Here is a 72,089-nt window from a genome sequence, read left to right as displayed (position 1 = left end):
CTCCGGACTGAGGGGCGGCTCCGGACTGAGGGGCGGCTCCGGACTGAGGGGCGGCTCCTGACTGAGGGGCGGCTCCTGACTGAGGGGCGGCTCCTGACTGGCGGGCGGCTCATGACTGGCGGGCGGCTCATGACTGGTGGGCGGCTCTGGCTCCTCCTGACTGGCGGGCGGCTCTGGCTGCTCCTGGCTGACTGACGGCTCTGGCTGCTCCTGGCTGACTGACGGCTCTGGCAGATCCCGGCTGACTGACGGCTCACGCTGCTCCCGACTGACGGATGGCTCTAGCGGCTCCCGACTGACGGACGGCTCTAGCGGCTCCTGACTGACGGACGGCTCTGAAGGCTCAGGACAGACGGGCGGCTTTGAAGGCTCAGGACAGACGGGCGGCTTTGAAGGCTCAGGACAGACAGGCAGCTCAGACGGTGCTGGGCAGACGGGCAGCGCAGGCGGCACTGGGCAGACGGACAGCTCAGACGGCGTTGGGCAGACGGGCAGTGCAGGCGACGCTGGGCAGACGGACAGCGCAGACGGCGCTGGGCAGACGGCAGACTCTGGCCGGCTGAGGCGCACAGTAGGCCTGGTGCGTGGTGCCGGAACTGATGGTACCGGGCTAAGGACACGCACCTCAAGGCTAGTGCGGGGAGCAGCAACAGGACGTACAGGGCTCTGGAGACGCACAGGAGGCTTGGTGCGTGGTGCCGGAACTGGTGGTACCGGGCTGGAGACACGCACCATAGGGCGAGTGCGTGGAGGAGGAACAGGGCTCTGGTGACGCACTGGAAGCCTGGTGCGTGGTGTTGGCACTGGTGGTACTGGGCTGGGGCGGGGAGGTGGCGCCGGATGCCGGATATGTCGGACCGTGCAGGCGTACTGGCTCCCTTGAGCACCGAGCCTGCCCAACCTTACCTGGTTGAATGCTCCCCGTAGCCCGACCAGTGCGGGGAGGTGGAATAACCCGCACTGGGCTGTGTTGGCGAACCGGGGACACCATGCGTAAGGCTGGTGCCATGTATGCCGGCCCGAGGAGATGCACTGGAGACCAAACACGTTGAGCCGGCTTCATGGCACCTGGCTCAATGTTCAATCTAGCCCGGCCGATACGTGGGGCTGGAATGTACCACACCGGGCTAAGCACACGTACAGGAGACACCGTGCGCTTTACCGCATAACACGGTGTCTGCCCGTACTCTCGCTCCTACCTGACTTCGCCACACTCCCTTGTAGCCACCCCCCAAGAAAGTTTTGGGGCTGACTCTCAGGCTTCCAGCCTCGCTTCCGTGCTGCCTCCAGCTCTTCACGAGGGCGGCGATATTCTCCCGGTTGTGCCCAGGGTCCTCCGCTGTCCAGAATTTCCTCCCAATTCCTATAGTCCTGCGTTCGCTGCTGCTGCCTTGTATCACTCTGCTTGGTCCTGGTATGGTGGGTAATTCTGTCACGATCGTCGTTAGGTGAAAGAGAGGATCAAGGCGCAGCGTGATATAAATACATCTTCTTTTTAATAGAAGAAGAAACGAACACGAACACTAATTCAAACTAGACAAAACAACAAACGACCGTGAAGCTATCAAACGAAAGTGCATACACAAGCAACTAACGTCAAGACATAGACAATTACCCACAACCTACCTAATGCCTATGGCTGCCTAAATATGGCTCTCAATCAGAGACAACGATAGACAGCTGTCTCTAATTGAGAACCAATCCAGGCAACCATAGACTTACATAAACACCTACACTGAACACAACCCCGTGAACTCTACAAAACCCCCTAGACAATACACACACCCTAGACTAGACAAAAAACACACAAACATCCCCCATGTCACACCCTGACCTAACTAAAATAATAAAGAAAACAAAGATAACTAAGGCCAGGGCGTGACAACTACTTGAGTAAAACTCAAAAGGTATTTGGTTTTAAATATGCATAAGTATCAAAAGTAAAAGTATAAATAATTTCAAATTCCTTATATTAAGCAAAGCAGACAGCACCATTTTTATTTTTTTAATTATTTTTTACAGATAGCCATGGGCACAATCCAACAAGTAAAAGTTGTCAAAAATATAAATAGCAAAGTAAAGTAGCGATACCCCAAAAAACAGCTTAAGTAGTACTTTAAAGTATGTTGACTTAAGTGCTTTACACTTCTGCTGCCATCAATCACACTGTGTGGACTTTCTTGGCTCTCAGACAGTGGAAGACACATACGAACACACACATAAACACACATATCTCAGGGAATAAATCATGAAGCTGGTCAAGAGAAAGCCAAGAGTGTGCAAAGCTGTCATCAAGGCAGAGGGTGGCTACTTTGAAGAATTTCAAATGTAAACTATATTTTGATTTGTTTAAAACTTTTTTGGTTACTACATGTTTCTATATGTGTTATTTCATAGTTCTGATGTCTTCGCTATTATTCTACAATGTAGAAAATAGTAAAAAAAAAATAAAGAAAAACACTTGAATGAGTTGGTGTGTCCAAACGTTTGACTGGTAGTGTACAGTATATACTGTACATATATATTTGCTTGACATCATGGGAAAATCAAAATAAATCAGCCAAGACCTCAGAAAAGAAATTGTAGACCTCCACAAGTCTGGTTCATCCTTGGGAGCAATTTCCAAATACCTGAAGGTACCACGCTCATCTGTACAAACAATAGTACGCAAGTATAAACACCATCGGACCACGCAGCCGTCATACCGCTCAGGAAGGAGACGCGTTCTGTCTCCTAGAGATGAATGTACTTTGGTGCGAAAAGTGCAAATCAATCCCAGAACAACAGCAAAGGACCTTGTGAAGATGCTGGAGGAAACAGCTACAAAAGTATCTATATCCTGTAAAGGTTTTCTTCCTGGGGTGAAGGAGAGGACCAAAATGCAGCGTAGCCAGTGCTCAACATGTTTAATTATAAGAACAAGTGAACACTACAAACAACTTACAAAATAACAAACGTGCAAAACCGATACAGACCTATCTGGTGCAGAACACAAACACAGAGACAGGTAACAACCACCCACAACGAACACAGTGAAACAACCTACCTAAATATGACTCCTAATTAGAGGAACGCAAAACACCTGCCTCTAATTAAGAGCCATACCAGGCAACCCTAAACCAACATAGAAACACACAACATAGAATGCCCACCCAAAACTCACGCCCTGACCATCACACACATACAAAACAACAGAAAACAGGTCAGGAACGTGACAGAACCCCCCCCTCAAGGTGCGAACGCCGGGCGCACCAGCACAAAGTCCAGGGGAGGGTCTGGGTGGGCATCTGACCACGGTGGTGGCTCAGGCTCCGGACGCTGTCCCCACACCACCATAGTCACTCCCCGCTTCTGTATCCCCCTCCCAATGACCACCCTCCAACTAAAACCACCTAACTGAAGGGGCAGCATCGGGATAAGGGGCAGCACCGGGATAAGGGGCAACACCGGGATGAGGGACGGCAGCTCCGGGCTGAGGGACGGCAGCTCCGGGCTGAGGGACGGCAGCTCCGGGCTGGCTGGCGGATCCTGGCTGCCTGACGGCTCTGGCTGGTCATGGCTGGCTGACGGCTCTGGCTGGTCATGGCTGGCTGACGGCTCTGGCTGGTCATGGCTGGCTGACGGCTCTGGCTGGTCATGGCTGGCTGACGGCTCTGGCTGGTCATGGCTCGCTGACGGCTCTGGCTGGTCATGGCTCGCTGACGGCTCTGGCTGGTCATGGCTCGCTGACGGCTCTGGCTGATCCGGTCTGGCGGAAGGCTCTGGCTGATCCGGTCTGGTGGAAGGCTCTGGCTGATCCGGTCTGGCGGAAGGCTCTGGCTGATCCGGTCTGGCGGAAGGCTCTGGCTGATCCGGTCTGGCGGAAGGCTCTAGCGGCTCCTGTCTGGCGGACGGCTCTAGCGGCTCCTGTCTGGCGGACGGCTCTGTAGGCTCATGGCAGACGGGCGGCTTTGCAGGCTCATGGCAGACGGACAGTTCAGACGGCGTTGGGCAGACGGGCAGTTTAGGCGCCGCTGGGCAGACGGGCAGTTCAGGCGCCGCTGGGCAGACGGGCAGTTCAGGCGCCGCTGGGCAGACGGCAGACTCTGGCCGGCTGAGACGCACTGTAGGCCTGGTGCGTGGTACCGGAACTGGAGGTACCGGGCTAAGGACACGCACCTTCAGGCTAGTGCGGGGAACAACAACAGGGCACACTGGACTCTCGTGGCGCACTCTAGGCCTGGTGCGTGGTACCGGAACTGGAGGTACCGGGCTGAGGGCACGCACCTCAGGGCGAGTGCGGGGAGAAGGAACAGTGCGTACAGGGCTCTGGAGACGCACAGGAGGCTTGGTGCGTGGTGCCGGAACTGGAGGCACTGGGCTGGAGACACGCACCATAGGGAGAGTGCGTGGAGGAGGAACAGGGCTCTGGAGATGCACTGGAAGCCTGGTGCGTGGTGTAGGCACTGGTGGTACTGAGCTGGGGTGGGAAGGTGGCGCCGGATATACCGGACCGTGAAGGAGGACACGCGCTCTTGAGCACCGAGCCTCCCCAACCTTACCAGGTTGAATGGTCCCCGTAGCCCTGCCAGTGCGGCGAGGTGGAATAGCCCGCACTGGGCTATGCAGGCGAACCGGGGACACCACCTGTAAGGCTGGTGCCATGTACGCCGGCCCGAGGAGACGTACTGGAGACCAGATACGTTGGGCCGGCTTCATGGCACTCGGCTCGATGCCCAACCTAGCCCTCCCAGTGCGGCAAGGTGGAATAGCCCGCACTGGGCTAAGCACGCGTACTGGGGACACCGTGCGCTTTACCGCATAACACGGTGTCTGACCAGTACGACGCTCTCTCACTCCACGGCAAGCCCGGGGAGTTGGCTCAGGTATCCAACCCGGCTTCGCCACACTCCCCTTTAGCCCCCCCCCCCCCCAAGAAATTTTTGGGTGAGCCTCTCGGGCTTCCAGCCTCTCTTACGTGCTGCCTCCTCAATCCACCGCTCCTGGGCTGTGGCTGCCTCCTTCACCTCCCGAGAGCGGCGATTCTCTCCAACCCTTCCCCAGGGTCCTTTTCCGTCCATGATCTCCCAAGACCATTCCTCCTGTGTCCAGTAGTCCTGTGTACTGGGCCGCTGCTGCTCCCCGTTGCTACGCTGCTTGGTCCTGGTTTGGTGGGTGGTTCTGTAAAGGTTTTCTTCCTGGGGTGAAGGAGAGGACCAAAATGCAGCGTAGCCAGTGCTCAACATGTTTAATTATAAGAACAAGTGAACACTACAAACAACTTACAAAATAACAAACGTGCAAAACCGATACAGACCTATCTGGTGCAGAACACAAACACAGAGACAGGTAACAACCACCCACAACGAACACAGTGAAACAACCTACCTAAATATGACTCCTAATTAGAGGAACGCAAAACACCTGCCTCTAATTAAGAGCCATACCAGGCAACCCTAAACCAACATAGAAACACACAACATAGAATGCCCACCCAAAACTCACGCCCTGACCATCACACACATACAAAACAACAGAAAACAGGTCAGGAACGTGACATATCCACAGTTAAACGAGTCCTATTTCGACATAACCTGAAAGGCCACTCAGCAAGGAAGAAGCCACTGCTCCAAAACCATAATTAAAAAAGTCAGACTACGGTTTGCAACTGCACATGGGGACAAAGATCGTACTTTTTGGAGAAATGTCCTCTGGTCTGATGAAATAAAGATAGAACTGTTTGGCCATAATGACCACTGTTATGTTTGGAGGAAAAAGGGGGAGTTACGGGAGTGGCAGCATCATGTTGTGGGGGTGCTTTGCTGCAGGAGGGACTGGTGCACTTCACAAAATATATGGTATCATGAGGAGGAAAATGATGTGGATATATTGAAGCAACATCTCAAGACATCAGTCAGGAAGTTAAAGCTTTGTCGCAAATGGGTCTTCCAAATGGACAATGACCCCAAGCATACTTCCAAAGTTGTGGCAAAATGGCTTAAGGACAACAAAGTCAAGGTATTGGAGTGGCCATCACAAAGCCCTGACTTCAATCCCATAGAACATTTGTGGGCAGAGCTGAAAAAGCATGTGCGAGAAAGGAGGCCTACAAACCTGACTCAGTTACACCAGCTCTGTCAGGAGGAATGGGCTAAAATTCATCCAACTTATTGTGGGAAGGTTGTGGAAGGCTACCCAAAATGTTTGACCCAAGTTAAACAATTTAAAGGCAATGCTACCAAATACTAATTGAGTGTATGTAAACTTCTGACCCACTGGGAATGTGATGAAAGAAATAAAAGCTGAAATAAATCATTATTTCTACTATTCTTCTGACATTTCACATTCTTAAAATGAAGTGGTGATCCTAACTGACCTAAGACAGGGAATTATTACTCTGATTAAATATCAGGAATTGTGAAATACTGAGTTTAAATGTATTTGGCTAAGGTGTATGTAAACTTCTGACTTCTACTGTATGTACAGCAATCGTTGAATAGGATATACCTTGACTAGAATACAGTATATGAAGTGGGTAAAAGTATGCAAACATTATTGAAGTGACCAGTGTTCCATGACTATGTGCATGGTAGAGTAACCGGGTGCTACCAGGGTACTGGGTGGAGGCCGGCTAGTGGTGACTATTTAACAGTCTGATGGCCTTGAGATAGAAGCTGTTTTTCAGTCTCTCAGTCCTAGTTTTGATGCACCTGTACTGAACTCGCCTTCTGGATGGTAGCGGGTTGAACAGTCCGTGGCTCAGGTGGCTGAGGTCCTTGATGATCTGCTTTGCCTTTCAGTGACACCGTGTGCTGTAGATGTCCTGGAGGGCAGGCAGTGAGCCCCCGGTGATGCGTTGGGCAGACCGCACCACCCTCTGGAGAGCCCTGCGGTTGCGGACCAGGCGGTGAAAAGGCCCGACAGGATACCCTCAATTCTGCATCTGTAAGAAGTTTGTGAGGGTCTTAGGGGTCTCATGTCATGTTGATATGATTTTCAGTTGGTTGGTTTCACATTTGTCTCCAGGGATCATAAGGAAAAATCATCTTAAACAATCGCTATGAATATTTACAATCCCCTTCTCCAAACGTATTACTAATTTACCTCGCTCTAATCTATAGTTCTTATCAATTTATAAATTAGAGTGCTTGTAGAATATTGTTATTGTTATTTCTATCGAAAAAATGAAGTAAATGCTTTTTCCACTTGGAACTAGCAGGTTTGCGCAACCTTATTCACGGTTTCATGTAAAGGTGGTGGAATTATGAGGGAATCAAATCAAGGTCAGAATACTGCATACTGTATCTGTAGACACACCTCCGTCACACCTTCATTTATTCAAGCTCCACCTCAAACCAATACTAGGTTAATAGCATGCTATTCTCATGCTTAAGTTTAAGGTCAGAATACGCATAGACAAAAGCGCATAAAAAGAGAATTACGTCCCATTTATGCGTGCTTAACTTGGGGCGGAATCGGGGCCCAAGAGCAGAGCAGGCTGGGGCTCAGGGTTGGAATATCTATTGAGTGTGTAATGCGTGTGTAAATATTGACATTTAATCCATTACAAATTGCATGACCCTCCACTGGACTAGATTTAAAAAGCATGACCCTCCCCTAATTTCCTCCAGATACCCATTATGTACATTTTTGATCCATTCCTTAGTAGAAGGAATGAGACGCATGATTGGGACCTTACAAAATCACTGCATCTGTCAATCAAACTCTGTAGAACTTTATAGGCCCTCCCTGGGGCCTGACAGAGAGCGAGAACGCACGCACACAATGGACATGAATGAGACCAACTGCCTATAAAGGTCCTGGTAGACTATTCATTCTGCTCTCTGGTCTGTGTTTTTTTGTCCCAGTAATGACCCAGAGAGTGACTGACACAAGTCAGCGTGAGATCTGACTCAGGCAGAACAGTGGATGATAGACAGGTTAACTACACCTTGGCTGAACTAAAACTAGACCCCAGTGGCGTCTAAAGCCAGAGTATCTCAGAGTATCTCAGAGTATCTCAGAGTATCTTAGCGTATCTTAGCGTATCTTAGCGTATCTTAGCATATCTTAGAGTATCTAAAAGAGACACAAGCTGTTTTTAACACAGACTGTAAAAAATGTCAGATTATCAGTGACAGGCCAGTATGGGGATTGAGAAGAAACAGAACATTGGAAACAGAGTGGAGATAAGGGGCAACAGGGTCTAATCATACATTAAATCTCCCATGACTGATGCTAATGGCACCAAAGAGCTTATTCTCTATCCAACACAGAGTTATGCATTACGTACACCTTTACCTATGACCCACTAGAGTCAGGGTTAACTTTATAGTGTAGTCCAGGGAAGTCAGTCTTGAGCGAGAGGCCCAAAAGCACTCTGGGTCGTTTATTAAAATATGTCACAGCTTAGGGCCACCTGAGGCTTTTAGCAAATCAGCCTGTGTGGGAAAGTGTAAACAGTGCAGCCATATGTTCACACCCACTTTCACAACATACACACATAAGGTGCAACGCGCACATAACACACACACACACACACACACACACACACACACACACACACACACACACACACACACACACACACACACACACACACACACACACACACACACACACACACACACACACACACACACACACAAACACACACACTCCATTGATTTATGAGTATGGAATGTGAGAGGGAGAGGGAAGCCTTTGATATCCGTATATCAGTGTTTTCATTATGAGGCCACCTTCTCAGCACTATTTATACACCAGTCTGCAGACATAATCCACATAGCAGGGAGAGCAGGAGGATGTGAGGAGGGAATGAAATAGAGTGACATCTCTGTTTTGTCTGAGATGCAGATGTATTCAAGTTTGTGTATAAACTGTGTGTGTGTGTGTTTCTGTGTGTGTGTGTGTGTGTCTGTGTTTACAAAACCATAGGTCTGTGTTGGTCCAGTCCCTGGTCCTGTGTGTGGATCAGGTTCCTCTGCTGTGTCCCATCCTGCACGCCCAGACCTCTGACCAGTACCCCCAACCTGGACCCCCAACCAGGAACCCTGACCAAGACCCCCAACCAGGACCCCTGACCAGGACCCCTGACCAAGACCCCCAACCAGGACCCCCGACCAGGACGCCTGACCAAGACCCCCAACCAGGACCCCTGACCAGGACCCCTGACCAAGACCCCCAACCAGGACCCCCGACCAGGACCCATGACCAAGATCCCCAACCAGGACCCCTGACCAAGACCCCCGACCAGGACCCCTGGCCAGGAACCCAGACAGGACCCCCGACCAGGACCCCCGACCTGGACCCCCGGACCCCTGACGAGGACCCCCAGGCAGGTCCCCCAGACCAGGACCCCTGACCAGGACCCCCGACCAGGACCCCCGGCGGCTGGGAGAGATGATGGATGATGCCCTGGGGCTATGGAGCTGCTGTGTGTTTATAGGTGTGCTGTTAGCAGACAGTTATGAATGACTGTGTTCAGGAAACTGTTTTTGTTTTGTGTTTGCGTGGGTGCATGGGTGCACATGAGTGTCTAATGTCTGTAGTGGACTTTGTCGTTTATTAAAATGTGTCACACCTGAGGCTTTCAGCAAATCAGCCTGTGTGGGAAAGTGTAAACAGTGCAGCCATATGTTCACACCCACTTTCACAACATACACACGTAAGGTGCAATGCGCACATAACACACACACATGCACACTTACACACACACACACACACACGCACATACACACACATAAGACATATTCACTCCATTGATTTATGAGTTTAGAATGTGAGAGGGAAGCCTTAGATATCCGTATATCAGTGTTTCATTATGAGGCCACCTTCTCAGCACTATTTATACACCAGTCTGCAGACATAATCCACATAGCAGGGAGAGCAGGAGGATGTGAGGAGGGAATGAAATAGAGTGACATCTCTGTTTTGTCTGAGTTGCAGATGTATTCATGTTTGTGTATAAACTGTGTGTGCGTGTCTGTGTGTGTGTGTGTGTGTCTGTGTTTACAATACCATAGGTCTGTGTTGGTCCAGTCCCTGGTCCTGTGTGTGGATCAGGTTCCTCTGCTGTGTCCCATCCTGCACGCCCAGACCTCTGACCAGGACCCCGACCAGGACCCCTGACCCGGACCCCCGACCAGGACCTCCAGCCAGGACCCCCAGCCAGGACCCCTAGAACAGTACCCCCGACCAGGACCCCCGGCGGCTGGGAGAGATGATGGATGATGCCCTGGGGCTATGGAGCTGGTGTATGTTTATAGGTGTGCTGTTAGCAGACAATTATGAATGACTGCGTTCAGGAAACTGTTTTTGTTTTGTGTTTGTGTGGGTGCATGGGTGCACATGAGTGTCTTATGTCAGTAGTGGACTTTGTCATAGTTGGCAGATTCAGCAATCAGTCAGACCTATTGATGAAATGTATGGGGGTATGTGTGTGTATGTTGTTATATGTGTGTGTGACTGGTTATTGATGACTGGCGTACTGTGGATGCTGTTATTCCAGCTATATTGATTACAAGGTGACAGACACGTGAAGGAAGCCCATTAAACACTTTGATACATGGAACACCTACACTGGTGTTTGTTCCAATCATCCCTGCTCAGACAGGGTTACTGCAACACAGCCTTATCATGTACCAAGGGCATGGCCAGGAGGGAGAGACCAGGTAGTGTTTCACCCTCTGCTCGGCACATTCAGTCCCAATGAAAGTGTTCATTCATCAGGACTGAGACAGAGAGACAGAGGCAGCCAGGCATGAGTTTACAGCCAGGACAACAACAAGGGACTGTTTCTAGGTTTATCCATAGATGGGTCTTCCTGTTTGTCTCGTTAGGTGGCTTTGGGATGAGCCTGTTGCTATGTAAAATGACGAGGCCAGGAAACCATGGATTTCAAAGAATACCAGTGTCATTCTGAGTAATAATGTATTTCCTAAAGAATCTTCACAATAAGGAAGTGGTGAAGTTAATTATTCTCAGGTTCACCCTTGGATTGAAAGATTCCGGGTTCACACTGAGAGTTCAACCATGCATGTGTGACACCAAGCGAAGCCTCATAGAGAGTTCACAGAGGTACACGGTTAATAGGGTACTGAGGGTGTATAAAAATAACAGAATTGTGTTAGCTTACCAGTCCTGGCCAAAGCAAACATATGGTGAGTTCAGAATGGTTAATTATCTGATGATGTTTTATCAAAGGAACTTCTCAGTAGCAGACTCCCCTATAGACTCTGTATGGGAAGATAAGGACTTACTTTCCTTCTATCTCTCATTCCCTCCATATTTATTTTCCTGCGTCTCTGACACTTTCTGGGCTCTAGACACCGGAGGCCCTTTGATGTTCAGAGTAGGCCTGGTTACTGTCAGCAGGGCAATGTTTCGGGTTATCAAGATCACACATCTTTTACCAATGAGTCGGGAATACTGGGAATCAAGTGTCTGACGTGTGTGAAACACTCTGTGTCTGGAGAGAGGAGAGTTAATAAATAAGCTAGCATAGAGATATGGAACTGGGAATGGGAATTTATAGGGTTTAGATTACCATGGGCTTGATTAACAACCTGCTGTTATCTGAGCAGGTTGTTCTACTTTATCTGTAAACCATTATAGAGCTAGACCGTGGATCTCAACTACTGCTCAAAGTTATGGGTAGAGATCTGTTTTAATTCTATGATCAATAATACTATGACAAATAAACAAATAAGCTGTTATTAGCTGAGAAAGTTATCTTCGGTTTGCTATGACGACAGTGACAGTCAACGTGGATGGTTATTGATACATGGTGGATGTACAGTATAACCGGATCACTGCAGGCAGGGGACAAAGGACAAAGGACAGCAAGATTAATTGAATGGACTCAGGAAGACAATCAATCCCTGAGTCTTGCTTCTTCCCTGAGTAGAGCCGCCATTCTAAGATCTGGTCAATTGTACTAGACGGACGCTGAGATTCGGTGTCAGATGTGTTGGGCGTGCCATACCTCCTAAATCCACAGCTCCCCCACCCTAACCCCCCTGCCCCCGTCCCTCTTCCCCCTCCCAGGAAACTACAGCTTCCTCTCCATTCATCTCACTTTTATTTCTATGGAGCTTTTTGCAAACTAATTTGTCAAACTTTTATGTCCTCAGATATTAAGCCCAGAGCAACAGTGTCGAGGAAATAGTCCCTTTTATTATGAGCACAGGAGGAAACTGAGAGAAACCACACTCCAAGGGGGAGCCAGAAGGACTGAATGAAAAACAGGGTCAGTCAGTAAAGGGTAGTCATCCGATGCCTTTGAAAATGGACACTGACCACAGTGGGCATAACTTGAGTTTCACTTTCGGTATTCAGGTTTGGATCCTCCATTAAACCTGAAGAAAGTTCATCTGCAGTTCAGTTTATTCTCTGTGAGGGTGAGTGCATGAGAGTGTGTGTGTATATGTGTGTTCGCAATCATATCACAGTGGGGTGCACAGGATGTAACACAGAGCCGCCCTCAGCAAGTGTGGATCTTCAACAACAACATGAGCACAGAGGGACGCTCAGATGATAGTCAAAAGATCTGGAGGGGGGAATCTGAGGGAACTATCGGTAATGGGGAGGGGTACAGTGTGTCTCTATGGAGGCTGGAACAGGACCAGGGAACCAGGGATAATATTCCTAGTTTTTATGGCTATTCTCTATTCCATTGAATGTTGTATTCCATTCACTGAATGTTGTCCAGACCCCAGGGTGAGAAGTGTCTGTGTGGGGGTGTGTATGAGTGAGAGAGAGAGAGAGAGAGAAACTCCCTGTAAACTGATACTCACAGTGATGCCAGGCCCTGTCTCTGTCCTGCTGTCCAGAGAGACAGAGTGAGAGAGAGGACAGAGAGAGAACAGAGAGAGAACAGAAAAGGTGAGAGGGGGAGTAGGGAGGGGGTGACAGACAGATAGGGAGAGGATATGTGTGTGCGTGTGCATATGTGTGTGTTTCCACTGTCCTATAGTGTGTTATATGAGACAGCAGACCTTTGTCTGGCCTATTACATGAAGAGGACTAATCCACACCCTCCAGATAAACTGAGACATCCTCTCTCTTTCCAGGACAGAGGAACATAAATACTCTACACATGCTATCTGTGAGGAAGCTTGTTGAGAGTCTGTGTAACAGTCTGTGACAGTGTGTGTGGCAGTGTGTGTGACAGTGTGTGTAACAGTGTGTGTGACAGTCTGTGTGACAGTGTGTGTGACAGTGTGTGTGACAGTGTGTGTGGCAGTCTGTGTAACAGTGTGTGTGACAGTCTGTGTGACAGTGTGTGTGACAGTGTGTGTAACAGTCTGTGTGACAGTGTGTGTGACAGTGTGTGTGACAGTGTGTGTGACAGTGTGTGTGACAGTCTGTGTAACAGTGTGTGTGACTGTGTGTAACAGTCTGTGTGACAGTGTGTGTGACAGTGTGTGTGAGTCCCTGATGGGGAGAGAGAGTGGAATTTGTTGCAATCAGTAACTGAAGCTATATGACACATACAGTACAGTGCATTGGAGGCCTGCCCATCTCTCTTAGAGACGTCAGAACTTCCCTCTATAGTTTAGGCTGTAATTTTTGTTCTCATATTATAAGGTCAATAATATGATAGTTTTCCTGACCGTCTTGGGAGTGGACAGATTTGGCAAGCATTTTTTTTAACATTATGTTTCTACTGGTTTAATGATATGTAATAATTCCCAGGCAAAAAGCCAATAACATGAATTAGGTTTTTGGCATTGGCAGTGCATTCCTTTATTCCATAGTGTGTACTGGCATTTATATCTACGTATCTCAGCACTCTGAAACCCAGTATGCAAATTGTTGGCCTAAATGTGTAAATTGTGCAAATTCTCTGAATGTGTCTCAAAGCATCTACAGGGGAATATGCAATCACCAACAGTAATCAGATTATCTCTGCAAGAGTCAGTCTTAACTGTGCTGGTTTCATTGACCATGCTGGCAGTGTGAGTGTGCCTGTGGGTGTGAATAACTGTGTAACTGGACAGGCTGGTTTTCAGAGAAACCAAGTCGGTTTGTCTTCCTGTACACGGAAAGAAAGGCATGTGAGACAAAGAGTGTTTTATATAAAGCTGTTAAACCTTGTTAGGAAGAATTCTGGTCAAAGTAACAGAGTGCTAGTCTGTTAGTCTGCACACTGCATTGTTTGGCCTGTCTTTCTGTCTGTGTTTCAGTAAACAGATGTTTTTTTACTGGGAAAAACCAAACCCTGCCCCAGACAGGAACACAGCAACAGAGGAGGACATTTTTCTGCTTAAATATTGTCAGGGAAGTGACTGTACTGGAGATGTGTGAACGAAAGCCAAATGTCTCTTTGTGTTTCTTCCTAGACTCCAGAGGAGCCCATCAAATATGTTGTTTATCACCTCATATGTCACTCAAGAGTTATGAGTCTGAGGCTATAAACATCACTGTTATTTTCACACTGTTCTGTTCTATTTGTCCAACTAGGGTATCATTAACACACTAAGACTATCAGCACACCAGGTAGGTCATTAATTATACTGTACAAGCTACATTAAGGGGCAATCTTACTGTATGAAGTTGTTTGAATGTTTTCTCTCCAAAAAGTTGTAATAAAAAATCCCAAACTGTGCTCATATGGAATCCCATATAGGCCTACTATGGTGTGAGGGGACAAGTGTTATATGGACGACGAGTTTAGCTGGCTTCTCATTTATATGGTCTCCATTCCACCCCTACTGTCCCTTTACTGTGATGATAGAATTACTTTTCTCATTCTCTTTTTATCCTAAATAAAACATATAAAAGAAAGATAAGGATGAGTAAGTTAGATGAGTAAAAAAGCAATAGTCAAACCCAAGTAACTTGATAATGTGATAGTTGTCTTCTTTGGCCCATATGGAAAACAATACATGAATTTCATGTGAACACACGTGATCTAGTGTGATCTCATGTCATCACATGTGATTTAGTGTGACAACATGTGAAGCAAAATGTGATAACATAAAACTACACATGTGAGCACATGTGAGAACATGATCTCATGTCAAACTAATGTGAAATAAATGTGACAACATGTAAAATGTCAACATGTGTTATTGGAACACTTCACATGTTGTCACATATGTAGTTTAATGTGTGTACTCACTACTGTAAGTCGCTCTGGATAAGAGCATCTGTTAAATGACTTAAATGTTCAAATGTAAAATGTTTAATGTTGTCACATTGCTTTACATGTTGTCACGTTATCACATTAACTTCACATAATATCAAACCATCCCAAACCATTACAAGAAAAGTAATAAAATAGTATGGGTTTTTTAAAAGTAAGTTGTACGGTGTTCAGGTCAAATGTAACCCCATCTGGATTTGAGATATGCTGCTCTTTCTGCTGTGTCACAAAGTCTGCAGCCTTCCCCTACACATGCATTACTTATAATACATCTCTGCACTTAGCAAAGGAGTGCCAGCTTCACTGCTATTTTAGTTTTCAGTTATTCTGACTATTCTCAATTTCAAGGTTTTCTGTGTAGTTGTCTAATGTTGGTGGGTTTTATTTTGTTTGAATGTTACTCTTGAATCACTATGATAAGAGGGTCCTGGTGTATCGCTCAAAACCACTGCTCTGCTGAGGTGACACTACAGCCTCGGGTTTGATCCCAGGCTGTGTCATAACCAGCTGTGACCAAGAGCCCCATAGAATGCTGCACAATTGGCCGAAGAGAGGGTTAAGAGACAAGTAGGTGGCCAGGCGTGTCATGTTTTGGAGGAAACATGACTTGAGCTTCGCCTCTCCTGAGCCCATTGAGGAGTTGCAGAGAGGAGCCAAGGGACCTAATAAATAAAATACACTTGTGGCCATATATACCTTTTCACGGTCCGGCCTGGTTAGTACAGGGACAGGAGACCGCCTGGGGGGGATAAATGGTATCATTATGATAAATATGATTGTTTTTCTATAGTGTATTTCTAACAAAGCTGATATTTACTTTGATGTCCAAAATGTAGCAGTACAGGTAAAATCAGTTATTGACACAGACATGGTGGCATATCAGGAAGATTAGAACGCAGTGAACCAAGAGGTTGTGAGTTCAAATCCCAGGTAAGGACATGTTGAATATTAATTACTGTATTTATAAACATACATACACAATGTAGTCAAAGTCTATTTATTATGTAAGTTGAAAACACTGTATGCTAAACATGCTGTGTATCACAATGACTCATTTCAGTTTGCAGGGCATCACCTGTGAAATGTGATCATTTGAATCCACATGTGAAATATCATCACGTGATGTGTTCCAAAAACACATGATTTCACAAATGCAAAACGTGGAAATGTCACACATGTTTTTTCCATATAGAGTGTGGTTAATTTATCCCTTCGTCTTCTTACACTTCGAGAAACGCTTAATGAAGAAACACGTTGAGCTTAGGATAACACAGAGGAAATGGTTTTGCTCTTGTTCATGTCTTCTTAAAGGTTTAAACAGCTGCCGTCTCTTCGCATGCGCTTTTCTGAAGTTCTGTCGTTAAGGATGACAATAGCATGCTGCTCTGACAGTGTGCGGGCGGGTGGAGTGTGTGGAGCTTTTTAGTGGACAGGGTGTTGGGTGAATTAAGCGATGTCTAAATACCGGATCCATAGCCCCGGCACGTATGAGCAATATAAATCAACATTACAAGCCCCGGCTTTCAAGACCATGTGTCCTGTCCACACCATCGCCTTTGATCTGGTTAAGCTCGTTATTTACATAGACATGTGTCATGTGGCAATATCAATGAGAGGGCTAAGCACTGGGTAGGGCGCACAGGTGGTGGGTTACAGCGAAAGTGATGAAGAAGCATTGTTCAGTTAAAGGGCAATTACACCACTTTTAAACCTCATTTTCATTATCTCCAGCACAATACATGTCAACATACTGTATGTGAAAACAGCACATTTCAACGTTTTGTAGAAAAAAAAAATGAAAAAAAGTTCTACGCAATGACATCATCAAAAGATAAAACATTTTAAAACAGTGATTTTCAAAGACTATGAGATTGGTGGTGATGGGGGAGCAGGAACATACCCTCCTTTGGGCTAGAAACTCGCTGCAGGTTTTGAAAATCACCATTTTATACCTTTAACCCTACCCAGTGATGTCACAGAGAAACATTTTTTAGGACCTTTCTTCTTATCTTTTTAACCACAGACCATAAAAACTCGCTGTTTTCACATATGTAGACACTGGTTTCGTGCTGGAGATTATGAATATGAGGTTGAAAAGTGGCAGAATTACTCTTTAAGGTGGACTTCAGAGACTGTTCTGATCCCACCATTGTCACCAATATAGTGATTGAGGTGAAGCAGTCAGAGTGGGATTTGAACCAGCAACTGTGCAACCATGTTCTGCTTATGTTTCATACAAATAACCTAATATAACACTGAAGGGCAGTTGCTTCTTTGGATACAAAGTTATAAGAGAATCATGCTGACATACAAAGTCAGACTGTCACGGCCGTCAAAGGAAGTAGACCAAAGCGCAGCATGGTGAGCGTACATATTCCTTTTTATTTAGGATGACGCCGACAAAAACAATAAACAATACAAAAACAACCGTGAAGCTTAAGGCTATAATGCCAACAAACAAAGACAACTTCCCACACTGAAAGGAGGGAAAAGGGCTACGTAAGTATGGTTCCCAATCAGAGACAACGATAGACAGCTGTCCCTGATTGAGAACCATACCCCTCGTCGCCGACCCCGGACTGGGGACCCTCGCTGCGGGCCCCGGACTGGGCACCCTTGCTGCGGGCCCCGGACTGGGCACCCTCGCTGCGGGCCCCGGACTGGGCACTGTATTCGTGCCATGGATCATCACTGGAGGCTTCGTGCCATGTATCATCACTGGAGGCTTCTTGCCATGGATCATCACTGGCGGCTTCTTGCCATGGATCATCACTGGAGGCTTCGTGCCATGGATCATCACTGGAGGCTTCTTGCCATGGATCATCACTGGAGTGAGGAGACGTATGGGCAGTCTGGTACGTGGAGCTGCCACAGGGCTCACCAGGCTGGGGAGACACACAGGAGGCCTGGTTCTGGGCGCAGGCACAGGACTCACCAGGCTGGAGAGACATACAGGAGGCTTTGTCCTTGGCAGAGACACCGGATACACTGGGCCATGGATGCGCACTGGAGGTCTCGAGCTTAGAGCTGGCACAACCCGTTCTGGCTGGAAGCTCACCCTAGCCCGGCAGATGCGGGGAGCTGGGATGTAGCGCACCGGGCTGTGAACGCGCACTGGAGACACTGTGCGCTCCACCGCAAAACACGGTGCCTGACCAGTACGACGCTCGCCACGGTAAGCACGAGGATTTGGCTCAGGTCTCCAACCTGACTCAGCCAAATTCCTCGTGTGCCCCCCCCCCCCCCCCCCCCCAAAAAAAAATTGGGGGGCTGCCTCTCGGGCTTTCTTGCTAGCCGTGTTCCCTGGTAACGCTGGGCCCCTTTACTCGCTGCCTCCGCCTTCCTCAATGCTTCCACCTGCTCCCACGGCAGATGATCCCTTCCGGCCAGGATCTCCTCCCATGTCCAGGATCCTTTGCCGTCCAGGATGTCCTCCCATGTCCAGTCCTCCTGAAAACGCTGCTCCCCCTTACTACGCTGCTTGGTCCTTTGGTGTTGGGAAGTTCTGTCACGGCCGTCAAAGGAAGTAGACCAAAGCGCAGCGTGGTCAGCGTACATATTCCTTTTTATTTAGGATGACGCCAACAAAAACAATAAACAATACAAAAAACAACCGTGAAGCTTAACGCTATAGTGCCAACAAACAAAGACAACTTCCCACACTGAAAGGAGGGAAAAGGGCTACCTAAGTATGGTTCCCAATCAGAGACAACGATAGACAGCTGTCCCTGATTGAGAACCATACCCGGCCAAAACATAGAAATACAAAATCATAGAAAACAAAAACATAGAATGCCCACCCCAAATCACACCCTGACCAAACCAAATAGAGACATAAAAAGGCTCTCTAAGGTCAGGATGTGACACAGACACATATTTACTCTCAGTAATCCCAACGTCTAAAGGTGTGGACAAGGTCATCACAATAAAAGTCTTGCAGGCCTCCACCTCCAAGTATAATCAGCCAAAAACATTTAGGCACTATGTTATCAAGCCTGTTCAGAGGGTTAAATAAGGCGTGGCTGTGTAAATGAATATGTATGATTACTCTGTGTAAATTAGTATGTATGATTACTGGTGTTTGATCCAACTCATGATTTGATGGCCTCTCACCTCTCATTTCCCTGTCTCTCGCTGCAGAACATCTGTCTAACATCTGCCTGCCAGTATGACTGGTCATACTCTTCTCTCCTAGATGAGTGAGGTGTCCTGGGGGGATAGACTATCCCTATCCTCTATCAAAATAGTCTCTCTGCTCTGACTTCTCCTCAAATTCACTCCAGAAACTCCCCTAGGAGCACACACAGCTGTACTCTTCAACTTCATTAATAATTCAAGACCTTCCACAGCCATACATTCTCATATGGAATTGATCTCAGGCCCACTGAAGCAAATACGGGCTTGATTGAGAATTAAATCTAGTCTAAAGTAAGCGCTTGCATCTCGGCCAGAAGTAATGTAGACCTATAGTGCTGTGTGTGCACATGTGTGCGTGTGTGCATGCACATTAGTGTGTATGTGTGTGTGCACGTGTACTGTATGAGTAAGCTTATATTTCCCTCCCTAAATTCCTGCTAAATTACCCTGTACCTCTCCTCTTCCTCCCCCTTTCATCCTTTCCAGTGTTAATGTTCTCTCTATAGTATGCAGGGCATGAGCAGGGCATGGACCATGAGATCTATAGCTCCATAGCAATGTAAAGCAACCCGCCCTCCATCAATATCTTATCTGGGCCGTTATCTGTCCATATTAAATCAAAACCTAGTGATAACCCAGAATGGGCTGTACTGTAAATCATACCCACTCACAGAGAATGGCTTGCATCAAGTCAAACAACAGATGATTCAACATATACAAACCATATGCTGCACTTCTACTGTACTCAGCCTCCGTGCTGTGCTTTATTTACAGTGGCTGTGCTGCATATCCTTCCGATCTGTTGGCGAGCCATGTGAACGGAGGAGTATTTCACCAAGATTTAAAGTGGGCTTTCATAATGGTGAGAACAGAGGCCTGCTAATAAGAAAGAGCCTTGTCTCTAAAATAAACGGCTCTGACAAGACACTTGACAGATAGTTTGGATGGCTAAATAGCTGGGTCTGGAATAATACTGTTTGACTCGTTCTTTGTAAGCACTATACACATCATACTGCACACGTTAGAAAATCAAAAGTGAATCATAAAGGGAAGCAAATTGTAAAGGGAAGCGAAAACACTTCACACTACAGTGCGAGCCAAGGAAAACACATGCTCTTCAGTCAGTCATGAAGCAGCAGGAGTGTGTGTCTTACTGTGTGTTACTGCAGTTCAGGCCAATCAGTGTGTATCAGAACCACTCTGAGAACTAAATGAAAGTCTGAACACATGCTGTAGAACCACATGGAGACTCTTGTCTGTTCTGAACTAATGCTGATGTACTATTTAAACCATAGAGGTATCACTCCATCTAGACTCTAGAGCCAGAGTAAATGTTATGACTGTCATCATCATTTCCCCATTGCTCAGTCTGGTAAGAAAGACTATGACATTTCATGAGGTGCAGAGAACCGTGCCCATGTTAAACACTGTGTAAAGCCCGTGTTTATATATGCGTATGTGTCTGCCTGTCCCCCTGACTGAGTGAGCACATATCTGGATATATTAACCTGATTTGTCTGCCAATCAACTGGGTCTACATCTCTATTCCTGAATTCTTTCTCATTTAATGTCTGAATTAAACATACATTGTTCTGCATTGGTGACTTTAATTGTAAAGCATGTGTCCTACGTGTCATGATAAGCATTGTAAAAGCACTGTGTATGTTGCAGCCTTGCTTCATAACTGAACCGTTACGGCTAGGATACAGGATATAATTAAACGTTATAAATGACTTAGTCCATTTATTGGCCACATAAAGTTTACAGTTGAAAATGTGTCTGGTTGACTGTGGCCATGCTAATGCACTCCAGTCAGAGCTGCCATACTAAAAGGTGTCCAGTGGTGCAGTAAACCCAGGTTGTTTCACTACTTGTTACTATAATTAAAAGGCTCTGATTAAAGTAATAACACAAAGCAAAAGAACTTCAGACACGAGATTCATTTTAGGTAAGTAACAAAATCCATAACATACAGTAAACACAAAACATCAATGGAATGCCTCTTCTTGTAAACACATGTTGGTGTCCTTTGCTTTCTCTTTTAATAATGACTGCTAGGATTGGAATTCTCACAATGTAACAGGATACATATGTATCCAATCAGATGACACTATGACTCCATGGCAACGGATCAAACAAAATATGTTTGTTACCACAGACAGACAGAAATAGCATTGTATAACTCAATGTTTTTATCCATCATCATTTGGTATGGAACTATGTGTGAGTCAAACTGTTTTCACTATAATAGCAGGACTCGTGTCACAGAGTCAGTGACTCTCATTTACAATGAGGCAGCTTCATGAACACATAGAAATTACTGATGTGAACCTCTGAATCCACAACATATGAATTACGATAAACAAAACTACAGATGTAGGATCTTAAATTGACCAGTTTGTCATAGCAGAATTATCCCGCAGCAACAGGATTTGATTGTTTAGTCCATAGTGCTTGGTCGGTGGTTAGGCTATTAGCTGGACATGTAGAGTGCAATACTGTTCATACAGTATATGACCCATTTCAAGAAGCTAGGCGTATGTCATACATCACTACTTCACATAAGAGGCATTTGAATTTTTATTTTTATCAAAATGCGTTTTTTGTGTGAACTTTCATGTGCCTTAATAACAAATGTGTATGCCATCTGTAAATACAAATAAAATGGTTAAATTACGAGCCTAGTTGTTTTAGCCACGGAAGAAGACAGGAACCTTCCCGCTAGCGATGATTAACTGAGATAATGGATGGGCTGGACTTGCTGAGAAATGAGTTGGGATTGGTCTGCCATGTAGAATGCTTCTGTCTATAACATGAAAGTGTTGCTACTGCTCTCAACAACATTGCTGCCCCAAATTTATCAGGGGCTATCGACTAAGATCTGTGGAAAAAAGTTGTGATGGACTACTTTCTGCACACGGTCAGTGTGAACTGGAGTGACTTGACACAACAACGGGCTAAATAAGCTGTAGTTAACTACAAACCAAACGGAAAGACACGCTGCCGTGAAGCGTTCATCCATGCATTTCATCTATGGTGGCTTGCTATGACAATCCGTTTGTACTGTAGCTATGGGTGGGATTATGGTTTATTGTTTAGCTAATTAACTAGCATTCTCACTTCGCAAGAGAATTATATCATGACCGATCAAGTTAGCCAGGTGTGTCTGGGGGTGATTTCGTACAACTATTGTATTTCATGAACAGACAGTAGTGACCCATCCACTTAGTTAGGCGTGTCTGGGGGGGGGGGGGGGGGGTTATAGCATTTATTTCACATGACCCTTCAATTTAGACAAATGTCTGGGTAATCATCAACTTATAATGATAATTATATTTTATCTGGACACTTTCAAAGTCAGGTTAGGATATAGGCCAAGGACTAGATAAAGTGTATTTTTACCTGGAGTTTTTCTTTCTTTTAGGCTACTACTTAAACCACTTTTAGTCTTGAAATCTTTGGTTGTTTACTACACTACCTTACTCTGTTTAGCACATGGCCTCACATGTGAATCCTTAAAGAGATGTGTAGAGCTAAGGCTTAAGAGGGTGTGAACGATTCTGAATATGAGTAGACAAAGAAGAGCTCTCCAATAGGTGTACCAAAGCATTCAAGGGCCATTTTCTCAAAAGTGGGGTTACAAGTTTATCAACTTTCAAAGCAGAATTACTTCCCCATTTTTTCTCAACTGCAGTGTATGATATACCATTTTATCCAATGTAAAAAAACACAATTTAAAATGTTGTTACATAAGACCGAATCGAGGCGGTGGGTCTCATATAACCATGTGTTAGGGGTTTTCAGTAAATCTATGTAAATTAATATGTGGTGATTAAGATCCTACATCTGTACATAAACAATGCCAAATTTGAAAGTATTTTATAATATGTACAAAAATACAGTATATAGAAAGTTGAATAATAACAATCTAACAATTATAATATGTATTTCAATGCCCTTCTAACTATTTACAAAGTGGATTTTGAGGTGTCACACAAGCACACACACACACGCACTAACGCACATACACACACCTCTAGCAGTTATATAGGACTCTTCAGACAGACAAACGGGGATTGGTATGTCTTGAAGTAGAGAGAGAGATTGAGAGAGAGTGTCTGTGTCGCCATGACTACAATGGCACTACTTCAGAAGCACTTTAAAACAGTCTGTTTGTCAGACAGAGAACCTACTCTTCCACTCAATATAAGTGCTTTTCTCCAGACATCATTAGTTTGAGTTGATAATGGCCTGCAACTGCAGTCCCTCACACCATCCTTATTAGGAACGCACGGTAGCAGGAGAAATACACAGGTAGCTTCTGTGAGGGGAATGCTGGATTATAAATAATGTTTGGTTTGCTTCAGATGAGGGCACACATACTTGTGGCAGTGATGAAGTTTCTGTACAGCCTAGGCTTTGGGCAAGGTTATTTGTTATGCTCTAGTTATTAAGACACATATTTCATTTTGTTCTTTGTGAGGGCCCAAATTTAGCCTATATAGGTTATCATGGGTTACTGCATTTTAGGTATTTTCAATCATTTTGGGTCAGGTAGACAGACTATGTTCTAGAGTTCTGTGGTGTGTTTTGAAGTTCCAGGGTGTGCTCTAGAGTTCAGACTCAGATCTGTGGTGGGTTCTCCACGGCGACTGCAGAGTACTCTGTCTCAGAGATGTGGGGCTGCTCTATGAGCCTGGTCAGGCCTGTACGTGTTGAGTACTTAAAGATAAAGGCCTTCATCAGGTCATAGCGATAGTTCCTGTTGATGAAGTTGTATAGGATGGGGTTGAAGCAGCAGTGGAGCAGGGACAGACACTGGGTGAGGTGCAGGGCCACGTAGAGGGCGTTCTCCAGCCCACAGCTCAGAGGAACCAGGCCCAGCAGGGAGAGGGCATCGGCCAGGAGCACTCCGTGGTAGGGCCCCCAGCAGCCCAGGAATACCACGGTATAGGCCAGGATCACCCTGCGACTCACACGACGCTCCTGCTCCATCGCCGAGGAGGAACAGGAGGTGGAGGAGAGGGCTTGGGCCAGGAGGGCATAGGCCAGAGCGATGACAGGGAAGGGTAGGACGAAACCAAGCAGGATGAAGCTCAGCTGAACTCCCACCATCCACTCCCTGGAGTGTTCCTCTGGGTACACCGGCCTGCACAGCACTACCTCCCCGTGTGATGACCTCACCGCCTTGAGGAAGTAGGTATCGGGCAGGGAGGCCACCAGAGCCAGGAGCCACACCCCTACGCACACGCTGCGGCGAATCAGCTTCCGGCGTCGGCCCCCATCCTCACTGTCGGCGGGCCGTGTCACGCTCAGGTAGCGGTCGACACTCATACAGGCCAGAAAGAAGATGGAGCTGAAGAGGTTAACAGAGAAGAGCAGGTGGGTGAGCTTACACGCCACCTCGCCGAAGGGCCAGTGGCCATGCTGCGCCAGGGAACTCACCCACACGGGCAGCGTGACGCACACGCACAGGTCAGCCGCCGCCAGGTGGGCGATGTAGAGGTGGGTCTCATGGCGAGGGGAGGAGCTGGAGGTGGTGCGCTGGGAGCGGACATTGACCCAGAGGACGAGGCCGTTGGCGGCCAAACCGACCACGAAGATGAAGATGTAAAGGATGCACATGGAGTGGAGCAGGGCGCTGCGGTCGAACGCTGTTGGACACCCGACCATCTCCACACGCGTCCCGTTCTCCAGGAGGCCTGTGAGGTTCAGGTCCTCCCAAGTGTCCAGCAGCTCAACCAAATCAAAGCTGCTCATCCTTCTGCTGGGAGCGATTGCACACACCTCACGGACCTGGGATCTGTAGAGACAAGAAGGCAGCAGCCCATCATTCCTGATATCACTTTGTCTGTTTGGAACTAAACATCAACATAAAGTGCCTTCAGAAAGTATTCATACCCCTTGACTTGTTCCACATTTTGTTGTGTTACAGCCTGAATTCAAAATGGATTAAATAGATTTTTTTCTTTCACCCATCCACACACACACACAAAACCCCAAAATGAAAAAGCAAAAACATGTTTTTAGAAATATTTGCAAATGCATTGAAAATAACATACAGAAATATCTCATTTAAAATAGAGAGCAGTCGTTGACACACTTACTCATTCAAGGGTTTTTTCTACGTTGTAGAATAATAGTGAAGAAATCAAAACTATGAAATAACACATATGGAATCATGTAGTAACCAAAGAAGTGTTAAACAAATAAAAATATATTATATATTTGAAATTCTTCAAAGTAGCCACTCTTTGCCCTGATGACAGCTTTGCACATTCTTAGCATTCTCTCAACCAGATTCACCTGGAATGCTTTTCCAACAGTCTTGAAGGAGTTCCCACATATGCTGAGCACCTTTTGGCTGCTTTTTCTTCACTCTGCAGTCCAACTCATCCCAAACCATCTCAATTGGGTTGAGGTTGAGTGATTGTGGAGGCCAGGTCATCTGATGCAGCACTCCATCACTCTCCTTCTTGGTCAAATAGCCCTTACACATCCTGGAGGTGTGTTGGGTCATTGTCCTGTTGAAAAGCAAATGATAGTCCCACTAAGCGCCAACCAAATGGGATGGCGTATTGTTGCAGAATCTAAATAAATCACAGTGTCACCAGCAAAGCAACTCCACACTATCACACCTCCTCCTCCATGCTTCATGGTGGGAACCACACATGCGGAGATCATCCGCCAACTTACGCGGCGTCGCACAAAATGGGCTCATCAGACCAAATGAAAGATTTCCACCGGTCTAATGTCCATTTCTCGTGTTTCTTGGCCCAAGCAAGTCTCTTCTTATTGGTGTCCTTTAGTAGTTGTTTCTTTGCAGCAATTCGACCACGAAGGCCTGATTCACGTAGTCTCCTCTGAACAGTTGATGTTGAGATGTGTCTAATACCTGAACTCTATTTGGTCTGCTCTTTCGGAGGCTGGTAACTTAAAAAAAAAAATGTATCCTCTGCAGCAGAGGTAACTCTGGGTCTTCCTTTCCTGTGGCGGTCCTCATGAGAGCCAGTTTCATCATGGAGCAACACATATGGAGTAACCAAAAAAGTGTTAAACAATTTGCCTTGATGACAGCTTTGTACACTCTTGGCATTCTCTCAACCAGCTTCATGAGGTATTCACCTGGAATGCATTTCAATTAACAGGTGTGCCTTGTTAAAGGTTAATTTGTGGAATTTCTTTGAGCCAATCAGTTGTTTTGTGACAAGGTAGGGTTGGTATACAGAAGAAAGCCCTATTTGGTAAAAGACAAAGTCCATATTATGGCAAGAACAGCTCAAATAAGCAAAGAGAAATAACAGTCCATCATTACTTTAAGTAATGAAGGTCAGTTAATGCAGGACATTTCAAGAACTTAGAAAGTTTCTTCAAGTGCAGTCGCAAAACCATCAAGCGCTATGGTGAAACTGGCTCTCATGACGACCGCAACAGTTACCTCTGCTGCAGAGGATAAGTTTATTAGAGTTACCAGCCTCAGAAATTTCAGCCCAAATAAATGCTTCACAGAGTTCAAGTAACAGACATCTCAACATCAACTGTTCAGATGAGACTGCGGGAATCAGGCCTTCATGGTCGAATTGCTGCAAAGATACCGCTGCTAAAGGACACCAATAAGAAAAAGAGACCTGCTTGAGCCAAGAAACATGAGCAATCTGTCCTTTTGAGATTTTTGGTTTCAACCGCCGTGTCTTTGTGAGACGCAGAGTAGGTGAACGGATGATCTCTGCATGTGTGGTTCCCACCATGAAGCATGGAGGAGGTGTGATGGTGTGGGGGTGCTTTGCTGGTGACACTGTGATTTATTTAGAATTCAAGGAACACTTAACCAGCATGGCTACTACAGCATTCTGTAGCAATACGCCATCCCATCTGATTTGCGCTTAGTGGGACTATCATTTGTTTTTCAACAGGACAATGACCCAACACACCTCCAGGCTGTGTAAGGGCTATTTGACCAAGAAGGAGAGTGATCGAATGCTGGATCAGATGACCTGGCCTCCACAATCACCTGACCTCAACCAAATTGAGATGGTCTGTGATGAGTCGTACTGCAGAGTGAAGGAAAAGCAGCCAACAAGTGCTCAGTATATGTGGGAACTGTTGGACTGTTGGAAAGCCTTCAAGTTGAAGCTGCTTGAGAGAATGCCAAGAGTGTGCCAAGAGTGTGCAAAACTGTCATCAAGGTAAAGGGTGGCTACTTTGAAGAATCTCAAATATAAAATATATTTTGATTTGTTTAACACTTTTTTGGTTACTACATGATTCCATATGTGTCATTTCACAGTTTTGATGTCTACACTATTATTCTACCATGTAGAAAATAGTAAAAATAAAGAAAAACCCTTGAATGTGTAGGTGTGTCCAAACTTTTGACTCGTACTGTAAGTATTCACACCACAGAGGCAATACATGTTAGAATCACCTTTGGCAGCTATTACAAATGTGAGTCTTTCTGGGTAAGTCTCTAAGTGCTTTGAACACCTGGATTGTAGAATAGTTGCACATTATTCTTTAAAAAATTCTTCAAGCTCTGTCAAGTTGGTTGTTGATTATTGCTAGACAGCCATTTTCAAGTCTTACCATAGATTTGCAAGCCGATTTAAGACAAAACTGGAACTAGGCCACTCAGGAACATTCAATGACGTCTTGGTAAGCACTCCAGTATACAGTATATTTGTCCTTGTGTTTTAGGTTATTGTCCTGCTGAAAGGTGAATTTGTCTCCAGTGTCTGTTGAAAAGCCGACTGAACAAGGTTTTCCTCTCGGATCTTGCCTGTGCTTAGCTCTATTCCGTTTCTTTTTATCCCGTCCGCCCCAAAAGAAACCTTGTCTTTGCCGATGACAAGCATACCCATAACGTGATGCAGCTACCAGCATGCTTGAAAATATGAAAAGTGATACTCAGTGATGTGTTGTGTTGGATTTGCCCCAAACATAACACTTTGTTATCAGGACATAAGGTACACTTATTTACCACATGTTTTTCAGTTTTACTATTTGTGCATTCTTGCAAACAACAAAAATGTTTCCATTCTGTTATTTAGGTTAGTATTGTTGAGTAACTACAATGTTGTTGATCCATTCTCAGTTTTCACCTATCACAGCCATTAGACTCTAACTGTTTTAAAAAGTCACCATTGACCTCATGGTGAAATCCCTGAGTGGTTTCCTTCCTCTCCCACAACTGAGTTAGGAAGGACACCTGTATCTTTGTAGCGACTGCGAGTATTGATACACCATCCAAAGTGTAATTAATAACTTCACCATGCTCAAAGTGATATTCAATGTCTGCTTTTTGTTTTTTACCCATAGGTGTCCTTCTTTGCAAGGCATTGGAAAACCTCCCTGGTCTTTGTGGTTGAATCAGTGCTTGAAATAAACTGCTCAATTGAGGGACCTTACAGATAATTGTATGTGTGGGATACAGAGCAGAGATAGACAGTCATTCAAAAATCGTGTTATTAATCGTATTATTAAAAACAGAGTGAGTCCATGCAACTTATTACGTGGCGTGTTAAGCTCATGTTTACTCCTGAACTTATTTAGGCTTGCCACAACATAGGGGTTGAATACTTATTGACTCAAGACATTTTTGATTAATTTGTAAAAAAATAACTTTGATATTATGGGGTATTGTGTGTAGGCCTGTCCCACAAAAACTTAATTTAATCAATTTTAAATTAAAGTTGTAACACTTTAAATTAAAGTTGGGTGAATTGGGGTGTGAATAGTTTCTGAAGGCACTGTACATCCCAGTTAGCACATCAAATCAAATCAAATCAAATTTTATTAGTCACATACACATGGTTAGCAGATGTTAATGCGAGTGTAGCGAAATGCTTGTGCTTCTAGTTCCGACAATGCAGTAATAACCAACAAGTAATCTAACCTAACAATTCCACAACTACTACCTTACACACACACACAAGTGTAAAGGGATAAAGAATATGTACATAAAGATATATGAATGAGTGATGGTACAGAACGGCATGGCAGATGCAGTAGATGGTATAGAGTACGGTATATACATATGAGATGAGTACTGTAGGGTATGTAAACATAAAGTGGCATAGTTTAAAGTGGCTAGTGGTACATGTATTACATAAAGATGGCAAGATGCAGTAGATGATATAGAGTACAGTATATACATATGAGATGGGTAATGTAGGGTATGTAAACATTATATTAAGTGGCATTGTTTAAAGTGGCTAGTGGTACATTTTTACATAATTTCCATCAATTCCCATTTTTAAAGTGGCTGGAGTTGAGTCAGTATGTTGGCAGCGGCCGCTAAATGTTAGTGGTGGCTGTTTAACAGTCTGATGGCCTTGAGATAGAAGCTGTTTTTCAGTCTCTCGGTCCCTGCTTTGATGCACCTGTACTGACCTCGCCTTCTGGATGATAGCGGGGTGAACAGGCAGTGGCTTGGGTGGTTGTTGTCCTTGATGATCTTTATGGCCTTCCTGTGACATCGGGTGGTGTAGGTGTCCTGGAGGGCAGGTAGTTTGCCCCCGGTGATGCGTTCTGCAGACCTCACTACCCTCTGGAGAGCCTTACGGTTGTGGGCGGAGCAGTTGCCGTACCAGGCGGTGATACAGCCCGACAGGATGCTCTCGATTGTGCATCTGTAGAAGTTTGTGAGTGCTTTTGGTGACAAGCCGAATTTCTTCAGCCTCCTGAGGTTGAAGAGGCGCTGCTGCGCCTTCTTCACAACGCTGTCTGTGTGGGTGGACCAATTCAGTTTGTCCGTGATGTGTACACCGAGGAACTTAAAACTTTCCACCTTCTCCACTACTGACCCGTCGATGTGGATAGGGGGGTGCTCCCTCTGCTGTTTCCTGAAGTCCACAATCATCTCCTTTGTTTTGTTGACGTTGAGTGTGAGGTTATTTTCCTGACACCACACTCCGAGGGCCCTCACCTCCTCCCTGTAGGCCGTCTCGTCGTTGTTGGTAATCAAGCCTACCACTGTAGTGTCATCCGCAAACTTGATGATTGAGTTGGAGGCGTGCATGGCCACGCAGTCGTGGGTGAACAGGGAGTACAGGAGAGGGCTCAGAACGCACCCTTGTGGGGCCCCAGTGTTGAGGATCAGCGGGGTGGAGATGTTGTTACCTACCCTCACCACCTGGGGGCGGCCCGTCAGGAAGTCCAGGACCCAGTTGCACAGGGCGGGGTCGAGACCCAGGGTCTCGAGCTTGATGATGAGTTTGGAGGGTACTATGGTGTTGAATGCTGAGCTGTAATCGATGAACAGCATTCTCACATGGGTATTCCTCTTGTCCAGATGGGTTAGGGCAGTGTGCAGTGTGGTTGCGATTGCGTCGTCTGTGGACCTATTGGGTCGGTAAGCAAATTGGAGTGGGTCTAGGGTGTCCGGTAGGGTGGAGGTGATATGGTCCTTGACTAGTCTCTCAAAGCACTTCATGATGACGGAAGTGAGTGCTACGGGGCGGTAGTCGTTTAGCTCAGTTACCTTAGCTTTCTTGGGAACAGGAACAATGGTGGCCCTCTTGAAGCATGTGGGAACAGCAGACTGGGATAAGGATTGATTGAATATGTCCGTAAACACACCAGCCAGCTGGTCTGCGCATGCTCTGAGGACGCGGCTGGGAATGCCGTCTGGGCCTGCAGCCTTGCGAGGGTTAACACGTTTAAATGTTTTACTCACCTCGGCTGCAGTGAAGGAGAGCCCGCAGGTTTTGGTAGGGGGCCGTGTCAGTGGCACTGTATTGTCCTCAAAGCGGGCAAAAAAGTTGTTTAGCCTGTCTGGGAGCAAGACATCCTGGTCCGCGACGGGGCTGGTTTTCTTTTTGTAATCCGTGATTGACTGTAGACCCTGCCACATACCTCTTGTGTCTGAGCTGTTGAATTGCGACTCGATTTTGTCTCTGTACTGGGACTTAGCCTGTTTGATTGCCTTGCGGAGAGAATAGCTACACTGTTTGTATTCGGTCATGCTTCCGGTCACCTTGCCCTGGTTAAAAGCAGTGGTTCGCGCTTTCAGTTTCACGCGAATGCTGCCGTCAATCCACGGTTTCTGGTTTGGGAATGTTTTAATCGTTGCTGTGGGTACGACATCGTCAATGCACTTCCTAATGAACTCGCTCACCGAATCAGCATATTCGTCAATATTGTTGTTGGACGCGATGCGGAACATATTCCAATCCGCGTGATCGAAGCAGTCTTGAAGCGTGGATTCAGATTGGTCGGACCAGCGTTGAACAGACCTGAGCGCGGGAGCTTGTTGTTTGAGTTTCTGTTTGTAGGCTGGAATCAACAAAATGGAGTCGTGGTCAGCTTTTCCGAAAGGGGGGCGGGGGAGGGCCTTATATGCGTCGCGGAAATTAGTATAACAATGATCTAGGGTTTTTCCAGCCCTGGTAGCACAATCGATATGCTGATAGAATTTAGGGAGTTTTGTTTTTAGATTAGCCTTGTTAAAATCCCCAGCTACGATGAATGCAGCCTCAGGGTGTGTGGTTTCCAGTTTACAAAGAGTCAGATAAAGTTCGTTCAGGGCCATCGATGTGTCTGCTTGGGGGGGAATATATACGGCTGTGATTATGATTGAAGAGAATTCCCTTGGTAGATAATGCGGTCGACATTTGATTGTGAGGAGTTCTAGATCAGGTGAACAGAATGACTTGAGTTCCTGTGTGTTGTTATGATGATCACACCACTTCTCGTTAATCATAAGGCATACCCCCCCGCCCCTCTTCTTACGGAAAGATGTTTGTTTCTGTCGGCGCGATGCATGAAGAAACCAGCTGGCTGCACCGACTCCGTTAGCGTCCCTTGAGTTAGCCATGTTTCCGTGAAGCAGAGCACGTTGCAATCCCTGATGTCTCTCTGGAATGCTACCCGTGCTCGGATTTCATCAACCTTATTGTCAAGAGACTGGACATTGGCGAGTAGTATGCTAGGGAGTGGAGCGCGATGTGCCCGTCTCCGAAGCCTGACCACGAGACCGCCTCGTTTGCCCCTTTTTCGGCGTCGCACAGGGTCGCCGGCTGGGATCAGATCCATTGTATTGGGTGGAAGGCAAAACACTGGATCCGTTTCGGGAAAGTCATATTCCTGGTAGGAACGATGATGAGTTGACGTTAATCGTATATTCAGTAGTTCCTCCCGACTGTATGTAATGAAACCTAAGATTACCTGGGGTACCGATGTAAGAAATAACACATAAAAGAACAAAATACTGCATATTTTCCAAGGAACGCGAAGCGAGGCGGCCATCTCTTTTCGGCGCCGGAAGTTACCGGGAACCGTATGTTTCTTAGAGCGTGGTTGTCCTATCATTTTTTTTTGCATACGACCTTCCCACAACATTCTGGGAACGGTGCAGGATTGATACCCAGGGAGCACATAACATTCTGAGAACTATGTGTTTCTTAGGTTGGAATTTCCGTACTTCAGCATAACGTTCCCTACAGGCTTCCTCGTGGTTCTATTTAAATTAATGCTCTCAAATTGTTCCAATAACGATAAAAAACAACATTCTCTGTGGGAATGTTTTCTACCGGTTTCCTCATGGTTCAAATTAAAGTCAAGTTCTCAGAACATTCAGAGAACGTTAAGAAACAACGTTCTTCTGTGGGATTTTCAGCACTTCAGCAAAATGTTTTCCGCAGGTTTCCTCACGGTCAAGTCATGTTCTCAGAATATTAAGAAAACTTTCCAAAAAAGCCACAAGAAAACATTAGTAACATTCAAAGAATGTTATTTAAAAACATATATATTCCCTTCTCAGCATCAACAAAACTCCCTCTATCCTGGCCGTGCCCGCTAATTGACCACACCTGATCTTAATGAGTGCTTGTTTCTTTTGAAATGGGGTCTGTTTGAATAGACTAAAATGACCAGCTTCGTAAGAGTTAAAAAAAACATGGCATGCTAGCTCCATCCTGGTGGCGCAGTGGACTAATTTCATGGATAAAGAACAGAAGATATAATCACTGGTCACTTTAATAAGGAACATTAATCACTTTAATAATGTTTACATACTGCTTTACTCATTTCATATGTGTATACTGTATTTGATTCTACTGTATTTTAGTCAATGCCACTCCGACATTGCTCGTCCTAATATTTATATATTTCTTAATTCCATTATTTTACTTTTAGATTTGTCTGTATTGTTGTGAATTGTTAGATACTACTGCGCTGCTGGAGTTAGGAACACAAGCATTTCGCTACCCCCGCAATAATATCTGCTAAATATGTGTATGTGACCAATAACATTTGATTTGAGATCATAGGTTTGAATCTCGCTGACGACGTTCCACAAGAAAAAAAGTGAGTTATTCAAAAACCTCCAAATAACCTTAACATTTAATTCAAAACTTTCATAACATTTAGAGAATGTTATTTAATAACCTTCAAATAACCTATCATTTCCGTTATCCGAAAGTTAATAAAACCACCCAGGAAAAACTTCAGGGAGCCATAGTAAAATGTTCTCAGAATCTCACTGCAACTTTAAAATGCATGTTCCCAGAAAAGGCTACATTTTCTCTTCCGTTTAAAAAACGTTATGTTTTACCGGTCAGGAAACGTATGGTTTCGTTCCCAGAACCAATGGGAAACCAAAATCTTGTGTTCCCACAAATTCAAAGGAAACTAAATGTGCTAGCTGGGATGTCTCTCAATCTGTCTGTTTGGAACCAGGCATCAACATACATACAACATGTCACAGTAAATGTTTGAATTATATTTAGTGAGTGCTGCCCTGAGTTCCCTTGGCTTTTCATTAATGAGACCTCAACCAATCAGTCTATTTCTGAGGCAGAGTAAGATCAGAAAATCAATTAACTTCTACACAGAGCACTGCATTCTATGGTATTAAGTTATACGCAGAGCACTGCATTCTATGGTATTAAGTGCTACACAGAGCATTGCATTCTATGGTATTTACTTCTACAGAAAGCCCTGCATTCTATGGTATTTACTTCTACAGAAAGCACTGTATTCTATGGTATGTTATGAGATCCAATAAGCATCCAAATGAAATGTACAAAAAAAACACAGCTTTTAATGATATGCCACCTGATCCCAAATAATCTAAATGTAGTTAACTCTTAAAAAACTGCTTTATGAGTTCATAAAGACTGTTGTTTTGGGATGATTGAGGAATGACTGAAAACTCTGTATCTTTTTATGTCCAGTCAGAGGGCAGCACCAGCTACAGTATGTTTACATTTGTCCCAAAACAGATTAAATGTGAGGCAATAGGATCTGGGACCCAAACATTGTGCATTTCCAAAATGTTCAGAGATCCAGCGTCAGTCGGAATGGTAAACCTGATGTTGCTTTAAATAATGTTTTCCATTGATGTGCTTGCAAGAAAACATTTTCCCGTGTGCCACTGCTCCTCCAGAAATAAAGTGAGGGAAGGAGAGAGAAGACAGATTTGTTATAACCACAACATCATCTGAAAGCATCTGAGGCTAATCATATACAGTATACAAACACACGCAAAGGGATCCTACACACTCATGCATGCACATCATGTACACACACTGCTCTCTGTTTTATGTATACCAGGGTCACAACACAACCTCTGACCTCTCTGTACAGTATGTCTGATTGGTCATTTTACACTCTAGCTTGATGTCTCTCTTCCCATGACAAACACAACATGACGAGTGAGAGGTGAGGGGTTAAAGGTGAGAGGTCAGAGGTCAGACATGAGCCATCAGTGATTTAATCCTTCTGTTCCTTATGATTGACATGCATGTCCACAGACTGTGAGACATCAGAGCGGGGTTATCGAGAGGTTTAACTACTTTAGAAACGGTCCAGCCACGGTCAAAGACAGGTCGGCGACCACTGGGCAATACAGCAGGTTAAAGTGCATTGAAACGTGACCTCTTAAGCAGCTGTGCGTGTGAGCTCAGTGAGAATGTGTGACCGCATGGCCCACGCCAAACTGTCTGTGATTCCACAGGAGACCATGTTAACAGTGGAGAAGGGAGGGCCTATCTGTGGCTGAATGTGTTGTTGCACATGTCTGTAGCAGTGGCCCATAGGCGTGTGTGTGTTATGACTGCCTCTAGTTTCAGCAGATTCTATCAGTGATCAAGGAGCTATTCGATTGATTGCTCTTTTCATTTTTATTTGGCCCTTCACCCCTGGCACACAACCACTTGCCCTTTACTACAGTAGAATTTTATTTTTCTGTTTTAGAGGGATGCTGTAGTCTAACTCAGGCCCTCATACATAAGTGTCCCTGTAATTCACCTCTATTATATGGTAAACAGAAACACCTGAGGTGCCAGCTCACGTCACATCTCTCTGATCCATTATCCCCTTCACACTCAGCCCATCTGATAATACACACACACACACACACACACACACACACACACACACACACACACACACACACACACACACACACACACACACACACCAGCAGAACACTGCACTGATAAGCACTCCCTCTCCCCCTTTCTGTCTGTCTCTCTCTCTCCTCATCTCCCTCTCTCTCTCTCTCTCTCTCTCTCTCATTAACTGCCCCTCAAACTCTCATTACAAGTAACTGGGGAATACTCAGATCATAAACCTTTAGTTTCACCATACTCCAAATACCCAATAAGGCCGAGCTGGTTGCAACATAGAACATGAGAGCCTGTATGAACATGAGCATTATATGTTCCCCCTTACTAGCTCCGACTTTGCTGATTTACTGAGGAAAATGTATACTATGACTGTGAATGTGGTTGTCCCACCTAGCTTAAGATGAATGTACTAACTGTAAGTCGCTCTGGATAAGAGCATCTGCTAAATGACTAAAATGTAAATGTATTATATTATACCGTGAGGGCTGCGGTATAGATGTAGGATCATAATTTGAGCCACTTTGCTACAGCAGGAAAATAATCCTGCAGCAACAGGAAATGTGAATTATTATGTGGATTATAATTAATTGGCATTTTTGTAGGGGTTGATACATTTTTCGTTAGGGAAAATCAAGTCTGAAATTTCAATGTGGAAATTACAAACTTTAGAAGCCTTTTTAGACCTCAAATACACTACAAATTTGCATTTCCTGCCGAGCAGGAAAATTCTCAGCAACAAAATAGTTATCCAATTAAGATCCTACATCTGTATTTTATGATCCCTGGTGATTCTCTATCTGGTTACACATTAGCCAAGCAGCATGCAGGGCAGATGATGCATGCATTCCAATACTGGACAAATAGGGAGCAATGTTTTCATGTGTTAATCCAAAACCAGAGAATGCTGCAGGTGTGACAATAAAAGATCGGAGCTCTCTCTTGCTGGAAGCGCTCTCTCCTGTTGGTTTAGGCTTTTGTCTTGCAAAAGAAAAGGACTCAATGGAGAGGGGTCAAGGGAGGGCCCACAATCGTCCCTATAGCTGCCAGAACCCTATATGAGATGAGGAAGATCAACTTTTTCGTTTTGGTTATATATTTGAATATGGGGAACCGTCGTACCCAAGCGCATTTATTTGCACTTTTCTAGCGCATTTGCACTTTTCTATGGTATTACATTATCCATGAGTCACAATGCTTATATTTAAAATATATTTAAATTGTATAAGAAAATATGTATATGCTAGGGAACGGATGAATGTACATAAGTGAGAAACACACACTTATGTAGAGTTACACAACCGAGTTGTTCTTTATATCCGTACATTTCCATTACGCGCGAGAGAGCACTGAAATAATCCGACGTGAAGCTCTTGTAGCCTATCTGAGAACACATTAAATTCCGTAAAACATGTTTAAATCTGCCCTGAAAACAAACCACATTCCTTATCAAATGCCAGGGGACTCCATGTGTAACCTGGCGGTGTTAATTGAACAGGCTCTACTAATTCGCGCCCCCCGCTGCGAAAGCCGATGGCCCTTTCTATGGATAGAACGACTTGAGGACATCAGAGGCCAGTAGTCACATTAGGATAATGTTTTAGCCAAAACTCAACACGCAACAATGCACCATTAGCTGAAACGTAAAATTGGCTATCGGCTGTCCACGAAACCGAAATGTTAGGAGTGCAGCTGTTTGGCCCGCAACCTCTTGTCATGGAGATGCTCCTGTCAACTGGTTTACCTAGAAACTAAAATGAATGTAAAATACAATGTCTTACTTGTAATTGAGAAAAAAATGCTTTACGCGTGAGCTCTTCGATGAAATTGCACCGCTTCTCCTGGGCGAAGGGATGTCCAGTTATGCTTTGTCCAAGATAGGGAGAGGTGGTGGTTGTGAGCTCTCCGCTATCTGATTCGAATGAGTGGGTGAGTACCCAGTGTCTCTCTCCTCCCAGCGATAGAGAACCTGGCCTCGTGCCTCCCACTGCACTTGTTAATATAGGCCTAACCTACTGCGTAGTGATACGCCTCCCAAGGCAGGTCCCAAAACACATTCATTGAAGTTTCTGCCAAGACCGAAACAAAGGCGTCTGATTTTCACTTTGTCCCGCAAACAATTGCCCAATAGTCGAAACACGTTTGTGCTTCATGCAAACAGGTGGATCTATTGTGTGCAGACTGCCAAAGAGAGATGATAATAAAGATTTACTTAGTAGACAGTCATTACCTGAGATAGGTCTATGACAGAAATCAATAAGCTACTATTGTGCACATACAGTTTAAGTCGGAAGTCTACATACACCTTAGCCAAATATATTTAAACTCAGTTTTTCACAATTCCTGACATTTAATCCCAGTAAAAATGCCCTGTCTTAAGTCAGTTAGGATCACCACTTTATTTTAAGAATGTAAAATGTCAGAATAATGATTTATTTCAGCTTTTATTTCTTTCATCACATTCCCAGTGGGTCAGAAGTTTACATACACTCAATTACTATTTGGTAGCATTGCCTTTAAATTGTTTAACTTGGGTCAAATGTTTCAGGTAGCCTTCCACAAGCTTCCCACAATAAGTTGGGTGAATTTTGGCCCATTCCTCCTGACAGAGCTGGTGTAACTGAGTCAGGTTTGTAGGCCTCCTTCCTCGCACACGCTTCTTCAGTTCTGCCCACAAATTTTCTATAGAATTGAGGTCAGGGCTTTGTGATGGCCACTCCAATACCTTGACTTTGTTGTCCTTAAGCCATTTTGCCACAACTTTGGAAGTATGCTTGGGGTCATTGTCCATTTGGAAAACCCATTTGCGACCAAGCTTTAACTTCCTGACTGATGTCTTGAGATGTTGCTTCAATATATCCACATTTTCCTTCGTCACGATGCCATCTATTTTGTGAAGTGCACCAGTCCCTCCTGCAGCAAAGCACCCCCACAACATGATTTTGCCACCCCTGTGCTTCCCGGTTGGGATGGTGTTCTTCGGCTTGCAAGCGTTCCCCTTTTATCTCCAAACATAACGATGGTCATTATGGCCAAACAGTTCTATTTTTGTTTCATCAAACCAGAGGACATTTCTCCAAATAGTACGATCTTTGTCCCCATGTGCAGTTGCAAACCGTAGTCTGGCTTTTCTATGGCAGTTTTGGAGCAGTTCTTCCTTGCGGAGCAGCCTTTCAGGTTATGTCGATATAGGACTCGTTGTACTGTGGATAAATATACTTTTGTACCTGTTTCCTCCAGCATCTTCACAAGGTCCTTTGCTGTTGTTCTGGGATTGATTTTCACTTTTCACACCAAAGTACGTTCATCTCTATGAGACAGACTTCCTGAGCGGTATGACGGCTGCATGGTTCCATGGTGTTTATACTTGCATACTATTGTTTGTAAAGATGAATGTGGTACCTTCAGGCGTTTGGAAATTGCTCCCAAGGATAAACCAGACTTGTGAAGGTCTACAATTGTTTTCTGAGGTCTTGGCTGATTTTGTTATGCTGGTGAATGAGGACCCAAAAGCGACGTAATAGTAACAGAGTCTTTATTCCAGTATTAAACAAATAATGATTCTCCTGGATATTATCAATGGTCAATCCAAAACAGGAAACTGAAATCCTCTCGTCAATAGAGAGGAACGACTGGAGACGCGACCACAGACTGCAGGTCGCTTCAGGAAGGCACTGGCCGTAGCTGACATAGACACCTGCTCACACGCAGCATCTGAAGAAGGCAAAGAACACGACAGGGCGGAACAAGGACACAGGAACAGCAAACATCAAACAAGAATCCGACAAGGACAGAAGCGGAAAACAGAGGGAGAAATAGGGACTCTAATCAGAGGGCAAAATAGGGGACAGGTGTGAAAGAGTAAATGAGGTCGTTAGGAGAATGAGAAACAGCTGGGAGCAGGAACGGAACGATAGAGAGAGAGAGCGGGAGAGGGAGAGAGGGAGGAGGAGAGAGAGAGAGAGAAAGAGGGAAAGAACCTAATAAGACCAGCAGAGGGAAGCACAGGGACAAGACATGATCAAAGACAAAACATGACAGTACCCCCCCACTCACCGAGCGCCTCCTGGCGCACTCGAGGAGGAACCCTGGCGGCAACGAAGGAAATCATCAATCAACGAACGGTCCAGCACGTCCCGAGATGGAACCCAACTCCTCTCCTCAGGACCGTAACCCTCCCAATCCACTAAGTACTGGTGACCACGTCCCCGAGAACGCATGTCCATGATCTTCCGTACCTTGTAAATAGGAGCGCCCTCGACAAGGACGGGGGGGGGGGAGGGAAGACGAACGGGGGCGCGAAGAAAAGGCTTGACACAAGAGACATGGAAGACAGGGTGGACGCGACGAAGATGTTGCGGAAGAAGCAGTCGCACAGCGACAGGATTGACGACCTGAGAGACACGGAACGGACCAATGAACCGCGGAGTCAACTTGCGAGAAGCTGTCGTAAGGGGAAGGTTACGAGTGGAAAGCCACACTCTCTGACCGCGACAATACCTAGGACTCTTAATCCTACGTTTATTGGCGGCTCTCACAGTCTGCGCCCTGTAACGGCAAAGTGCAGACCTGACCCTCCTCCAGGTGCGCTCACAACGTTGGACAAAAGCCTGAGCGGAGGGAACGCTGGACTCGGCGAGCTGGGACGAGAACAGAGGAGGCTGGTACCCAAGACTACTCTGAAACGGAGATAGACCGGTAGCAGACGAAGGAAGCGAGTTGTGAGCGTACTCAGCCCAGGGGAGCTGTTCTGCCCAAGACGCAGGGTTTCGAAACGAAAGGCTGCGTAATATGCGACCAATCGACTGATTGGCCCTTTCTGCTTGACCGTTAGACTGGGGATGAAACCCGGAAGAGAGACTGACGGAAGCACCAATCAAACGACAGAACTCCCTCCAAAACTGTGACGTGAATTGCGGACCTCTGTCTGAAACGGCGTCTAACGGGAGGCCATGAATTCTGAACACATTCTCAATGATGATTTGTGCCGTCTCCTTAGCGGAAGGAAGCTTAGCGAGGGGAATGAAATGTGCCGCCTTAGAGAACCTATCGATAACCGTAAGAATCACAGTCTTCCCCGCAGACGAAGGCAGACCGGTAATAAAGTCTAAGGCGATGTGAGACCATGGTCGAGAAGGAATGGGAAGCGGTCTGAGACGACCGGCAGGAGGAGAGTTACCTGACTTAGTCTGCGCGCAGTCCGAACAAGCAGCCACGAAACGACGCGTGTCCCGCTCCTGAGTAGGCCACCAAAACCGCTGGCGAATAGAAGCAAGCGTACCCCGAACGCCGGGGTGGCCAGCTAACTTGGCAGAGTGAGCCCACTGAAGAACAGCCAGACGAGTAGAGACAGGAACGAACAGAAGGTTACTAGGACAAGCGCGCGGCGACGCAGTGTGAGTGAGTGCTTGCTTTACCTGTCTCTCAATTCCCCAGACAGTCAACCCGACAACACGCCCTTCAGGGAGAATCCCCTCGGGGTCGGTAGAAGCCACAGAAGAACTAAAGAGACGGGATAAGGCATCAGGCTTGGTGTTCTTATTTCCCGGGCGATAGGAAATCACGAACTCGAAACGAGCGAAAAACAACGCCCAACGAGCTTGACGTGCATTAAGTCGTTTGGCCGAACGGATGTACTCAAGGTTCTTATGGTCAGTCCAAACGACAAAAGGGACGGTCGCCCCCTCCAACCACTGTCGCCATTCGCCTATGGCTAAGCGGATAGCGAGCAGTTCGCGGTTACCCACATCATAGTTGCGCTCCGATGGCGACAGGCGATGAGAAAAGTAAGCGCAAGGATGGACCTTATCGTCAGAGTGGAAGCGCTGAGACAGAATGGCTCCCACGCCCACCTCTGAAGCGTCAACCTCGACAATGAATTGTTTAGTGACGTCAGGAGTAACAAGGATAGGGGCGGATGTAAAACGCTTCTTGAGGAGATCAAAAGCTCCCTGGGCGGAACCGGACCACTTAAAGCAAGTCTTGACAGAAGTCAGAGCTGTGAGAGGGGCAGCCACTTGACCGAAATTACGAATGAAACGCCGATAGAAATTAGCGAAACCGAGAAAGCGCTGCAACTCGACACGTGACTTAGGGACGGGCCAATCGCTGACAGCCTGGACCTTAGCGGGATCCATCTGAATGCCTTCAGCGGAAATAACAGAACCGAGAAATGTGACAGAGGAGACATGAAAGGCGCACTTCTCAGCCTTCACGTAGAGACAATTCTCTAAAAGGCGCTGGAGTACACGTCGAACGTGCTGAACATGAATCTCGAGTGACGGTGAAAAAATCAGGATATCGTCAAGGTAAACGAAAACAAAAATGTTCAGCATGTCTCTCAGTACATCATTAACTAATGCCTGAAAGACAGCTGGAGCATTAGCGAGACCGAACGGCAGAACCCGGTATTCAAAATGCCCTAACGGAGTGTTAAACGCCGTTTTCCACTCGTCCCCCTCTCTGATGCGTACGAGATGGTAAGCGTTACGAAGGTCCAACTTAGTAAAGCACCTGGCTCCCTGCAAAATCTCGAAGGCTGACGACATAAGGGGAAGCGGATAACGATTCTTAACCGTTATGTCATTCAGCCCTCGATAATCCACGCAGGGGCGCAGAGTACCGTCCTTCTTCTTAACAAAGAAAAATCCCGCTCCGGCGGGAGAGGAAGAAGGCACCACGGTACCGGCGTCGAGAGAAACAGACAGATAATCCTCGAGAGCCTTACGTTCGGGAGCCGACAGAGAGTATAGTCTACCCCGAGGGGGAGTGGTCCCCGGAAGGAGATCAATACAACAATCATACGACCGGTGAGGAGGAAGGGAGCTGGCTCTGGACCGACTGAAGACCGTGCGCAGATCATGATATTCCTCCGGCACTCCTGTCAAATCACCAGGTTCCTCCTGAGTAGAGGGGACAGAAGACACAGGAGGGATAGCAGACATTAAACACTTCACATGACAAGAAACGTTCCAGGATAGGATAGAATTACTAGACCAATTAATAGAAGGATTATGACATACTAGCCAGGGATGACCCAAAACAACAGGTGTAAAAGGTGAACGAAAAATCAAAAAGGAAATGGTCTCACTGTGGTTACCAGATACTGTGAGGGTTAAAGGTAGTGTCTCACATCTGATACTGGGGAGAAGACTACCATCTAAGGCGAACATGGGCGTGGGCTTCCCTAACTGTCTGAGAGGAATGTCATGTTTCCGAGCCCATGCTTCGTCCATAAAACAACCCTCAGCCCCAGAGTCTATCAAGGCACTGCAGGAAGCAGCCGAACCGGTCCAGCGTAGATGGACCGACAAGGTAGTACAGGATCTTGATGGAGAGACCTGAGTAGTAGCGCTCACCAGTAGCCCTCCGCTTACTGATGAGCTCTGGCTTTTACTGGACATGACATGACAAAATGTCCAGCAGAACCGCAATAGAGGCAAAGGCGGTTGGTGATTCTCCGTTCCCTCTCCTTAGTCGAGATGCGAATACCTCCCAGCTGCATGGGCTCAGTCTCTGAGCCGGTGGGAGGAGATGGTTGAGATGCGGAGAGGGGAAACACCGTTAACGTGAGCTCTCTTCCACGAGCTCGGTGACGAAGATCTACCCGTCGTTCTATGCGGATGGCGAGTGCAATCAAAGAGTCCACGCTGGAAGGAACCTCCCGGGAGAGAATCTCATCCTTAACCTCAGCGTGGAGTCCCTCCAGAAAACGAGCGAGCAACGCCGGCTCGTTCCAGTCACTGGATGCAGCAAGAGTGCGAAACTCTATAGAGTAATCCGTTATGGATCGATCACCTTGACCTAGGGAAGCCAGGGCCCTGGAAGCCTCCTTCCCAAAAACTGAACGATCAAAAACCCGTATCATCTCCTCTTTAAAGTTCTGATAATCGTTAGAACACTCAGCCCTTGCCTCCCAGATAGCTGTGCCCCACTCCCGAGCCCGACCAGTAAGGAGTGATATGACGTAAGCGATCCGAGCTCTCTCACTAGAGTACGTGTTGGGCTGGAGAGAGAACACAATATCACACTGGGTGAGAAAAGAGCGACACTCAGTGGGCTGCCCAGAGTAACATGGTGGGTTATTAACCCTAGGTTCCGGAGACTCGGAAGACCAGGAAGTAGCTGGTGGCACGAGACGAAGACTCTGAAACTGTCCAGAGAGATCGGAGACCTGAGCGGCCAGGGTCTCAACGGCATGACGAGCAGCAAACAATTCCTGCTCGTGTCTGCCGAGCATTGCTCCCTGGAACTCGACGGCAGTGTTGAGAGAATCCATAGTCGCTGGGTCCATCTTGGTCGGATTCTTCTGTTATGCTGGTGAATGAGGACCCAAAAGCGACGTAATAGTAACAGAGTCTTTATTCCAGTATTAAACAAATAATGATTCTCCTGGATATTATCAATGGTCAATCCAAAACAGGAAACTGAAATCCTCTCGTCAATAGAGAGGAACGACTGGAGACGCGACCACAGACTGCAGGTCGCTTCAGGAAGGCACTGGCCGTAGCTGACATAGACACCTGCTCACACGCAGCATCTGAAGAAGGCAAAGAACACGACAGGGCGGAACAAGGACACAGGAACAGCAAACATCAAACAAGAATCCGACAAGGACAGAAGCGGAAAACAGAGGGAGAAATAGGGACTCTAATCAGAGGGCAAAATAGGGGACAGGTGTGAAAGAGTAAATGAGGTCGTTAGGAGAATGAGAAACAGCTGGGAGCAGGAACGGAACGATAGAGAGAGAGAGCGGGAGAGGGAGAGAGGGAGGAGGAGAGAGAGAGAGAGAAAGAGGGAAAGAACCTAATAAGACCAGCAGAGGGAAGCACAGGGACAAGACATGATCAAAGACAAAACATGACAGATTTCTTTTGCAAGCAAAGAGGCACTGAGTTTGAAGGTAGGCCTTGAAATACATCCACAGGTACACCTCCGATTGACTCAAACTATGTCAATTAGCCTATCAGAAGATTCTAAAGCCATTACATAATGTTCTGGATTTTTCCAAGCTGTTTAAAGGCACAGTCAACTTAATGTATGTAACCTTCTGACCCACTGGAATTGTGATACAGTGAATTATAAGTGAAATAATCTGTCTGTAAACAATTGTTGGAAATGTTACTTGTGTCATGCACAAAGTAGATGTCAAAACCAACTTTCCAAAACTATAGTTTGTTAACAAGAAATTTGTGGAGTGGTTGAAAAACGAGTTTTAATGACTCCAATTTTGCAGTACGTCCAACCGGCCTCATGACTACAGACCACATGTATGACATTGTGTGGGCGAGCGGTTTGCTGATGTTAACAATGTGAACAGAGTGCCCCATGGTGGCGGTGGGGTTATGGTATGGGCAGGCATAAGCTACGGACAACGAACACAATTGCCTTTTATTGATGGCAATTTGAAAGCGCAGACATAACGTGACGAGATCCTGAGGTCCATTGTCGTGCCATTCATCCACCGCCATCACCTCATGTTTCAGCATGATAATCCACGGCACCATGTCGCAAGGATCTGTACACAATTCCTGGAAGATGAAAATGTCCCAGTTCTTCCATGGTCTGCATACTCACCAGACATGTCACCCATTGAGCATGTTTGGGATGCTCTGGATTGACATGTATGACAGTGTGTGCCAGTTCCCGCCAATATCCAGCAACTTCGCACAGCCATTGAAGAGGAGTGGGACAACATTCTACAGGCCACAATCAACAACCTGATCAAGTCTATGCGAGAGAGACGTGTCGCGCTGCATGAGACAATTGGTGGTCACACCAGATACTGACTGGTTTTCTGATCCACGCCCATACCTTTTCTTTTAAAGTATCGGTGACCAACAGATGCATATCTGCATTCCCAGTCATGTGAAATTCATAGATTAGTGCCTAATGAATTTATTTAAATTGACTGATTTCCTTATATGAACTGTAACTCAGTAAAATCTTTGAAATTGTTGCATGTTGCATTTATATTTTTGTTCAGTATAAATAATACAGTATTTATAAAGTCAGGTGCAGTGTTCTTTTTTTGTTGTAATTTATATTGTTGTTCCCCAGCATTCAGTCTCATTCTGAGCACCAGCATATCCTCTTGGAACCGGCACAAAGCATTGTGGGAGCCGAATGTGTGTTGACTGAGTGCTCACCTGCTCCTCTGTCCCCCATACAGCTGCGCTATCTGTCTAAACAACCAATCACAAAGCATTTAGGCCCCAGTCCATTGTAATAGCCCAGTTTGAGGCATTGACTGTGAAGGGAACTCTGTCTTGAAATGATGCCATCGTTCATTAGACAAATAAGACTGTCGGATATATATATACAGTGGGGAGAACAAGTATTTGATACACTGCCGATTTTGCAGGTTTTCCAACTTACAAAGCATGTAGAGGTCTGTAATTTTTATCATAGGTACACTTCAACTGTGAGAGACGGAATCTAAAACAAAAATCCAGAAAATCACATTGTATGATTTTTAAGTAATTAATTTGCATTTTATTGCATGACATAAGTATTTGATACATCAGAAAAGCAGAACTTAATATTTGGTACAGAAACCTTTGTTTGCAATTACAAAGATCATACGTTTCCTGTAGTTATTGACCAGGTTTGCACACACTGCAGCAGGGATTTTGGCCCACTCCTCCATACAGACCTTCTCCAGATCCTTCAGGTTTCGGGGCTGTCGCTGGGCAATACGGACTTTCAGCTCCCTCCAAAGATTTTCTATTGGGTTCAGGTCTGGAGACTGGCTAGGCCACTCCAGGACCTTGAGATGCTTCTTACGGAGCCACTCCTTAGTTGCCCTGGCTGTGTGTTTCGGGTCGTTGTCATGCTGGAAGATCCAGCCACGACCCATCTTCAATGCTCTTACTGAGGGAAGGAGGTTTTTGGCCAAGATCTCGCGATACATGGCCCCATCCATCCTCCCCTCAATATGGTGCAGTCGTCCTGTCCCCTTTGCAGAAAAGCATCCCCAAAGAATGATGTTTCCACCTCCATGCTTCACGGTTGGGAGGGTGTTCTTGGGGTTGTACTCAACCTTCTTCTTCCTCCAAACACGGCGAGTGGAGTTTAGACCAAAAAGCTCTATTTTTGTCTCATCAGACCACATGACCTTTTCCCATTCCTCCTCTGGATCATCCAGATGGTCATTGGCAAACTTCAGACGGGCCTGGAAATGCGCTGGCTTGAGCAGGGGGACCTTGCATGCGCTGCAGGATTTCAATCCATGACGGTGTAGTGTGTTACTAATGGTTTTCTTTGAGACTGTGGTCCCAGCTCTCTTCAGGTCATTGACCAGGTCCTGCCGTGTAGTTATGGGCTGATCCCTCACCTTTCTCATGATCATTGATGCCCCACGAGGTGAGATCTTGCATGGAGCCCCAGACCGAGGGTGGTTGACCGTCATCTTCAACTTCTTCCATTTTCTAATAATTGCGCCAACAGTTGTTGCCTTCTCACCAAGCTGCTTGCCTATTGTCCTGTAGCCCATCCCAGCCTTGTGCAGGTCTACAATTTTATCCCTGATGTCCTTACACAGCTCTCTGGTCTTGGCCATTGTGGAGAGATTGGAGTCTGTTTGATTGAGTGTGTGTACAGGTGTCTTTTATACAGGTAACAAGTTCAAACAGGTGCAGTTAATACAGGTAATGAGTGGAGAACAGGAGGGCTTCTTAAAGAAAAACTAACAGGTCTGTGAGAGCCGGAATTCTTACTGGTTGGTAGGTGATCAAATACTTATGTCATGCAATAAAATGCAAATTAATTACTTAAAAATCATACAATGTGATTTTTTGGATTTTTGTTTTAGATTCCGTCTCTCACAGTTGAAGTGTACCTATGATAAAAATTACAGACCTCTACATGCTTTGTAAGTAGGAAAACCTTCAAAATCGGCAGTGTATCAAATACTTGTTCTCCCCACTGTATATATATATTGACCATCTGATCAAATATGAACTTCTGTCATGATTTTCCAAACAGGCTGAGAAGATAGATGTCTGTAAACAAAGCGTATTATATAAGTCTATGAAACAAAGTACAAAGGAATACTACCTTCCACATTGACCACATCATCAATAAACTATCCATAAACCAAGCAGACCTAGATATTTAACACACGCTCTCATAACGATACAATTAGTCACAGATTGCAGTTACTCTCAGTACATGATTAGACTAATGATACCAATAAATAGTAAAAGCTACAACAACAACATTCATTATGATAATACGCCCTCTATTCAATGATCTCTCCTCTGAAATATGACTATTACGTCACATGGCCACTGATCTCTAATCAGGGAGTACTCTGACCTCATAAAGGACCAATAGAGTGGATGCAGTAGTATTGTTTCTGTGCGGGTTGAAAGGGAGTCCCCAGTACTCACGCATATCCATTGTCCTCGGTATCAGGAGCATCAGGGGGGGGGGGGGGGGGGGGGATATAGGAAGTGTATTAGATAAGCATCCGTGGTCCTTAAACCGCTGCCAACCTCTGTTCTGTTCTACAGTAACCCTCATACAGAGAGAGAGAGAGAGACAGACAGAGAGAGAGAGAGACAGAGAGAGAGCGACCGGCCGACGAAGTGGTTCCTCTGAGACCCCGGCTGCCAGGCTGGATGTGTGTGTGTTTGTGTGTGTGTGTATCTGCACATGTCTGTGTGTGTGTGTGTGTGCGTGTATGTGTGTGTGTGTGTGTGTGCGCATCCGTGTCTGTGCGTGCAGCTGCAGAGGTAAAATAACAATTCCCACAGTACTGTGTATTCAAAACATTCCAAGCAACAGGTGTATTAATACCTAAAGTCTAATGGACTAAACCGGCCTCTGATATTAGAAGGGTAGGCCTACCATACCCAAACAGCAATCAGGGACACAGAGAGTTCCTTTTCTCCTTTAGAAGACAAAAGCCATACTAATTTGTCAGTGATTATTGGTTAAAGGTTGAACACAGCATGTACAGTTGTAGACCTGTTCCTGTAAGGTTTATTTACCAGTCTTTAATTTAGTACAGAAGGTGACTGTTATGAGTCCTGTGGGGGGGCTAGATTACTGTAATACGTATTTAATGATGTATCCTGGGAAACCAAAGCTGCTTTTTCTGTAATAATAACTGAGTGTGTGCGTGTGCGTGTGCGAGAGAGACAATCAGAGACAGAGAAAGAATAGGAGACAGAGACAAAGAGAAATAGAGCGTGGTGTCTCAGTCTGAGTCCAGGTAACTGTTTGTTTATTTCTCAACTGGCTTATAAGACATTCTTTCTGTTTGGGTTTACTTATATACTGTTTAAATAGGAGCTGTTCTGATCTGTGGTCTCGTAGTTTAGTTATGTTCAACAGTGAACAGGGTGGTCACTGTAAACAGTCCTCATGTTGCACTGCTCAGGGTCATCATGGACTGGCCTCACACAAAATGAAAACAAAGATTTAGAGATAGGGAGAGATGGAGGATAGACCACAAGACAGAAACCAGAAAAAGAGGCAGAAAGAGAAAGAGAAAAAGTGAAGAACCCTTCATATTAAGTCCTCTTCAGTGTGGCATTGTCCTCTTACCCTGTACCCAATAGGAGGGCTGAGAGAGAGGTACTCTATTTTAGTGAAAATCTCCATTCAGAAGGTCCCTCTCCAACCCCAAGTATATTATTCACACTGACCCTCTCTTTCCCCTTCCTAAACCCCATACTCCTCACCCTGTCTCCACCCTCACTATGCAACTACCTCACCACAAAAAGCCTCACCCCCTCTCTACCTCCCCATTCTCCACATCTTCTCTCCCTCTCCAACTTCACTCATTCTCTTTCGTCCTTGAGATGAGAGACAACATAATTCCATGTTTTTGTGTGTTGAAAAGATGGGAGGTGCTATCCTAGAAATTCGATTTCTGTAGGTGTTATGTTGTTGTGTGTGTTTCATAATAAAATGTAACAGTGTGTTGATGTTGTTGTTTAGCGTGTGTAGGAGGATATTAATTTTATTCTGTGTTCTGGGTCAGGCTCATGCAGGTGTGTGTGTTTGGCAGAGAGTGTTCCTACCAGGTAGCACGGTCAAAGACATTCCACACTCTGAGTGTCCCTCACAGCAACCTTGAATGGACCGCAGCTGAAACCTGATAACTGACTAAATGTCAAACATGCCGGAAAGGCCAGCATTTACCCAGATGCTTTGTTGTAGATGTATACAGGTGTGAACTGCTTAATACTTACCTCTTTTCAGTTTACCTATCGCTCGAAATGTCTAAGTAGTCGCTGTCTCTCGTTCTCGTTCTCCATCAGTCTGTCAACTATGTTTACTTGTTCAGTCACTCACAGCCCCTATGTACTGCTGTCCTAAAGACATCTCATCCAGCCTAGGGACCCCTCTAGGGATATCTATCAGTCTACCATCCCAGTGAAATAACTGGAGAAAGCGGATTCTGCCTCGAGCTTCATTCATCTGAATATGACCCCTATGAATGAGGATTCACCCGGGGTGTATTCATTACACCGATTCTGTCGCAAAAAAAATGTTGTCTGTTGTAAACCGTTTTGAAACAGATGAAACGTTTTGCAACAGAACCGGCGTAATGAATACACCCCAGGCTGTGCCTACCACACACACGCACACTCACACGCGTGCAGGCACGCACTCAACCACACACACCTTTATGCTCTGTAACTCCATATGATATATAGCCCATTAGGTCCATGTAGATAATAGGTAATAACTCTGAACAGGTGTTCCCTGAGGGCTCAGAGTGTGTCCACTACGGATCAGTGAGTGAGCACTGACAGGCAGACTCTCTCAACAGAGGACAAGACAGGGTGTACGCTCCAAAACCGTTCCCTATATGCTAACAGCACTAATCCCGTAATCCTATCCCGGCGTTCCTGACGTCTGCCCCGGAGAATGCCGGTTTTATACGCTGCAGACAGAGAGTTCACAGATAAGGTGGCTGACTTTTGGGTCTTTTGTGCTGTCAAACAGTGAATGAAAAATGAACCACCTCAGGACTCTGCTGGAATGTGCAGTCTTTTTAAACACCTCTTGACAGAGATGAGGGAAACAAAATAAGCCTTGCTCACAGCCACAGGTACCTTGTCACCACAGCCTAGAGGGCTCAACGTTGTGTTACATTGCCTGGGTAAACTAACCAGCCACTGGTGAGTTATGAACATCTACACAGGCATCTAAACAGACTGTCTATACTGTCAACAAAAAGACCATCCAATCTTTGAGATCTGAATCGACTACATTCCTTATTCAAACTGAAAAAACAGAGTTTAGCAACAGCAGACATAAACATACATGGGGAGCCAATACTCAGCTTAATAGGATACAAAGAATGACTCAAACTGCTTGATAGAATAAATGACATAAAGAAATGTATACACCCAGCTATGCGGATGGATCATACAGCTGGGACATAAAACCTGCACTATAATACAGTATTCAGAAGTATTTAGTCCCCCAGCTAGCACATTTGGTTTCTTGGAAGTTGTGGGAACGTATGTTTTGGGTTTCATATTGGTATGTGCTAGCTGGGCCCTTACTCCAATGATAGAGTACAAAGGATTTGAGTTGCCAGGGTAAAATCACGTGATGGAAAGTTACCTCTGGCTATTTCTCTCCATCCCAGGTGGTTCCCATTCGTGGTTTTACCCTCCGATGGTCCACAAGGGTGAACACAGCGCTACGGGGCGATTACGGCCAGGATGTGGCAACCCAACCGCCATCTGGAGTTGAGCCTTGTGCGCCTAGAGCTCCTAGCTGAGGGATAGGAGTGCTAACACTCCCATTCATCCATCCTCCCGCTCTCTGTTCTCTCCATTCCTCCCTCAGGGCTTGTTTATGACCAAGTGCTTAACTTATGTTACATTGTAAATACAGTAATATCACTGTGTGCACCCATTACTCACAGACAAGGGATATGACGGATGATGTCGTGTTTTGTAGTTTTATACTATGTGGTGATATGCATCAGCAAAGCTACATATGTAAGAGAGAGAGACAGAGAGAGAGAGAGAGAGAGACAGGCACAGAGAGAGAGAGAGAGCGAGAGAGAGCGAGAGAGAGAGAGAGAGAGAGAGAGAGAGAGAGAGAGACAGACAGACACAGAGAGAGAGAGACAGAGAGAGACAGAGAGAGACAGGCACAGAGAGAGAGAGACAGAGAGAGAGAGAGACAGAGAGAGAGAGAGAGAGGCACAGAGAGAGAGAGAGAGAGAGAGAGACAGAGAGACAGGCACAGAGACAGAGAAAGCGAGAGAGTGACAGGGACATAGAGGGAGAGAGGGCGGGAGAGAGAGTGCTTGCTCACTTGCTCACTTGCTTTGGCAATGTTAACACATGTTTCCCCTGCCAATAAAGCCCCTTGAATTGAATTGAATTGAATTGAATTGAGTGACAGACAGAGGGAGAGAGACAGGCACAGAGACAGAGAAAGCGAGAGTGACAGGGACATAGAGGGCGGGAGAGAGAGTGACAGAGACAGAGGGAGAGAGAGACAGGCACAGAGACAGAGAAAGCGAGAGAGTGACAGAGACATAGAGGGAGAGAGAGAGTGTGCAGTTGTGCCTGTTTCTCCCATCAGTCCCCAGACTCTGCTGTAGGTAGTGTGGTAGGGGGCTGACGAGATCTGCTTCTCATTACAGCATAGGAGGGGCTTTAGAGAGGATTCTAATGGCTGACTCCAGTCTTAACCCTGTCACTCCAAACATGCTCTGACACCCCTAACCACCAAGGCTGCTCTGAGCCTCCCAGTCGCACTCACACTCTACCATTAAATATGAAACAGCCCGTCACTGTCTCATGTCAGCCTGTTAGTGCCTGGCACTCTATTCATCAGAGCCGGAATGGAGGACCATGCAGGCTGATGTGGAGGCATTTATTAGAGCCGGGATGGAGGCCTCACCATGTGAGTGTGCTCTGAGCTGTATCGATCTTAATCCATGGTATAAAGGATCTGTCTGGGGTCTGTCCTGAGATTGTTTGAGTCCTTAGAGGATAAAATACAGTTCATTCCCTAAGGAATCCTGGGCCATTTAACCTTAAACACACTGTAATGACCAGAAGGTGTGTAGGAAGTCCCACTGTTTTCAGTGAAAATGGCTTCCTGTACACTCCTACTACAGAGAGAGGATATTTTCACAGTGGAAGCAGAAGTAGAGGAAAAATAAAAGGATGAAAGACGTGGAGTCCAGTAAGTGGAGGAAAGAGAGGAAGGAAGGAGCTGGTGTTTGTTTGTTGTGATATTTTCTCCCTTAGGGTTATGTTTCCTCAATTCAAACCATTTCAAATAGAGCACTTTAGTGATTCAACACAGCTTATTTGTTGCCGTGTTCCTCTCCAGCTGGTGGTTGAGAATTCCTGATGGCTGACTGAGTTAAATGCAACATTCACCTTAAGAGCTGAGGTCATAATGTGTGTATTTGCCCACCGCCTTACAGGATCTTTCTGACTGTTCTCTGGGGCTAACACACACTCAATGTGCGACAGGAGGAAAATAAGTCGATAGAACCGTCTCTCTTAGAGCAGATGCCAGTAAATCTGGCAGACTAAAATGTGTCTAGGGCTGGCGGGAGGCGTGTGTCTCCATTCACCACAGTAGAGTGTGGGTCAGAGGTGGGACATAGCTAATGACTACAGCATGTAATTAACCTACAGTACAGTCCCTTCCACAACTGATGAGAGGCATACTGTGTGTCCTCTCTGTCTGTATGTAGGTTTAGCTCTCAACATGCTGCGCTTCGATCAAAAGGCGCTGTGTTAGAATTGCTCTCTAACAAAGACTAAGGGTGGAAGTCAAAACGTAGTTAAGTCTATAAGTGCTTTAGGAGGGAGTACACTGCTATGTAGACTAATGGAGGAAGTGAAGTTGGGAGCTATGATTGGTCCATCAGGAGGGGGATTGGACTCAGACTGACTGAATTCCTTGGTTCCATAATGACAAGGTACCATACAAAGGACATACTGTTAGTTTTGAGGTGTGTGGAGGGGGAGGGGATATTCATGCTGTACCCCTCTCCTGTGTGGAGGGGGAAGGGGGGGGGGGGTTGTGGCAGGAGGGCAGGTAGACATTGGTGGTTGATTACACACTTTTCCTGCCTGTCAATCTCAATCCAGCTGCTCTGTTCTGAACCCTGTCTCACTCTCCCCTAACACACTGTACACACATTGCAGGCACGCACACACACGTTGGACCCCCGTTTTCATTCTCAGGAGGTAATTGATTGTTTTTTAATGTGTGTTCTGACAGCGTGAAAGGATAACACATGGGTCATATAAATCTCCTTCAGTCTACACCTCTTCTCCTCCATTTCTCACTATCTCTCACTTTCTCTCCCTCACTTTTTCTATACCCCTCCTCCCAAACTTTCTCCTTTTCCCAAACTCTCCCCCTCTCTCCCTTTCTACCTCATCCCACTGGGCACACGCTGGTTGAATCAACGCTGTTTCCACGTCATTTCAATGAAATTACCTTGAACCAACGTGGAATAGATGTTGAATTGACGTCTGTGCACAGTGGAATCTCTCTCCCTCACTCTATTTTTCTCCATTTCTCTCACCCTCTGTCTCTCTCCTCGTACCCTGCTGTGGGTCATCGTTTTTAGTGACTGACCCATCGTTAACCCTGTCACGTCTGACTCAAACAGAGACTCGTTTACTGCCCCGTCAAAACACCCCGTGGCTAGAGGAAAACAGATCAATCACAGCACACTTCAATGGCTCACCACTGCATTATCTAATAAACAGACATTCAAACCTCTCCCCTGATACCTAGGCAGCCTTTGGGTTGTAAAAATTCAATGTCATATTATTCAAAGTCTTTCGAACTGGTAATATAATATAGTAACTGATCTTAAAAGTGTCATGTCCATTTAATTCAGTGAATTGGCTCATTGTAAGTGGTCTAATGTCATTTGAGTCAGTTATGGTGCCTACTTTTCCCCTTACATTATGCAAGTCTTAGTTACTCTTGGATTATATCGGATATTTTTAACCAGTACCTTTAAAAACATATGTTGGTTTGTGTGTGTGTTTCACACCTGTCCGTCCAGCTTCAAACACTATGCCAGAAAGGTTTTTCTCAATGGATGTGCGTATTTTGGCTCCCTGAGAGATCCAGATCTGCTCTTCCGGACAGCCGGGCTCTGGGCCTGGGAAGAGAGTGCCCACTTCCTCCCATTGATTGTGTGGAGAATGGCCTTCCTTAAAGTGTGGGAGAACCAAGGAGGACAATAGCAGAGCAGGGGTTTTGACTAGGTAGTATACGGGAACTTTTTCGTGGCAGGTTAGGAGAACTTACGCAGCAGGTTAGGAGAACTAACATAGTAGGTTAGGAGCATTCGGTTGAGGTTAGGAAAATAGTTAAGGTTAGGGTTAGCTAAAATGCTCTCCTAACCTGCTACGAAAATCACTTCTGATCATAGCTGTACTCCATCTAGTCACAACCCAGAGCAGAATGGGCACAGGACTGGAGACCAGGATTTCTCTATACAAACATACCCTGACCCTTCAACTATTTCTGCTCTTGACTTGGCGAATGTTAGATGTCAGAAACCTCAATTATAAGTTCAGGAAAAACTCCTGGCCCTACGTCATAACTATACTCTCCCTCACATAAACACTGTAAAACGCATCAACTACCCCTTGACCCTTTAGCTGTGCGGTTTTGCTTCCTGTATTCTGTAACAGCCGTCCCAGTGAACTCCAAGCATTCTAACCATGTTCCCAGTGTGCCTCTGCCGTGTGGTGAACCACAGAGGGGCGTGTGGCAAGGGGTGCGTTCAGAGGGCGTGTGGCAAGGGGTGCGTTCAGCCAAAACGAGAGTGCTCCCACTGGCTCCAAACACCACATGGGAACCATCGAACAGAGAGTCTTATCACACACCAAGCAGCCACAGATACCAGGTCGCTAAGGTACATTCAGGATCACTGAACAGTTTGAAATGATTTTGATAGCTGCAAAAAGCCTGAACTGGAATGAACAGAAGCAGAGAAGTGTCATAACACAATGCAATAGCTTGTAGTGCTGATGTAAACAAAGCACCATGCAACCTGGTGAGATCTTGCCTGTAGAAAGCATTCTTTTAGCTCCTACATGTCAGACTTCAGTCTACATCTGACTGCATGGATCCATTTCCTCTCTCAGTCTAGAGGCTGATGGCTTGGAGTGGCAGGGTACAGGCCCCTTTTCCTGTCGACCCAAACAAAAGCCTATTCTCTAGGAGAGAGGGAGAAAGGTCTGAGGCCTCAAGCTGCTGCACAGTGGGAAACTGCATAAAGGTCACCAGCATGTCTTTGTGGGGAGGGTATGAACTGACAGACTTGAACTACTAAAGGCCAGATGGCATGATGTAGATTCAACAGAACTGAATGTAATGCGGCTGCTTTTGTGCCCATAGCAAATTAGTGAGCCTAAACCCAGGAGTTACCATTCAAGATAGGTAAACTAGGGGAGAGTGGGTTAAGTTTAGCATTTTTTTTAAATCTTCAAAAGTACATAAATCCAGCCTCCCCCTCCCGGCAACCAGAGAAAACCCCACCCCTTCCCTGTGGGCAGGGATAGCTGACCTAAATTGTAAATATAGAAAAAAGCAGTTGCCTGGTATTGAGTATGTGTCTTTTAAATCTTGGAATGTTCTCAAACCATTACTGTCCATAATATCGCTAAGGGTACAGATTCCACATTTGGACCATTGGGGTATGCAAAAGGCTGCCCTCCAGATCGCAAGGCGTTATTGTGAAATATTGGAGTATGGGCATGCATTGTTTTTCAAGTTTGTGCCCAAACAGAAATTGTGTGAGCAATAATAGGACCAAAGTGTCATTTATATTATTTAAGGAATATATCAGTAAAGACCACATCTTCCAGGGCAGTAGGAGACACCATATTTCTTTCCATACTCAGCCAGGGGGTGGAAGAATAATTTGTAAACCAATTTAGGATGGGAAGAAATGCTAGTGCTTGGAAATACAATTAAAAGTTTGGCACGGATAGTCCTCCTACGTCCTTCCCCCTTTGCAAGTTTGGCACGGATAGTCCTCCTACGTCCTTCCCCCTTTGCAAGTTTGGCACGGATAGTCCTCCTACGTCCTTCCCCCTTTGCAAGTTTGGCACGGATAGTCCTCCTACGTCCTTCCCCCTTTGCAAGTTTGGCACGGATAGTCCTCCTACGTCCTTCCCCCTTTGCAAGTCTGGCACGGATAGTCCTCCTACGTCCTTCCCCCTTTGCAAGTCTGGCACGGATAGTCCTCCTACGTCCTTCCCCCTTTGCAAGTCTGGCACGGATAGTCCTCCTACGTCCTTCCCCCTTTGCAGAGCCAGAGGGGGGAGACAAGAGAAGCATTGAACTACACAAATTCAGCTGTGGCAATATATTCATTTTTACGATAGATATTCTGCCGGTTAAAGTAACTGGGAAATTAGTCCATCCACTGAGGTCGAATTGAATTGATTTGGGCGTTCTGTTAAAGTTTCTGGCAATGGTTTTATCTAAGGAAGTAAATATATCTATTCCCAAATATTTCAAATGGAAATGATTGTAGAGAGTAGAAATGGAGTCCTGCATCGGGGTCTTGAGGCAGTAAGGCTGATTTTGTTTGAAATATTTTATAACTTAAGATGGAACTGAATTTGTTTACAATCTTTTGGGAGGGCTTGAGATACGTTGTCTAGATAAAGACATCGTCGGCATATAATGAGATGACATGAGAAGTAAAATTGAGATATTGCTGTAATTTCTTTTGATTGTCGAATTGCCTGGGGCAGGGGCCCCAAAGACAAAAATAGCACCTTGCTGGCTACTTTCTTGTTATAATGAACAGAACAGAGCAGGTATTGCCTGTTATTGCTATGGCTGAGGGATTGGCATATAGTATTTTAACCATATGAAATTGGAGCAAAGGTCCCATATGTTCAAAAACTGACCAAAGCTATGACCATTCTAATCTATCAGAAGCTTTTTTTACATTGAGAGATAGAACTGCCTAAGAAACTTTGGTTTCTGATGAATCATATACAATAAGTAATACATGACAGAGGTTATCTGAGGATAATAGTTTTTGAACAAACCCGCTTTTGTCCAGATGTATCAATTTAGGTAAGTAACGAGACAACAGAATCTGAAAATAGTTTAATATCTGTGTTAATCAAAGATAGGGGGTGATAGTGACAGCACTGGGTGGTGTCCTTAGCGTTCTTATTAAATTAAAGCTACATTTGTGCTGTATTTACATCCCTTCCAAATAAATCTTTGTGAATGGCGGTGTTAATCGTCAAAGTAATTGACCTAATTGGTTCCAACATTTTAAATAGACCTCGGGAGGAATATAGTACTCTAACAAAGATATCTACATATATTGTTGTGTGTCCCTGGAAATAAATCAGAATTCATGTAAACATTGCAGTTTTGAAAACACAGCTTGCTATTTTGGCACAACAACTTACTCTGGGTATGGGGTCAGTTCAGCCGCAGGACAGGGTAAGTTAAGCCGACCTACACATTTCTGTACTGAATTAAATATTACCATTATCTTTTTAAAACCATGTCCATCTTTATTTCCCAAACCCAATTCAGCACAATCACTTTGTATTTTAATCATTGAAAGCATCTTTTAACACAGGCTAACAGTTTGTATTTTAAAAGAAACTTAACATAGGAAAGGCCCTGCCCATTTGCTCATATTTTTATTGGCTCAACCATTGACTCAACTTACCTCATGGCCATTGGCTCAAACATGTTCACAATATTAGCCCACACAGCTACAAGGATGCACTTTCATTCTAGGATTAGGACTTTGTTTGAAGCTTATAGAGACACCAACGGATGTATAGAACACTCTTTCCTAGAAACAAGGGTGGCCCAACTTACCCTCCCCTAAACTAAAGACCTGAATGAGTCGGAAACTATTATCGTGAAAGTTGAAATTACTCAAAATGTCACACCCTGATCTGTTTCACCTGTCCTTGTGCTTGTCTCCACCCTCTTCAGGTGTCACCCATCTTCCCCATTATCCCCTGGGAATTTATTTGCCTGTGCCAGTTTGGTCAAGTCATCCAGCGTGTTACGCTGGGCTCCTGCTTGATCCTGGTTTGCAGTTGTTGTTTTTTGGGCTAGTCCTCCTGGTTTTGACACTTGACTCTGAACCTGCCTGCCCTGACCATACTGCCTGCCCTGACCATACTGCCTGGCCTGACCATACTGCCTGGCCTGACCATACTGCCTGGCCTGACGATACTGCCTGGCCTGACCATACTGCCTGGCCTGACCATACTGCCTGGCCTGATCGAGCCTGCCGGTCACTCCGTACCTCCTGGACTCTGACCTTGTTATGATCTTTTGCCTGTCCATGACCATTCTCTTGCCTCCCCCTTGGATACTAATAAATATAAGAGACTTGAACCGTCTGCATCTGGGTCTCGCCCTGTTCCTTTATAGAAAGTAACCAATTAAGCAACTTAAGTTCAAATGTATTTAGAATGTGTTTTTTACATCAAAACAGATGTCACCTAAAACAGCAAGCAGCAAGCAATGCAGATGTAGAAGCACAGTGGCTAGGAAAAACTCCATAGAAAGGCAGGAACCTAGAGAAGAACCAGGCTCTGAGGGGTGGCCAGTCCTCTTCTGGCTGTGCCGGGTGGAGATTATAAGAGTACATGGCAATTAAGGCCAGATGGTTCTTCAAGATGTTCATAGATGACCAGCAGGTTCAAATAATCAAAGGTTGTAGAGGGTCAGCACCCTCTACAGTTAAAGCCATTTACTACCATAACTGTTGATTAAGTGAATAAACCACTGACTTGTTGAGAACACCATTTCTAAGGAAACCAATAAGTTATTTACTTGTGATTAAGAGCATTAACAGCATGTGGATAGTTGCCATATCGCCAAAACAAATAGTTTATTCTAAAAATCAAGAAAAATCATAGTTTATTGCAACTATCTAAACAACTCAATGTTATATGGCCACATTAAATCTTAAGATAATGAATTTAATGAACCATGTAATGCTTAGTCCCTTGAACTTGTCCTCTAGTGTGACACATGATTCTCAAATATATATTTTTATTCATTAGTTACTTCTGAAACTATTATTCCAGGAAATCAAACACTTGCATTTCAATTGAAAAACATGTCCTTGTATGTGAACCAAGTGTCTTGCCATTAAAACCTCTCTTGGGTACGTGAGACGTTAGCGTCCCACCTCTTCAACAGCCAGTGAAACTGCTGGGCGCCATATTCAAATACAGAAATACTCATTATAAAAATTCAGAAAACAAAACCTATTTGACATAGGTTTAAAGATGAACTTCTTGTGAATCCAACCACGGTGTCAGATTTAAAAAATGCTTTACGGCGAAAGCATACCTTACGATTATTTGAGAACATAGACCAGCAGACAAATCATTACAAACAGTAATCAGCCAAGTAGAAGAGTTACACAAGTCAGAAATAGAGATAAAATTAATCCCTTACCTTTGATGATCTTCATATGGTTGCACTCAGCAGACATTCATTTACTCAATAAATGTTCCTTTTGTTCGATAAAGTCTCTTTATATCCAAAAACCTCAGTTTTGTTCGCGTGTTTTCTTCAGTAATCCACAGGCTCAAACGCAGTCAAAACAGGCAGACAGAAAAATCAAAATTGTATCCATAAAGTTCATAGAAACATGTCAAAAGATGTTTATATTCAATCCTCAGGTTGTTTTTAGCCTAAATAATCGCTAATATTTCAACTGGACAATAACGTCATCAATATGAAAGGTAAACAAGAAAGGCACGCACGCATGAAAAAGCTCTGTGACACTTTAGGGTCCACTCATTCAGACCTACTTCCTCATTTATCAGAATACAAGCCTGAAACAATTTCTAAAGACTGATGACATCTAGTGGAAGGCATAGGAACTGCAATTTGATACTGTCAATGGATACTGTAATGGCATTGAAAAGAAAACTACAAAACCACAAACAAAAAAACTTCCCAAATGGATTTTATTCAGGTTTTCACCTGCCAAATCAGTTCTGTTATACTCACAGACACTATCTTAACAGTTTTGGAAACTTGAGTGTTTTCTATCCAAATCTACCAGTTATATGCATATTACATCTTCTGGGCCCGAGAAGCAGGCAGTTTAATTTGGGCATGCTTTTCATCCAAAATTTTGAATGCTGCCCCCTACCCTAGAGAAGTTTTAAGTTGTGTAAGAATGTCATTTCTGTTAACCTAGAAAAAAAAGCAATGCGCTTATGTCACCTGCCTCATGCATAACAATTTTAGCATTTTGTCCAAGAACGCATTTTTCTTTTTATCAGCGTCACACATAGGACATTATCACCCCGATGGACAAAACACTTGCAATCATTGATGCTGCTTTAAGTTTGACAACTGAAAAAATACTTCCAATCAGTTCTAAATATCAGTAATGGATCCTCATTAACAGATTTAAAGTTAAAGTACACATTACAATTAAAGGGACCTGTATTGTTATTTCACTACCTCCCAGAGTAGGGAGTGGAAAATGACATGCCTGCTGCTTCAATGGATGAGGTAGGTGTTTCTTACAAGCTGACTAGACCGGTCACATTGCATAAAATAAATGTACACATACAATACCAGTCAAGTTACCTACTCATTCAAGGGTTTTTGTTTTTACAATGTAGAAAAAGTATTCCAAGAATGACATTCCATTTTAGCTTTTCAGGTGTGCATTGTGAGATACTGTACTGCCAGGAACAAGCATTTCGCTACACCTGCTAAATGTGTATGCAACCCCCACAATTTGAAGTCTAAAAGGGCCTCATAAGTTAATGGCTTCCATTCCCCAGAGTGACAGCCATTTGCTCTGGTACAGCATACCAATAATTATTTATACATCTCATTGTCCCTGTTGGAAATCTCAGGCTACATGGTAAGTTAAAGTAATAGTTTACTCTAAGGGCTAAGAAACGGACCCTTTTTCACTGACAGAGTGCAATACTTTGCTAAGTATGTTTCTAATAAAGCTTACCAAGCTGTGCACCAGCAATGTCTTCTGTACATCATTGCAAGAGAACCCTCCCCTGCACAGTAGTGCCCAAATGCTTGAGTAATTCAAACAGAATTGTGTCACACCAAGTGGACATTACTGTAGTGAACAAAATCGGAACTATTTGGAAATTTGAGTAGACTTGGGACTATTGTTCCTTGAAATAAACTGTAAGAACTACAAGAGCAGGTGAAGGGAATTTTATTAATTAGGTGCCTTCACAACCTTAATGAGAACAGTCACACCAGTGGACAGTTGTAACATCAGGTTCAACATTAAGACAACAAAATGATGCATGACTTCACTCATGATTGAAGCTTTTAGTAATATCACAAGCTACCCAATTTAAGTTATTAATTTGCCATCATGAGAAAGGTTGTTAAGTCAACTACCCAGGTACAGAAGAGCAGGACATTAACCCAGAATCCTTCACACCCCAGCTTTGATCTGGCTGTTGGGTGGGAGGGGCTTGCCCAGGTGGGTTCCAACAGTCAGGCTGAACTTTTTGGCTGCATGCTTCTCCTGGATATCCTCTTTAAGCCCCGCCCACCATCAAAGCTGTCTGAGGGGGTGAAGGAGAGCGGAGTTTCTCCCAGAAGCCCTTCCAGCCGTGTGCGCCATGCCTCCAACATACTGCAGCAAGCCTCAGATGGGATGTGGGGTGGAGCCCAGAAGATCTGAGGAGCCAGAACCTGGAAGCCAAAGTAGTGCAGGATGCCATTCTACAGGGGAAGATAATTAACTGGTTAGTAAACATGCTCAAGGTGAATAAACATGAATTGTCCAATGAAGCAATCCTCCCATCATTGAAATGATCACTTGCCAATCTGGAATTGAAATGCTTGTAATAAAAGCAGACGTCAAGTGGGGATAACATTATGCTACAGCAGTCAACATGCCGGTAGTGTCAGCCAAGCCTAACATACCTGCAGTGGCCACAGGGTGACATTCACGTCTCCATTGATGCCATTGGCACTGAACATTGACTCATGAGATCCAGTGGTGAAAGACAGCATGGCTTTCTTGTCCTGGAGGAAGACAGGGAAACAACCAGGTGAATGATAGAGGGACCAAAGAATAGGAGCAACTATTTGAAGTTTAACAGCGACTACGTGCGATCGTCTCCCTTACCTTGAAGATGCCCTGGCTGTACCGCTTCTCTGAGGTGTATGCAAACCCCAGTGTGAGGACCCGGTCCATCCAGCCCTTCATGATGGCAGGAACAGTGAACCAGTACATGGGGAACTGGGACAGAAAATGGCAGACACTAGTCAACCTGGAATGGGTGCATTTCAACCACCAGCCAAAAAGTAAAGCAGTCATTGTAAGAGCTGAAGGTTCTACACTATTAATAGGCCAAAGCCAATTTTCTTACGACATTTAACAGTACTGCTGGAGAGCTTACCTGGAATACGACAACCGCCGCTTCAGAGAGTTTGCGGTGTTCCTCAGTGATGTCAGCAGAGAGTCTCCTCTCTGTACTGGAAGTGTTCAGCATCCTTCACCTCCCCTGGGAAAGAGGGACAGAACCAGTCAAGGTTAAAAATAAAACATGATCATTCACTACTGTAAATTAAGAAACTTAGGGTTCAGACTTACCAGTGACATCAGCAGTAGCAGAGGCTTTGAACTTCATGGCATAGAGGTCAGACACCTCCACCTTACAGCCCTGCGATGTCAGAACTTTCACAGCCGCGTCTTTGGCTGCAGCATTAAACGACCCAGCACTCTGGTGGGCGTACACGATCAGTATCTTCTCAGCTGCAACACCACAGATAAGCCACACAAACACTTAAACAAGCAAAGTATTGTAGTCAGACAATGCTTTTCTTACTCAAATGAGAACTACAGTAGTTTCTCTAGCATAAAGACAAAGTCAAAATGGGACCCAGTCTGGAACACACAAAATAATTTAAGACTGTTCACAAACTCTCACCCATTTTAGTGCTGTCTGCTGTGTTAAGGGTAAAGCTGGTTTGGATGGAAACTAGCACATACTAACAGAGGGCTGAGATGGCTGCTTTTATACTGCTCTCCTGCACCAAACATATCATCTCACACAGCTGCCTGTCAATCAGAAATCAAGCTAATCATCTGTATGTCAATCAATCAATCAATCAGTCTGTCGTCTCTCTCTCTCCTTCTCCCCCTCTCTCATGTTCACACACTATTATATAGTCAACCTGCCAACTGCTTAGCCAATGTACTATTGTGATGAACACAAGTGAAACTAATCCCAGTTTTGGACAGTGTTTCTTATTGCTGGTGAAACATGCCAAGTAGTGTTGAAGCTATTCTGGACAATATTTGTATCCTGTGGTGCAGGCCAATGTGGGACCCCTGTCCAAGCCCAACCAAGCGTGTGTACGTGCATGTGTACGTGTACAGGTGTGTGTGAGCTTACATTACTTGCATGCTGGCGTCAATGTGTGTTTGCGTGTGTTGCGTATAACATGGCTATAGGCACTGTGCAGATGCGGTTGAGTAGCTCTGTGCTGTAGTTCTGTTAGACTTCCCCTCTCCAGGCACTGGTGTCTCGTTGAACTGACTCACGGGTTGGGGTCTCATGAAAAGGAACCCTGTCCAAACGGGCATCAAAGCTAGCCTCGGAAACACACACGTACACGTACACACACACACACACCAACCCGGTCCCCACAGGGGTACTAAGTAACAACTGCTACACATTATTACATGGGTATGCATGCATGCAAACACAGCATGCACCAGAACATTTGTGAGACAGTTTGTCACCCCATTCTCTCCTTATCTTTTGTTTGCATGACATCAGAATCACCTTTATTCGCCAAGTACATTTACACATACCTGGAAGTTGCCTTAGTGAGAAGGTGCTGCCAGCAATAGATATACAAACAGAATACAAACACAAGTCCACATAGACATCATGCAGATACAGTGGTGTAAAGAATCTAAGAAAAAATCTTTAAAGTTCTACTTAAGTCATTTTTGGGGGTATCTGTACTTTACTACTTATAACTTTTACCCCACTACATTTAAAAATATATATATGCAGTATCAATCAAAAGTTTGGACACACCTACTCATTCAAGGGATTTTCTTTACTTTTACTATTTTCTACATTGTAGAATAATAGCGAAGACATCAAAACTATGAAATAACACATATAGAATCATGTAGTAACCAAAGAAGTTAAGTAGTCACCCTTTGCCTTGATGACAGTTTTGCACACTGTTGGCATTCTCTCAACCAGCTTCATGAGGTAGTCACCTGCAATGCATTTCAATTAACAGGTGTGCTTTCCTTCTTAATGCGCTTGAGCCAATCAGTTGTGTTGTGACATGGTAGGAGTGGTATACAGAAGATAGCCCTATTTGGTAAAATGCCAAGTCCATATTATGGCAAGAACAGCTCAAATAAACATAACGACATGAAGGTCAGTCAGTCCGGAAAATGTCAATAACGTTTAACGTTTCTTCCGGATGCAGTCGCAAAAACCATCAAGCACTATGACGAAACTGTCTCTCCAAAATCTCCAATTTGAACTCATCAGACCAAAGGACAGATTTCCACCGGTCTAATGTTTATTGCTCGTGTTGCTTGGCCCAAGAAAGTCTCTTCTTTTTATTGGTGTCCTTTAGTAGTGGCTTCTTTGCAGCAAATCGACCATGAAGGCCTGATTCACGCAGTCTCCTCTGAACAGTTGATGTTGAGATGTGTCTGTTGCTTGAACTCTGTGAAGCATTTATTTGGGCTGCAATTTCTGAGGCAGAGGTAACTCTGGGTCTTCCTTTCCTGTGGCGGTCCTCATGAGAGCCAGTTTTATCATAGCGCTTGATGGTTTTTGCGACTGCACTTGAAGAAACGTTCAAAGTTCTTGAAATTTTCCGTATTGACTGACCTTCATGTCTTAAAGTAATGATGGACTGTCATTTCTCTTAACTTATTTGAGCTCTTCTTGCTATAATATGGACTTGGTCTTTTACCAAATAGGGCTATATTCTGTATACCACCCCTACCTTGTCACAATACAACTGATTGGCTCAATCAGTTGTATTGTGAAGGAAAGAAATTCCACAAATTTAACAAATTAACAAGGCACGCCTGTTAATTGAAATGCATTCCAGGTGACTACCTTATGATGCTGGTTGAGAGAAAGCCAAGAGTGTGCAAAGCTGTCATCAAGGCAAAGGGTGGCTACTTTGAAGAATCTCAAATATAAAATAGATTTAGATTTGTTTGACACTTTTTTGGTTACTACATGATTCCATATGTGTTATTTCATAGTTATTCTACAATGTAGAAAATAATTTTTTTAAATAAAGTAAAACCCTTGAATGAGTAGGTGTGTCCAAACTTTTGACTGGTACTGTACATGTTATTTAATAATTGAATCCAAAACTGCTCATGGGCGTCTGCATAGCCCATGATCTTTGACAGCCATGAGTTCACATTTATTAATGTTAAGATATAGACAAGATGCTTTGGAAAAGGATTGTATCACATTGATCGATATGGGAATGTGGTTTGCGTCTTTCAGAAAAAGTGTAGTATCGTCAGCCAGCTGGCTTATAATCATTTATTTACCAGCTATGGAAATACCTTGTACAGGACTATTATTTAAATAATTTGGAAGAAGGTGGGTGATTAATATAAACATATACGGAGAGATAGGACAACCTTGCCTAAATCCTCTCTTTAACTCAAATCTAGGGGAGGTGCCATGTTTCAGTTTGATAGAGCTGTTACCATTTGTATAGAGTCTTAATAGCCTTACAGAAAAAATCCCCAAAGCCACATTTCTCAAGGGAGTGGAAGAGGAACTGATGCTCTACTGTGTCAAATGCTTTATAGAAATCTAAGAATAATATGAAGCTATCCTCGGTTATTAGGTCTGAGTAGTCAAGAATGTCTAATACTAGTCTGATATTGTTATAAATGTATCTGTTCCTCATATAGCCAGACTGTGTTTCATCAATGATTGCATCCAGGACTTTTTAAATTATTTTTGCAAGTAGTAAGGCTAATATCTTATAGCCATTATTAAGAAGACAAATTGGATGCCAGTTATCGATGAGCAGCACTTATTTTTTAGGCTTAGGTGTCAGTGTTATGACTCATTGTAAGAGGGAGAACATTGTTTTTAATAGTCTATAAAAAATACTTCAAGTAGGAAGGGAGCAACTTGTTCAGAAAATAATTTGTAAAATTCTGACGTAATTCCATCAACACCCTGGGATTTACTGTTCTTTAGATGTTTGATAGTATCTATAATCTCTTCAATTTTGATGGGTTCATCACACAGTTTAGATTCTGTATCACTGATAGTGAACATTATTCCGTGAGTCAAAAAACATATCTGTGGATTCCTGATGGAACGTAGATGTAATGGGTGTGTGTCGGTGGCAGGGAAGTCAGGCGCAGGAAAACGAACTTGGTATAAACAGAGTCGTTTAATAAGTGCTCATAAAACTCCAAAAACCAAAATATACAAAAAATAATATAAGTGGGTACAAAACCCGTCGCACACCGACACATGACTTGCACATAACATACAATAAAACAATCTCCGACAAGGACATGAGGGGAAACAGAGGGTTAAATACACAACATGTAATTGATGGGATTGGAACCAGGTGTGAATGAAGACAAGACAAAACCAATGGAAAATTAAAAATTGATCAGTGATTGTAACGCTCGTCGTTAGGAGAAAGAGAGGAGGACCAAGATGCAGCGTAGTGAGTAGTCATATTCCTTTTAATGAAAACCGAATACTCGAACAAAACAACAAAGTAACGATAAACGAGAATAACACAAAACGAAACAGTCCTGTCTGGTGACATACACAGAGACACAGGAAACAGGAACAATCACCCACAACCCACAAAGACAAAACAGGCTACATAAATACGGCTCCCAATCAGAGACAACGACTAACACCTGCCTCTGATTGAGAACCATATCAGGCCAAACACATAGAAACAGACAAACTAGACATACACTATAGAATGCCCACTCATATCATACCCTGACCAAACAAAACATAGAAACATACAACGCAAACTATGGTCAGGGCGTGACAGTACCCCCCCCCCCCCCCCCAAGGTGCGGACTCCGGCCGCAAAACCTAAACCTATAGGGGAGGGTCTGGGTGGGCATCTGTCCGCGGTGGCGGCTCTGGCGCGGGACGTGGACCCCACTCCACCATAGTCATTGCCCGCTTCAGTGGCCTCTTTAGAGCGGCGACCCTCGCTGCCGACCTTGGACTGGGAACCCTAATAAAGGGCCCCACTGAACTGAGGAGCGCCTCTGGACTGAGGAGCGCCTCTGGACTGAGGAGCGCCTCTGGACTGAGGAGCGCCTCTGGACTGAGGGGCAGCTCCGGACTGAGGGGCAGCTCCGGACTGAGGGGAAGCTCCGGACTGAGGGGCAGCTCCGGACTGAAGGGCAGCTCCGGACTGAGGGGCTGCTCCGGACTGAAAGGCTGCTCCGGACTGAGGGGCAGCTCCGGACTGAGGGGCAGCTCCGGACTGAGGGGCAGCTCCGGACTGAAGGGCAGCTCCGGACTGAAGGGCAGCTCAGGACTGAAGGGCAGCTCCGGACTGAAGGGCAGTTCCGGCGGCTCAGGCGCCTCCGGACTGAAGGGCAGCTCCGGACTGAAGGGCAGCTCCGGACTGAAGGGCAGCTCCGGCGGCCCAGGCGCCTCTGGACTGACGGGCGGCTCAGGCGCCTCTGGACTGAAGGGCGGCTCAGGCGCCTCTGGACTGAAGGGCGGCTCAGGCGGCTCCTGACTGAAGGGCGGCTCAGGCGGCTCCTGACTGAAGGGCGGCTCAGGCGGCTCCTGACTGAAGGGCGGCTCAGGCGGCTCCTGACTGAAGGGCTGCTCAGGCGGCTCCTGACTGAAGGGCGGCTCAGGCGGCTCAGGACAGACAGGCGGCTCAGGCGGCTCAGGACAGACGGGCGGCTCAGGCGGCTCAGGACAGACGGGCGGCTCAGGCGACTCAGGACAGACGGACGGCTCAGGCGGCGCTGGACAGGAGGGCGGCTCAGGCGGCTCAGGACTGAAGGGCGGCTCAGGCGGCTCAGGACAGACAGGCGGCTCAGGCGGCTCAGGCGGCTCAGGACAGACGGGCGGCTCAGGCGGCTCAGGACAGACGGGCGGCTCAGGCGGCTCAGGACAGACGGACGGCTCAGGCGGCGCTGGACAGGAGGGCGGCTCAGGCGGCTCAGGACAGACGGGCGGCTCAGGTGGCTCAGGACAGACGGGCGGCTCAGGCGGCTCAGGACAGAAGGGTGGCTCAGGCGGCTCAGGACAGACGGGCGGCTCAGGCGGCTCAGGACAGATGGGCGGCTCAGGTGGCTCAGGACAGACGGGCGGCTCAGGCGGCTCAGGACAGACGGACGGCTCAGGCGGCGCTGGACAGGAGGGCGGCTCAGGCGGCGCTAGACAGGAGGGTGGCTCAAGCCTGCCGAGGCGCACTGTAGGCCTGGTGCGTGGTGCCAGAACTGGTGGTACCGGGCTGGGGACACGCACCTCAGGGCGAGTGCGGGGAGGAGGAACAGGGCATACTGGACCCTGGAGGCGCACTGTAGGCCTGGTGCGTGGTGCCGGAACTGGTGGTACCGGGCTGGGAACACGCACCTCAGGGCGAGTGCGGGGAGGAGGAACAGGGCATACTGGACCCTGGAGGCGCACTGTAGGCCTGGTGTGTGGTGCTGGAACTGGAGGCCTGGTACGTGGAGGAGGCACCGGATAGACCGGACCGTGGAGGCGCACTGCAGGTCTCGAGCACCGAGCCTGCCCAACCCTACCTGGCTGAATGCTCCCCGTAGCCATGCCAGTGTGGCGAGGTGGAATAGGCCGCACTGGGCTGTGCTGGCGAACCGAGGACACCATGCGTAGGGCTGGTGCCATGTACCCCGGCCCGAGGAGACGCACTGGAGACCAGATGCGTAGAGCCGGCTTCATGGCACCTGGCTCGATGCCCACTCTAGCCCGGCCGATACGAGGCGCTGCTATGTACCGCACCGGGCTATGCACACGTACTGGAGACACCATGCGCATCTCCGCATAACACGGTGCCTGCCCGGACCCTCTCTCTCCACGGTAAGCACGGGGAGTTGGCTCAGGTCTCCTACCTGACTTAGCCACACTCCCCGTGTGGCCACCCCCCAAGACATTTTTGGGGCTGCCTCTCGGACTTCCTTGATCGCCGTGCCAACTCCATTCGCCGGTATCCCTCCTCGCACTGCTCCAGAGAATCCCAGGCGGGCTCCGGCACTCTCCCTGGGTCGACCGACCACCTTTATATCTCGTCCCATGTTGTCACCTCCTCCAGATAGCGCTGCTCCTTACCACACTGCTTGGTCCTTTGGTGGTGGGTGATTCTGTAATGGCTGTCTTCCTCCTCCTCTGACGAGGAGGAGTACTAAGGATCGGAGGACCAATGCGCAGCGTGGTACGTGTTCATGCTCTTTATTAAAACAATCGAACACTGAAACAAAACAATAAACGACACGTGAAATAACCAACCGAAACAGTTCCGTGTGGAACACACAGACACAGAAAATAAACACCCACGAAACACAGGTGGAAAAAGGCTACCTAAGTATGATTCTCAATCAGAGACAACTAACGACAACAGCCTCTGATTGAGAATCATACCAGGCCAAACGCAAAAACCAACATAGAAAAACGAACATAGATGACCCACCCAACTCACGCCCTGACCATACTAAAACAAAGAAATAACAAAAGAACTAAGGTCAGAACGTGACAGTGATGGCTAGGTCGGTGACGTCGACCGCTGAACACCGACCGAACAAGGACAGGGACCGACTTCGCGGAAGTAGTGACAGTAGAGCAAAACAGTTTCCTGTAAAAATTGCTACAGTATTTGCCAATTCATTTTTGGTCATCGGTATTAACACCATCCATGTTTAACTTATGGATAGTGTTATTTGTAGAGTAAAATTTCTGAAGTCTAAAGAAATAGGATTAATTCTCTTCTCCCTCCTCAAGCGATTTTTCCTAGATGTAATAAAAACTCCTTCTGCTTTTAATCTATCTATATTATCCAGTTTATTTTGTAACTCAATCAGTTCCATCTTCTCCTCCCCCGAGAGGCCGGCTGGGAACCTCTGAGAAAGGGAAGTTATCTTAATGATCACCTTTTCCTCCTCAGCTCTTCTGGTCAAGATTACTACCATATTTTCTAAGGTATTTGGACACCTCAAATTTAAAGAGCTCCCAGTTCTTGCAATAAGATTTTTCTTCACAAGCCCTTTCCCAAAAGTGTGAGAGCAGAGCTTTAATCTCGAACTTAACTATATCATTATTTATTAACAAGCTATTTAGCTTCCAGTACGATGCGCTACCAAGGTTAGTATCAGGGGTAAATATTTTGATATCAATGTAAATGTCCCTATGGTTGTGAGGGGAGTAGTACAAATATTTGTAGTAACACACTCACTATCAATACATTTGGATATAAGCCAAACATCTATTCTGATATCGTTAGCTAGTCCATACATGGCTATATCCTTTGTAGACGTAGTGCTTCCTGCTGAAAGATTAGTCATTTCCTTGGTTACTGCCAATTAAAGGCCCTTTCAGGCAACCTGATTGGCTAAAATGCCTCACGTGCCGTGCAGCACCTCTTTGTTTGAAAATATCTCCCAGGAAGAATCGACGTAAAGACAAAATGAGAAAATCTCGAAGAATATACCTACAGTATGTGAATAAAAATAGGCGATCTCAGTTAGCCAATGCGAGAAAAGCAGTGAATGAAATTAACATTTTGCCTGATCCGCCGATCGAGGCATTGGCAGTAAAGGTAGAGGAGGGAAAGGAGGTATCCCGCAGCAGAGCGTTAAGACGCAACTAGTTGAGATGAAGATGACAAATTAGTTGAGATGAAGATGACAACTAGCAGCGATCAACCAGACAGCAGCCAGTCAACAGTGGCTTTTATTCCACATGTAAATTCCACAATAAACCAACTTGTACATGATTTGATTTGCCCTAAGTGTCTACTAAACACTCAACTGAAAATCACCATAGACTTCACCAACCAGATAAAATGTGCAGACTGTAAAGGTGATCGTGATGCATTTAGGAGGAGTGTTTACACTTCATCCAGGCTGCAGGAGTGCTCCAGGGGAGATGTGGCATTTGATATAAACGTGAGGATGGTTCTTCTAGCCCACGAACATGGACTTGGTTATGCAGCTAAGAAAATAACCAAAGTCCCAGGGATTCATATCAGAGACATGAGAGGAGAATGACAGGTGAATAAAAAGGAAGAGTGGCCCATTGTTGCCAGGTGACTTGCTATGTATAGATATTTATTTCCTTGCTCCAGCAAATGTTTTCAAATTTAGTAAAACAGAGTGATAGGAAAACATAACTCTACAATGAGACTGACACATAGGCCTAGTGTCATAGGGCTGTAGCCTAATGTGATTCGTGAGAAATTAACATTACATA

The 72,089-nt window shown here is 45.5% G+C and overlaps 1 protein-coding gene, 2 long non-coding RNA genes and 1 pseudogene across 3 annotated transcripts; 1 reads left to right on the top strand and 3 right to left on the bottom strand.

Annotated features, from left to right (window-relative positions):
* Positions 1-23,810: 23,810 nt before the first annotated feature.
* LOC139538746 (atypical chemokine receptor 3-like) lies at positions 23,811-37,584 on the bottom strand. The gene is made up of 2 exons (XM_071341136.1): positions 37,395-37,584; positions 23,811-25,070 (listed from the first exon to the last, which is right to left on the bottom strand). Exon 2 carries the CDS (start codon positions 25,025-25,027, stop codon positions 23,891-23,893), a length of 1,137 nt encoding a protein of 378 aa, XP_071197237.1. The 5' UTR covers positions 25,028-25,070; positions 37,395-37,584; the 3' UTR covers positions 23,811-23,890.
* An 18,473-nt stretch (positions 37,585-56,057) lies between these two features.
* LOC139538743 (uncharacterized) lies at positions 56,058-58,593 on the bottom strand. The gene is made up of 2 exons (XR_011667794.1): positions 58,310-58,593; positions 56,058-56,904 (listed from the first exon to the last, which is right to left on the bottom strand). It is a non-coding gene; the product is annotated as an uncharacterized lncRNA (long non-coding RNA).
* LOC139538745 (uncharacterized) lies at positions 56,929-58,987 on the top strand. The gene is made up of 3 exons (XR_011667795.1): positions 56,929-57,693; positions 58,001-58,074; positions 58,585-58,987. It is a non-coding gene; the product is annotated as an uncharacterized lncRNA (long non-coding RNA).
* Positions 58,988-61,806: 2,819 nt separating this feature from the next.
* Positions 61,807-63,634, bottom strand: LOC139538742 (NAD(P)H dehydrogenase [quinone] 1-like; annotated as a pseudogene).
* Between the last annotated feature and the right edge of the window lie 8,455 nt (positions 63,635-72,089).

The sequence above is a fragment of the Salvelinus alpinus genome, chromosome 14, assembly GCF_045679555.1.
Source record: "Salvelinus alpinus chromosome 14, SLU_Salpinus.1, whole genome shotgun sequence".
In the NCBI taxonomy this organism is placed as follows: Eukaryota; Metazoa; Chordata; class Actinopteri; order Salmoniformes; family Salmonidae; genus Salvelinus; species Salvelinus alpinus.
Note: the sequence above shows the minus strand (reverse complement) of the source record. Positions and strands in the feature narration are given on the sequence as shown.

What these genes read in the sequence shown, in the direction of transcription:
- LOC139538746 (XM_071341136.1), bottom strand. Translation starts at nt 25,027, where the DNA reads ATGAGCAGCTTTGATTTGGTTGAGCTGCTGGACACTTGGGAGGACCTG.